Source organism: Lipophrys pholis, assembly GCF_963383615.2.
Source record: "Lipophrys pholis genome assembly, chromosome: 16".
Classification (NCBI taxonomy): domain Eukaryota; kingdom Metazoa; phylum Chordata; class Actinopteri; order Blenniiformes; family Blenniidae; genus Lipophrys; species Lipophrys pholis.
Window position 1 is genome coordinate 17,814,632 of NC_137634.1, and position 62,308 is coordinate 17,876,939.

Genomic DNA, 62,308 nt, shown 5'->3' on the forward strand with positions numbered 1-62,308 from the left:
GTTTAAGATACATTCCCTGTATGTGAACGTTGTGCACAAAACATGTCACAGAATCTCTCTAATGTCATTCAGCAGCTGCAAGTGGGGCAGAAATATATGATGTTATGCTGCTGCCAGTCCCCAAAACAGGAAGCTTTTTGTGCATAGTCTGGACACTTTTCAGTCAAGGTGATTCAGTAAATCAAATGACACAAGGACATCACAATCCTTTATATTTAAATATCAAGAATTTGGAATATGTGAAACATCTCAAAATCATTTTATTTCAGATATACAGGCATCATTGTTGATTTGTACACCCTGATCACTGTATTCTTTGTGTCTGTAGATGTTGGTACGAGTGTTCCTATCCAGACTGTGGTTATCATATCATCCTTCAGTGCTGTCACCGTCGTTCTTCTTGTGACTTTCACGCTTGCAGTTTTAAGGCGTCAAACGAAACCAAGACACCCTACAGCCAACATAAGTAGGTGTAAGCATTCAACCTGTTGCATGAAGTGTTTCAGAAAGCCTCCACTTCCAGAAGCTAAGAGCTGCTTTTGTTTTATTTTCACAGTTCACTCAGAAAATGAAGTCATCTACGCAGACGTGAGACTGATTAACAACACCAGAGGAAACAGGCAGAAGGAACCTTGATTTTAGTTTCCCCTCCTAATTCACCGTTGGTACCTGATAAAAGTACAATGATGTACAATGGGCAATAAGTATGAGGAAATGTAATCTGCATCCAATTACTCATGGGAAAAAACTATGGTCACCACATGCAGAACAGGTTAATTGTGAATGAATTATGAATAATTGTATTTTTTATATATATATATACTTACTAGTAATCCATACAATTTTCTAACCAGAGGTTTACCCTAAATACACACACACACACACACACAGGAAGTACAACAAACGAAATCATACCAAGAAGCAAATAATTTTTTTTCAATGGGAAAATTCCTGACCCATATCTATATTTGTTCTCCGTATCACTTGACTTAATTGACTGTATTATTTGTGTGTAAATACATGAACTATTCAGCCCATTACTGACAGTTAAATTGCATTGTTGTTTTTTTTTACTTTGTCCTCTTGTCAATAAAAAAAGAAACATGGAGTTGTCTGCTCTCATGTATAATAGAAAGTTTTACCGTTCCAATGCAACCTGGAGTATTCTAAATGTTCTTCGACATGCTATTAACCTGGCAAGACAAGATGGACCGACACGTTCATAAAACACTTCTCTTCTGCAAAGAGAGTGATTAAAGTCATGTGTACTCTGAAGTGCTTGTGACTCTATAGTGTAGAGCAATTTAACTAAACAATGAAACTGACTTAATTAATAAAGCCTATTTCTCTTGTTCAGTGTTGTCGTTTATTTTAAACAACGGACTCTTAAAAACCCCGAACAGACTGTAAGTCGTTTGCATATTGATAAAAGTCAACGATCTCTCTCTTCCTGTTGTTTTATGGAATCTGAGTTTTTCTTTTGATTTTTTTTTTTCCCTCCAGTGGTTTAGTGTTAGGGTGAGTCGTCAACAGCTGAAGCACAGACACTGAGGTTGGAAAGAGCTGTGGTTTTAACAGAGCGTACTACACGCACTCTTCGTTCAGCATGTCTCTGCAGATCTTCATGAAAGTATAGGTGTGGTAAAGAAAAAAAAAAAAACATCGGTACCTTGATCACAATATAGTTCAACTCTATGTTTCACAGTACTGACTGAATGTCCATTTCCTTCCATATAAAAAAAATAAAAAATTGTATGTATTCATATTTTGTATAAAATGTGTCTTTAAACTGAGTCATTACATAAGCAGTAAAATCACCTGACGTTTTATGCAGTTTTCTTAAAAAAAAAAAAAGTTTCAACCAAAAAGCTTATCGGATACATGCAAGCTTTAAGAAATAAAGCACAATTTATGACTGATATATCAAGTTGTGTTCGTTTTTTCAGTTACATGTTTTTAGTGTTTTCTCCTTATAATTAATATAACTTTATACAAACAATGATGGCAGGCAGTGGCCTTATTAGCAGCTCAATGAATTGATGTAACAATGCATATGGGCTTGAAAAGTGCAAAAATGAGTATATTGATTTTATTTCGATTAAATCTACAATTTGAGGGTTTTTTAAGCGATTAAGAGCTTGAAAATCTCTAAAGGCATTGACCACTACCGACCACACGGTGGTGCCACAGATTAATAGAAGCAGTGGGTGACGTTTGTAACGTTTAACTCTTTGCAAGACAATCCTTGAAGTGTGGCAATTGTTAGCAACTATTAAGGACCCTTTTTGGAGCATATCATATATTTGTATTATATGAAAATATTGCTTTCAATATGAATTATTATTGGGCCTAAATGCGTATTTAAGATTTTCCATATAGTCAGCTGCATTAGCTTTGTGTGCACAGTTTTCATAATCGTGCCTGCGTGCGTGTGCATGTGTGTGTGCTACAAAAAGAATATAGACATAATGCAATAAAATATATATAGATTACAACAGTACTAACAACACAAACCATGTGTCTCATAACAGCATCTATTTTCTTTTACATCTGTAGACTTATGTTTCTCTGATGCATGCTCTTCCCGGAGAAAGCCGGTCGGGATTCAAGCCCACGTGAGACGCACATTTCTGGTTTTCAATCCACAAACGACGCACGCAGTGACAGAGTGTCTTGCTTCTTTCAATAACACATTGACACAACGATCACATCAATACCACTTCTCTTATTTCTCACTAGAAATGTTTGAACCATCAGGGGTATTTCCAGATGAGTATTCACGACGAACTGTGTCTGTCACTTTCTGGGCCCTGAGACAGACTGAGGAAGATAAAGGAGGAGGGTGAGTGGGAGAGGACAAGGGAGGCTTAAAAGGAGTTTAATGGGTGAGAACAGCTTACCCTGTGCACCATTCCCTGAAACAACCACTCTCTCTCACATCATCAATTACTCCTCACAATACAGTGCCGGCGGACCACAGCTCGAGCTGCAGTCTGATTGAGCTGCTTTTCATTGCTTTCGTTTCACTAATATTTGTCTTCCAAACAAAATCAGATCTGCACAGTTCACATCATCGCTTCACAGATAGTATCTAATTACACATTCAGTCACACCTCCTCTCCTGGGGGAGTTCGTCCTTCTTTCCATGCTGCAACATATTTACCTGCAATCTTTTCAAACGTTCAACGCAAACAGCACTCATAAGCAGTGGCTGGCCCTCCCTGCCACCCTCTCGCTCTGAACCTTCCGTGTTTTTAATGGGGTGACTGCAGGGGAGAAGAGGGAGGGCTTCCCCCGCTGCCCGAGCGCCCCCGCTTTGAAAACATGTGGCCTGGGAATAATTGGGTTACAACTGCAGCAGTCCAATGATTTGGCCTTGATTTTGGAGAATGAGTCCATTTACTTTAGTCTGACTGCCTGCTGCTTCCACAGCTGCAGCTTTTGTTCCAGAGTTTTACTGTACAGGCCTGGCGGGCGGCCAGATGAGGGAGTGGAACACAGGCCGCACGTTACAATGCGAGCCTACGTCCAGTGTGTAAGGTGGCAAAGGACTGTGGAGGTCTTTGGAAAGCACATGGTAGCACAGGGGATCTTGAGGTATGAGTATAGTAGAGTTTTTTTTATTCAGAAACTATAGGAATCTCATTTTTAGCCCTCTACTCTGACAAAAAAAACAGGCCGCGCATCTCCATTCAACGGTCTGAAAATGAGTAAAGTCCCCAGTTTTGGTTGAGTACAATAAGAAAAAAGAATTAAGACACCAACGTGACACGTTTTTCGGTTTATACATGACAAGTTCAGTGCCATATTTTCATATGCAATGGAAATCGTGCTGGAAAAGTGTTTATTGTTTAATAATGCATATTCCTCAAAGCACAGTTGTCCCTGACTCACATAACAGCAAGACAATACAGCAAACTAACGAGCAACAATTTGTACTTGGAATCATGCTGAATTGGCACTATCTGCGGGATTCCCAGCAGAGTTTGGGTTAAATATTCGGAGATCTGATGCATATCGCGTTTGCAGATGCAGATGCAGGGCTTCACTTTAATCCAGCAATAACTTTGTCAGAGGTCAAGCCAAATGGAGCTCATTTAAAAAAAAAAAAAAAGTGCAAAAAGCTGCTGAATGAAGAGCAGGCCCACACGCTGAAGGCTCGCAGGTCATTTCTAACACTCTCTGTCTTGGAAGAAGGTAAACTGAGAAGCGTTCATGACAGACTTCGGACATTAACAACTTTGAGATTGCAGGTTGGGGGAAAATGTCGAGCAATTTCTTTATTTATTGTTTTAATGCGTGAATAGTTGAAGCGACATGTTTGCAAGGCCCTTCAAGCAAACGCTCGCAAATAATGTGAGCAATTTTGGAAAAACTCCTTCGTGTCTGCCCAGTGAGATAAACGCATAAAGCTCAGAGGATTATCTCCGAACAATGTTTACCTCACATCCAGATGTAAACGTTGGTTGGATAATATCCAACTGTAAATAAATGTATTTCCCCTTCTGGCATGAAGTGGTGACTCTGTCTCACCCATGTGAAGATGTCCTGATTGTCTCAGCACACTATCTCGTGAGATCGACTTCAGCCCCTGCAACTTCCTCTAATTAGAAAAGCATCTTTTAGCTCCTTTTGCATTCACAAAACGCTCCAGAGCCAAAGTCAATCATGCACTGGGCACAAACCATTAGGGAGAGAGCGGCCATGTATGGAGCTCACGTTTCATTTGAGAGCAAATTGGGGTTCAGCGTTTGGCCCGGGGGGCACTTTGGCACATGGCCAGGCAGACGTGGGGATCAAACCACCCACACTGGAGGTAAGAGGACCACCGGCTCCAGCGCGTCACTGAAAGAACAAACGATATTAATCACTCGGCTGAAAGCTTTTTTGTTTAAGATGCTTTATATGTCGTGTTCTATGGCAGGACTTCCCGTCTGCTGATCTCACTCGAGAACAACTGAGTGATTATATTAAAGAATAACCGCAGTGTACGGGAAAGTTCTGATATGCTTTATTGATTTATATGGGATAACTGGACAGTATTGCAATAATAACAATAAAAAGTAATATACCAAACCGATTCACAAAGGAATATTTCCCAATCATAATTTAGAAGAAAAAAACCAACAACAACTTGTTAACGTTCTTCTCTGCACTTCAAGGCAGGAAGGTGCTTCTTGTTGTCGGAGCAACTCCTCAACAAACATGGCCTGTTGATTGGTGCTTCCCGTCGTCATGGCGTCAGAGGTCAGAGTGCGGCCACCTCTCATCAGATAGCATCGGATTCCTTCTGTGCCGCTCTTCCAACAATGTGCTCCACGAGCCAAGGTTGTGGCAAAACGTTTCCTCGTGTCATCCGTCTCCCTTATCAGACAGTTTTCCGCCAATCCCAACAGGCCGAACCCTCCTCCTGTTTTGCGCTCGGAACACAGTAGCCGTTCGATTCTTCACAGCTCGAGGGGGTCAAGGCCTGTGAACACTGTTAATAATGTGACCTCGGTTTCGCATTGAGCAGCAGCCAGCGTGATTTCAGAGACATAATCAGGGTCACTTAGACAATGAAGACTCTTATCTGGCAACAAAGGCCCCTTGGTTGGCGAAGGAGGTTAAAAACGACGACACGCCCAGAACTTCAAGAAGGAAACGTCTGTGCTTTAGTCAATAAAATAAATGATAAAATGGCTTTGGAAGTGACCTCGGCGAAACAAAACCACCAGCCCCGAAGCCATGGAGCCCATTACTGCTTTTCACGGTCACCACCCAGACTGAATAGGAAATGAATGCCAGTGTGTGGAACACAATAAATCCAGTGTAATCTCTGTCCAAATAGGAACCACGTTGGTGCACAAGCCAGAACTCGCTGGAAAGTATTGGGTCATTTGCGACTCGGAGCAACGAGCCAGTGAATGAATTCATGTCCGGAAAGGTCTGAATGATGCAGAGCAGTGACATATTATGGACCTCAGCCGGCCACATGGGACGCTCACTTTAAAGCAGGCCCACACAAGCGCCGAAGTACGAGCACACCTGCAAACACAGAGAGGGAATAGAGACGCACATGCACGTGCCTGAATGGGACGCATCTCTGAACTCTTCTTCGCTCGCATGCTGTCGGTGTTTCTCGGCGAGACGCTCGCCACTTTTATAGTCCTGCTCAAGGAAATCATGGAAATGTCGAGCAAACAAGTGCTGTCCTCTGGCAGGCAGCTTGCTGGCCTCTGTCTGTGGGAAATATTGTACCGAGCTGCTGCCGCTGCCGCTGCCGCTGCTGCCGCTGCCGCCGCCGCCGCCGCCGCCGCCGCCGCTGCTGCTGCTGCTGCCGCCGCCGCCAGGTCAGACGTATGATGGGGAAGCAGACAGGCCCGACTCCATCACTGAACCAAAGAAGTTGCGTTAAAGTCTAAATCCTTCCAAAGAATCTCCGCCCACATAGAGCGTCCAGCTGCACAGGAAGAAGGTCCAAACTGCACACAGAGAGGCCTTCAAGCAGGGAGTCCAACAGGGAATATCCAGGGAGTCTTACACTCATCCAATATTGTGTCCTTTAATTAAATTATGTATATTTCATATTGTACTGACTAGGTTTCATTGTGTGTTTGCCACGATATAAAAGTATGTTCCTTATCTCAGTCCATGTGTATTCAGTTTCAGCACAGTTATGCATCACGAGTCTGCTCTCAGTCTGATTATGTTGAATCGTTTAGCACAATATCTCTTTTATGAAATGAAACTCCAACTGCTGAGTTTCCTTCGAGGTATTTGTCTTGGTCAAGTGGGATGGCCGGTGAAATAGCATTTGGATGAGGTAACACTAAACCTCTGCCCTGAAACTAATCAATATTAATGAAATTCCTCCGGCAGCCAGCTTCCTCCGGGCACCAGGTCCACAGTATCATCTCGGTGGTAACACTGCCGCCTCATATCGGCGGGCAATTCATAAATACCTCCTTGTGTTTTGAAATTATAACGTGAAGAGAAAGCCAGTCAAAGTTCATTTTGTTCCACTTGGTCATGTTTGACAACTGTTGTGACACAATCTGGGCCTTCATGCTCCGGTGAGCTTGGGATACCTTCCTATTCCAAGTCGCTTAATGGAATTTCCCTGCAACAGATCTCGGTTTGGTGCGCTGAACTGGGCGAGCAACGCGAAAACCTTCACTCATGAATGCACATGAATCCGATTTTTAGCTTTGAGTCACGCATCCGAATTTGGAGATGAGCGAATGTTTGTGAGTGACATGACGTTCCTCCATCCTTTCCATTTGTAGAAAAACATCTGTGGATGCAACCGCCGGCATCATATGTCATATTAACACTCCAATTACACAATGCCTATCATCGTCAGAGGGACGGACCCCTGCTGTGAATGTAGAGTTCACTTTACACTTTGTAATTTGGCGAAGACAAGTTTGTGTTTTTGTTGTCTTTAATGGAGGTTCCTGCTTCCTGCTTCCTTGTTGGCGAAACTATCATTAGTTCTGCTAAAAATGAACTCTGGCTTCTTTTTTGTTACTTAACTTCAACTTTTCCATCAATGTTTTCCACTCACCATACTGTTTGGGCTCATATTTTGAGCCTGTTTTTTTAAATAATCCGATCATGTAGTTATGCTCTCATGCTTTTTTACCCCCTTTCCTCTCAGTCTCTGTGCACTGTTTTAATTACGTGGTGGCGTTTTTGCATTTTTCACTGTTTTGTCAAAGATTCTGTTTAGCTTCTCTTCTCAAAAAAAAAATTTAAAAATGAAAACACACTGGGTCTGAAGTAATTCAAATTATTCTTTATTGAATTTGCAAGGCGAGTGAAGTTGTCTTGGAGAGAAGGACTGCGAATGGTTCTGCATTAACCTGAAAATATACAAATGTAACTGCATTTGAAGCCTCAAGTCAAACTTTAAAAGCCTGGTCTTTATTTGTGTGGTGAAAGTATTTTTTAACCTCATCTGGGCTCCTGACCGATGGCCTCGGCTGCACTGCTGACCTTCACGCTCGGCTGGATGCACAAGCAAGCAGAGGAGAAGGGCGGGCGGGGGGGGGGGGGGGGGGGGGGGGGGGGGGTAGGACAGATAAAGACCAAAGGACAGTGTGTTGAGTTGCAGTTTTATTTTTGGCGTGGATATTTATGTTTTTAGAAAATGAGCAGAGTGACGGATTTGCTCGAAAATGGCTTTTTTGTTTTGGCGGCCTGTTGCAGGCTGGGGGACCGATCCGTAACCCAAACAGCTTCTGACTGCAGTGAAGTTGTGACCTCTGCGAGCCTTGGAGGGAAAGACGAGACAGAAATGACTCTGCGGGACGGTAATGGAACCAGTCAAAACATTCAAACGGTTTGACAGTGGAACTGGATTGCATTATTTATTCTTGCTTTTAACTAGTGACGGATACCATCCTGGCTGTTAGTGTTTGGGTGATTGATATTGAAAAGCCTCAGAGAGGAGCACAATGAACTCCAGTAAAGAAGCTGGACGCTCCTCTCTGCGTCTGGCCGACAGAGTTATGGCTCTTCTTGCTGAGTACTTGGACCTCGAATATATGTCTCTCCAGTCTAGCTTACTGGAAGAAAAGAACCTTTTTTTTTTCTTTTTCTTTTTTTATAAATAGAGCCGATGCTGTCCGGGAAGGCAAAAGGTCGAAGCGACCATGAGAAAAAAAAAAAAGAAAAAAAAGAGAGAGAGAAAAAGTCACACATGCATCTTTCAGAGTTGGTTCAATGGTGCCAACGGTTGTTGGAACTTTACACACAGTCTCTATGGTATCTGCTGAAACACGCAGCTGCTCCTCTGGGATGAAAAGAGCGTATATAAAGAAAAGTGAGTTGGAATGAATGCCCCCTTAAAAAGACCTAACAGACAGAAAGAAATGGGGGGGGGGGGCGTAGAAAGAAGAATACCTGCTGGGGAGCGTGAGGAGGAAAAACTGGCAATAATACTGAAGCAAAGACTGGATGTTGGACTAGATTGGGTGAGATAGACTTTTCTCAGGTTCTACAAGAGCCCACGAATTTTAGTTTTGATTTTGCAGCCTGTTCACCTCAAAATGATGGTGTAATATTAGGTGTTTTTTTTTTTTTTTTGCTTGATTCATTTCAGTTTTACTTCCATACAATGAACAGTTCATTGGGTTTTGTTTAAATTCGCGCAAGAAAGAAAAAGAAAAATGCTCATGAATTAAGTACGCCCACTTTTCCATAACGGTAAATAAACTAAGAGCCTCTTTTAATGAAAGAGCGCTGACGTTATGTAGCTCTTATGAGAAATTGAGCCCTTGCATCAATCTGTCATCACTCTCTGTTCGCCTTACCTCACACAGGGCCAGGTTGTTACTGAGAGGAGACTAACATATGAGCTGACCGTTTTGGTTTTACATTCGCTTTTATTCAAGCTGACTTGAGAGGGTTGAGATGTGTTGCATATGTCTGAAAAAAAACACCCAACTGATTCTGCAGAAAACTCAACTTGGCAACAACATGGGGGTGGGGCGGGGGGGGGCTCTTATGAGGATTTATATTGTGCACAGTAAACAAAAGACCTCAGAGGATATTACTTCCCAATAACATATCTTTTATACATCTTCAGCATTGCCAGCATGAATAAATAAAAGTTTTCCAAGATTTATCCAACGTGCATCCGACTATGTCATTTTGTTTGTGCGTGCGTGTGGCTTCAGTTACAGTTCGACCACAGTCGTTCAGACATTGAAACAAGCGTCACGTTCAAGTGATTTTCGAGCACGTTATATTTCATCATAATATACAGGAATTCTTCCTGTTCCCATGACAAAATGAGAGTTCGAGAGTTCATTCAAAGCGGTGAAGGATGAGCTCAAGAGCTGCACAGTGGTTCACTCAGCAACAAGATCCCGGTTTGATTCTGGATTTCAGTGCACTTGCTTTGTGGAGTTTGCATGTTCTACCTGAGTGTGCATGGTTCCCTTCTTCAGTCCAGATATGTATATTAATGCAGAGGTGCAGATTTTTTTATTTTTTGCCGGTGGGTTCCCAAACGATATGAAAAGCCGGCCATCATATTAAAATCACACAATTCTGACTATATTGGGTCGCTCACTGCATCTGAACATCTGATTTTACAAACCATATCTTTGTTTTCTAAAAATCCTGTTTATTTAGCCTATATGGTTCAGTGGTAGAATTCTTGCCTGCCTCGCAGGAGGCGCAGGTTCGATTCCCAGCCAACGCAAAGGAACTTTTGAAATTTGTTTAGTCCATTTTAAAGACGCATTTTTGTTTATTCTTATTTTTTGGACCGGGTATCCCCCAATGGGTGCTTTCATTTGAAATCAGACATTAAAATATGAAACACATTAGGCATAACTATTTATGGGAATGTACATTTTCTACCTTTGGAGGATATTCTAATCATAATCTCATTTTAACACTATTAAGATTTACCAGACCTAAATTATAAAAACATTATTAAATAAAAACAAAAACCTGTCTGTTCTCTCTTTCTGATCAGTAAACTTCTATATTACTTTTTTGTTGAAGGGGCTCATCTGTGTGAAAAAGCTTTTTTTCCAATGGCCGATGCATGAAGCCTCTCCTGCGTCATGGCGTTGGAAAAGAACATCTCAGCTTCTGCAGTGGGTCATCTTGTAGGAGAGTAATCGTCTCTAGAAAGACCTTATCCGGACTGTCCTCCATGAACAGACGGAATAAATCCACTGCACCACGACAGGCTTTGAATTCCTCGTTCCCGGGAATGAGTCAACTCTAAACTTTAGAATATTCCTCCTGGAAGTTAATCTAACCATGACTCGAGCAGGCAGCCTCAAAACCGGGTGGACCAGTTTGTTTTTATTACATTTTAAGCATTATCAGGATGGCAATCAAGAAACTCTTTTTTTTTGAGCGTCTGTTAGAGTCTCAGAAGCTAGTGACTGTCTCTTTCTAAATCCTCTTTTAACGAGAGTGAAAGCAAAGTTCAATGCGTCCCTTCGCGGGGCCAACCAAAACACGGAGAGGATCAAGGGTCATCCGGTGATATACACATGCAAACAAACTGAAGGAGCCTCAAACATCATCATTTTGGACTGAATAAACACAAAAACACACACGTGTGCATACATCTATAAGATTTGAAACAGACCGGTACAGACGCTTTGCCATCAAGCTGCACTTGGTGTTTTTCTTTTGTAACACTTCCTTAAGCTTCCCTCCATGAACATAAAAACAGCCACAACAACAGTGTTATAAGGTTACCAGTGACAATAGCACATAAACAGAGTGGAGGAAATTGTTTTTCATTTCGTTTTTGCTTCAAAAAGCTAATCATTAAAAAGAAAAAAAAGAAGAAAAACTATACAGTCATTTATTGGCTTTCGGGAAGAAAACACATGCTGCTATGTGTCGCCTCATCTCTGATTCTTCCCTGAAGACGGTTATTATTGAGGTTTTTAACAGCAGTGTGACAAACAGATCCACATGCACACACTTTCATTCCCTCTCCATTTGCCCCGCATGCTCTGTAATTCTTTGTCATCAAAACAAAACTGTTTATGTTAACTGCTTCACTTACGCCGCAGTCCTTTGATGCACAGCGAAACGTCCCGCGCTGTTTGAAGCGCCACACATAAGATTATCTCCGGACTCTTTCATTATGGAGGAAAACACTCCTCCAAACGGCGTTACAGCCCCGAAGAAACTTCACTGTAATAAATTAGGGTTTTGTGGGTTGCTTATGTGTTTTTTGGGTTTTTTTTTTTAAATTATGGTTCATGTCTTCAATTTATATGAGAGAAGGAATGGTTAGAATGTATATGTGCAGTGTTGTATATGCACGTCCAGTCTGCATATGAGCGCTGCTCCACAAAGACTTTACAAATCATGGCTGTCACAGGGAACAGATTGGTACCGTATGGAGCAACGGATCTGGAATGAATACTTGTGCTCCTTAAAGACGTAACAAGGTCCACATATAGACAGGAGGAAAATAGAGAGATCACTTGATATGAAAGAGGGAAAACGAGAGTGCATTCTTTTTATACAAACTTAAGTATTTTTGCTCCATGTCGGAGATTTGTCTGATCTGATCTTTCTTTACCAGCTTGTCTGTGTAAAACGAACCTGAAGAAGTAAACGACACAGTTAATCTATTCATTTCTCTTCACAGGTCAGTGTGAAATATTTGACCCTGGCTGAAATAAACAGTGTTTTAAAAGTGTGATGGACACGGCACTGCTTCCCGCATACCAACACGGCCTCAAACTAGACATGTTTATTTGAAGTTAAATAAATATTTAGAGGTTGTTTTTTTTTTGCTTCTTCTTTTTCCATGCAGCAGTCATGTTTTCGTGAGTTGTATCTTTTCTTTTTCTTTTTTTTTTTTTTTCCAGTTTTAGGTACACGGTGAGTGCTTGTGTGTAACCTTTTATTCAGGGACGCGTCTCATCCTGGTCACAGTCTGCTTCTGCAGCAGCCTTCAGGTTGCCGTTAGAGGACAAATGAAAGACCAAACAAAAACCATTGAAATTCGGTTTTGATATCGACAAAGAGTAACCTTTTCTGCAACGGAGCCATAACAATAGCACTTTCACCCTTTTACAGGTAATGAGGACTTTATTTTCTTGACAGCATTTCATAACAAAATCTTCGGCTTGTTCATTTCGGGGTAAATTATTTGAGATAACTATTAATACGTGACATTAATCTCATGCCACTGTCTGTTTCTGAAGCCACGCAGAAATCCCAAATCAGTGCTTTTTAAAATAATCTATTACTTTTAAAACTTGTGAATATTTCACTGAGTTAATCAATATGAAGGTTTTTTTTCCACGTTAATATTGAACGTGACTGAGTGTGGTACACGGGGGAGACTGTGAGTAAATGTGAGTAATGCTGATTCTCTAATGACGTAACCATTCGTCCAGACATTATCGCTTTTACTCCCCGACTTGATTCATCGGTCCTGCGTCTCTCATACTGCAGCTCATAGGAATTCTGCTCGTGTTCATAGTAACCTCACCGGCGTCTTGCATTGCAATACAACCAGTGTTCTCATTCCCTGAAAGCGTCACCAGAGAGAACGAGAATAGTTGAGATATCATGGATCATTTTCTAGATATCAGTTCCTATTTAAAAAGACACGACATACACTTTTTTTTCAGGGGTGTTTTGGACTTTTGCTTGATATCAAACGTGAGATGACCAGAAATGGGATCGACCAGAGTTGAGCAGGTAATAAAGATACAAGGAAGCCAAACAGACGATCAAACCGAGACACATTGAAAGGCTTGGGGCCATTGTACACACAGCAGGAGGACAGTTAGCAGTCAGGTGAGACACATGGAGGGCGGAGCCACAAGACACAAGAGGTGAGAGGAGAAACGGCTCACACGGACACAAAACCGAAACATAATGTGAACCACGTCATGAACCAGAGAAACACGAAACACAAAGACTCCAGGAGCGAGTCAGCGAATAAAGCAACCAACTAACCAAAAAAATTCAGATTGAACTATTTTCATTACCTTTGTTGTCTGCAGTTTTTTTTATTTTATTTATTTATTTATTTTTTACAAATGACCAATAATCCTTTCCTGTATGCACATATACTCACAAATATTTTGAATGTAGTTAAATCCATCAAGTTTTAACCATCTAAGACTCCACGGGACAAAAATTACAATCGAAACAATGTTTCAGCAGAACACTTTTAAAAATAAAGAATTTACAATTGGACAAACAAAGCAGAATATTATCGTTCGATTTGAGGCCCTTAGTAAAGTGTGTGTTTGAGGTTTTTGTGCTACAACACCCACGAAGAACCCCGGTGGTCCCACAAATGTGAGGCTGTCATGTCAGGACTAGAGTATAAAAGACAAATTGATTCCGTTGTACTTCTGTAAGTGTTTCTGTGGGAATTCCTTGCAGTTACAATTTGTTGGAAAAAAAAAAAAAAGGTTAACAATCACGTCATGGTTATACACTTGTCATTTTATTTAGAACCTTGGAAAAAAAAGAGCCAATAAGAAGATCCAGAGCAAAAACATGTGTTTGGTAGAACAATAAGTTAAATACAAGACAAAAAGGATTTGTGACAAAAGGATCATTAAAAGACAAAAGGGCAAAGGCACAAGTGACTTGTTATGTTATGATCTAAAGCAATTACACTGGAACAAATATGTACAAAACCAAAGAAACACTGTGGCAGAAATAGAATTTTCACATAATTTACAAGAGGGCTAATATTGGTGGCATATGCCAGCAGCTACACATCAATGTTGATATATTAAAAAAAAAAAAAAAATCGATGGATATCCGGAGTACAAAAGTCATTCTCATGTCAAGGAACAAATCTCAATAACCTTGTTAGTAATATTTCTCAAAAATCGAAAATAATACCACTCTTCTACACTCACCAGTTCACTCCGCTACTCACAATAAGCTAAGACTGATGGCTACATAATTACAATTTTATTTCTTCTCACAGAAATATTTTAAGAGACTCTCAGGGGAAAACTGCACAATATATTTCCTTTTACTGTGACCGTGGGTCTGAATTCACTTTAGGGAGCCAATACAGCTTCCCACACCTACACCGTCTGCCTTTTTTTACTCTCTTCTAGAGAGGTATTGTAATGTCACTGTTTAGCCAATCCCCCCCCCCCCCCCCCCCAAAAAAAAAGAAACAAAGTGAGTATTACTCCCACATGTTTGAATCCGTCAAGTCCCAGTTTACAAGTTGCAAACAATTTTCTCTGGCTGTGTCTCAGACAGCACAGAGATGATTTAAAGGCTGTCCTGAGAGGTGGGGAGCAGTCGGTGAACTTCTTTTTTTTTTTTTTAATCATTCTTTTTTTTTTATGAATGATTCCTCTTTCAGTCAGGTGTGCGAGCCGGAGACGCCAACATCTACGAATCTCCCCCTCAGAATGTCCCCGTTGCATGCATGCACCGAATTAAGCTAAGTGAACGATCATTAAAGTCTCGTTTCTCATTTTGTTGTTTCACAACTGAGGTCGCTGTGTTCACATCTGGGAGAGATTCCTTAAGCCGATTCTCACCAAAGTTTTAGAGCTTCCCACAAAGCTCCGAGGGTATCTCCTGCAGGGATTTGTTTACGTTTTGGAAGGTGGCGCTTGCATAGCTACATACGGAGGCGTTTACCAAAAGGTTAGAGTTCGGTACAGCCGCTCACCAAAGCATACGGACATGAATTCCAGACGCTCACAATTATATACCTGTCAGAGATCTGCTTTATATTGCCTATTGCTTCATAAATTGATAAAAAAAAAAAAAAAGGAGCAGATGATCAAATTCTGGAAAGTAAACTGCATACATGTAAATCAGGAATGCACGTATAATAATGACAATAGCATGAATAAAAAGACGGATTTCAACCCTTAACCACAATGTATCACCGTGCCTAACATGACATTTGCGTTGCAAACTGCTATTATGAATCCAAGAAAAGGTCAGAAAAGATTTACAACAATCTCCGCACAGTCAATCACAGCAAACACACCAATCAGCCTCAACGGTTCGTGTGACGGTACGCAGAACACACACTAGCATCTTGAGGTTATTGCAATGCTCGCGTATAACAATATGTCGGTAATACGTAGGAGTAGTCACAACAAACAGCATTCAGCTTTCTATGCATTGTCTCCATGTTTTGTTTTGAAATGTGGTTTAACATTTGTGGTGTTAATGTACGTACTTTACCATGACTGTATCTAGTTCAGTGTTGTCCACAGAAACAAATATTAATTGCAAGCAAGATGAGATGCGAGATGAGAGCCGGGAAACAGAAACTAATGCCAGCCGTTTTAAATGGTCGAACCAAGACAAAGCCTTATTCTGTCAATGCATTTCAATCTGCTCAACATATATAGCATTGATGGAGTCTGTCACTGGAGAAATGCTGATCTTGGATCAATGAAACATGAACGTCAAAGGCCTCTAAAAAGCAAAACTGAGCCCAGATCAGCACTTCTTCTTGACAGAGCCCGATCTACAATTATGTGAATCCCCAGTTATATCACTGTGTCACCGGCCCCTCCATCTCACACTAACTCCACCTTGGAGTTGGGATACACTGCAACAACATCGTAGCCCTCTGGGGGCTGGACGCGGGCCATGGCGTGAGTCTCACAGTACAAATTGTCCTCGATGAAGAAGTAACCTCTCTGCTTGAGGTTGATCCCACAGTCGTCGCACATGAAGCACTCCGGATGGTAGAGCTTGTCGCGGGCCTTCACGATGGTGCCGCTGGAAGAGGGGATGGAGAGGGAGGGTGAGACTTACGAATGCGTCACATGTCACTGAGCAGAGGGTCAGCCATAGGTAACTGAATCTGGCTGTGAAGAAACTATTGTCAGAAACACGTCAATAACAAAAGATATGCAATAAACTCAATCACCTGAGGCTGTCTTACAAGTTTTAGGATATAGTCCACCTCTTCAACTCTTTATGTACGTCTGGTGTTAAATCAGTCAGTGATGAAAGAAAGGTGAGGGGACATCCGAGGGTTGTGGTATCCAGTTTATTAGAACACAGATGGGCATCGCTTTTAAAGCCTGGGGTCATGCTTCACGTTTAGTTTCTTGAGTTCTTTTCAGATTCTAACTGTGTCTCTCTTTTCAGGCTCCTTGACTTCCCGTCCTCATGTCTGATTGCTGCTCTCTGCCCTGATGTGTTTCACCTGTGCCAGAGTGTGTGATTGCCTTCACCTGGTGGCCGGGGCTTATATTGGAGCTTTTCTTGTGAGTCTTGTTTGCTGGTTCGTCTGTGCTTCATTGTTGGTTGTGTTCCTGTGATTTCTACATTCCCTGATCTTCAGGCTTTTCTCTGTGTTTGGGTTTTTGGGCTTTTTAGATTTTTGTCTCAACAGCACGTTTTTATTTTTTTTTTTGGCTGCCTGCTCCACCTCCCCTGTTCCCCAGCGCTTCTGATGAAGCAAGCCACTTTAACTTAAATGCTGGTATCTAGGCTAATGAGTCCTTCGCCAATCGGTGACCCCTGACAGCTGGATGATTTTGGAAGCAAGTTTTAGGGAGGTGGTGTCACTGGAGAGGACAAATTGTCAGACATCATAACCTCAAAAGGATGCAAACGATGACTCACAGTTGTGCATTGAAATCTCCATTATAACAAATGCAGCCATTTTAAGAGTGACAGTATTTGTGTATATAGTTAGTATTTCTTTTTTTTAACTTTCAAAAGCCTGAACAAGGGCAAGAAGTTTGCATCAGGTGCAAGTGTGCTCTCGAACAGCTACATAATTATTCTGGCAGTGAGCTGCTGCAGCAGCAATAAATCAAGTGGTTCAGTCGCACAGTTGACGGCAGTATTCAAGGGCGTTCACTTTTCTCAATAAGATTTTCCTTTTGTGGACGGGGAACTGGGGCCAGCGACCAGTCAGCTATTAGCCTGCTCCTTTTTTTTTTGTTTTTTTTTTCTTTCCTTTTTTAACTGCTCTCCCAATGTAACCACACGACGCTCTGAGTAAACTCTCGACACAGTGCTCCATACACGTTTCATGAAGCTGTAAAACTCTCCTAGGTCACAGCAGTCTGACTGTACCCGACAAGCCTCCACAGGGTCCGCTTGTTAACAAGTACAGCAAGCTCATGACATCACCGCTTACCTGCAGCTGCTTTTATAGAGCCAGGATTACCGGTGCGTGTGGTTGCTTTGGCAAACGACGAATGGATGTGCTTGCACCTGTGTGTGTATATTGAGACTGTGTATACTGAGCATGGGAAAGGGTGTGGAGGATGGAGTGGTTTAATCATTAAAATGAGTGAGGATAGATTTTTCTGAGGACTTTTGAAAGGCCTGTTGGTTCAAGTCATGGAAGAGTCAGGCAGGACCTTTGATTTACCGCACATGGCTTCATGGCTCATGAAGCAGGAAATCATTTCTAGATGCATTTCAAAGCGTCGAGACAGAAAAACGTCGACATCAATGGGTTTTTAACAGGAGGCCACACGAACCAGGTTATTCCTTCACTTAAACACAAAAACAAAATATGCTCTCATTTTGATGTATTTGGTCGAACAAGTCCTAAATTTTAAACATGTCAGTTACAGACTTGTGTTGTTCACTTGCTAGAGTTTACATAAACACTAAACCGGGGTCTGTTAATACTTACACAATGCCGTTACAGCAACGTGTGCACTGAGGGAGCTTCTGAAGTCCTGTCATGGGGGGCGGGATCGGGCTTCCCAGCTTGGGGATAGGAGACCGGACTGGAGACTTTAAGCTTCTCATCCTCTCTGTTGGTGACATACCTATGATGACAAAAAGAAGAAAATACATTTGAAGCATTTGAATGGACACCATAAACATCCCAGAGACCAGGCAACTCAAAAATGCCTTCTCTGGTGACCACTTTTTATATATATATATATATATATATATATATATATATGTGTGTGTGTGTGTGTGTGTCCTGGGACCAATAAATCTGAGTTAGTGCTGCTCCGGTGATTCGGGGGGAAAAGCCAAAGAAGTTCACATGAGTGTGCATTAGTGTGTTTGCCCTTTGCAGGAAATTCCCTTTCAGTTTCAGGCGGTAAGATTAGGCTGGGAGGTGACTCAAAGATGGATTAAAAGTTCTCACATTCTGCTCAAAAGAGAAAACACGGGCCAGTTTCTGCACCGCACTGAGCTATCTAACCTGCCCTGACCGAACCTGGGAAAAAAAGAAAAGTTAGTCATTTTGTTTCAGAGGTCCTCAAAATACGAACAATGTCCATCTAATATCTCAGAGATTCTCAGAAATGCAATTTTGACCACAATCAAAATTATGTTAACCACTCAGATCACCACAGGAACGGCAATTGTTACAATATTTAATTACCAGAGTGACATCAGTGATCTGTCATATTTGACAAAACTGGCATAAAATCTTAATTTGTCAAGTAAACATTGTTTTTTTTCTGAAAGCAAAGATCACATTTCCAATTGACCCTCTCTCTTGCTTTCACAAACAGGATGTTGCTACTTATTCTTCTCATCTATTAAGTCCATTTAGAAGTCAGATGGTGAAGAAAACTTGCCAATGTGCTTCACAAGTTAAAATCTGCTGCAGGTGAAAAGTAATCCTTCCCCAACATCTTCTTTATTCAACCCATTCATTCTCTCTCTTTCTCTCTCTCTCTCTCTCTCTCTCTCTCTCTCTCTCTCTCTCTCTCTCTCTCTCTCTCTCTCTCTCTCTCTGGTATGCCTTACCCTCTCTATGACTCTTCTGTGCATCTGGCATCTTCCTGTGTGCTCCATTTAAGTGTCACATTCTGCAGTAGCATTTCCAAGTAGGAATTCATCAGTCAAACCGGCCAGACACCAGTTGGCGAAAACATCCAATGCCACACAGACCAGATTCAACCATCACACCGGTCCGCTACAATTACATAATGTGTGTGAACGGCAAAAGCTGGGTTGTGATGACATTTATCTTTCTGGAAAGAACTGCTAGAATTATCTGCAGTACGTTTCGTGAATGTCTGATAAATGTTTTCAGCCTATTTATGTTCTCAAAGTCAGTTTTGTTAAAAGACACATAAATGACAAATTACAGTTTTGGTGGGCATGGCTTACGGGCTTCCCACAGGTGGTGTTTTATTTCATTATTAGAAGTGATCAGATCAGACCAGACCATCAAGCGTTTGGTTATGCCTGACTGGAATGTATGGAAGTACTTTATACTGGATGTCTGGAGCCATTTCAGCAGTTCCACGTGCAGCTGGACATCCATGACCTGCACTGCATGACCTCTCTCTACTGATGATGTGCCAGCAGAGGCCATATAGGCCAAAAAGCCAAGTATCGCTGCCCCTAACCACAGTGGAATGACCTTGCATCTGGCACCTGGCTCAAAGCAGCGTCCTTTTCCCTCGGTAACAATTAGCCGCTGACTGCACCGCGGTGATTCCAGGGGCGCACATTAGCTGGATGTGTTATTTTTGGGGGATTAATGTCTCTATTACCTAATGATCTAATGATGCACGCTAATGGAAAACCTTTTTATGTGCAGCACTCCTGTGACTTTTTGAGCAGAGGGGAAGGTTTGACTAATAAGAGTTTTCAGACCACAGGCCATGATTAAGTGCAGGAAGCAGAATGAACAAGCACACGTTCAGTCTGAGTTCTATTTTACATTTTAAAATTGCCATGTTAGGATTCTTATATTTCACGGCTAAACACAGACAGACGTGATGTAGTTGGTCATTTGAAACGGACCCCACGCCATGTGACATTCATGGCACAATGTGTGTGTTCTATACCGTGACTAACATCAACCAGACGTACTGTAAAACAGACACATGCAGGCTGTTAACCTTCGTCCCGACTCAAACCTGTCTGATCGGGAGTCTGAAGCCTCCAGAGATTTATGGACACAGAGAATCACAATGTCATTCCAGACAGCTAAAGTAGGTTGGTGCTTAGATAACGTCTATGAGATATGTGAGGGGAACAGAAATATGCTTTGATTCAGTTTGTTGCTTTTGATGGTGTGTCTCTCTCTGTTTTCACTGTGATGGCACCAGTACAGAAGATGGCCGGATGGATTGATCAACCAAAATTGTCCAGAAATCAATCAGTTCACCTTTCTGTGCTTTGGCCCTTCCAGGAAAAAAGTCAATGAATTAAATGGAATATGTGACCTGACAAAGGACGGCAGTATTGATCCAGTGTGATTCATATTTCCTGCTTGATGCATGACTTGTTTTAATGGGGTCTTTTTTGGAAAGAATCTGAGTCGGAGGCGACATCTCATTTGTTTACTATCGTTGATGTAACAGTTGGAATTGCAAAGTTGTGCTTTGTTAAAACAAATTGGTATCGTTTTTGATTTTTAAGAAATGAAACCTTTATCGGGTGGTGCTGTCAAATTTAACAACAATAATGACTCTCAGCACAATACAAATCCTTAGTTTGTCACAGGTTTAAGTTTAGATTTGTTTTATCATTGTTTGATTGTTTAATTTGTTGCAAGGAGAGTTTACTTTTCTGACTACAGAGATTTGCAACGTGATAGAATGTCGCCGCCTCAAACCCTCTCACTTAACAACTTTATTTAAACGGTTTCTTCACCCTTCCACATTGTTTTCCGATCGCTGTGGAGCCTGTGGAATTCTGGGTAAACTGACACTCTTGTTTGCTTTAACTTTAAAAGCCCCTGAAAGTCAACATGGCCTCTCCGGGGGCTTTCACCTTCAAAAGAGGACTCACTGTGGTGGTATAAAATCTTGACAGCCCGGCATACATTGGAAAGCAGGATGATTTTCACGTGTGAAACCTGAGAGCGTATCAGTCCATGTATCTTTTGTTTGTTGTTTATGGAGTCCTGTGAAAACAAGGCCCGGCCGAGACGTCTCGGGCAGGATTTCACTCTTAGAGGGATTACGTGATGCTTCGAGACGTCAACGAGGAGGCAGGTAGCTTTTGAGAGGATCCAAATCCAAACAAGAGGTGTCTCCCTGTTTCACTGAGGACTTTGCTTATCAATCAGCCTGCCAGTCTCCAGAGCTGAAAGACAACTGACAGCAGACAGGGCAGGCTCCATTTATTCCCTTGAACCCATCAGCGGTCTTACACCTTTCCTCCGCCATCTGTCATTACCACCTGTCTCTGTCTTTAGCGCGCTCTGTCGGATTGCTTTGAGCATTATAAGAAGTGATAATTAAGGGAAACAGTGTGGCTTGGCGTTCTTCCAGTTTCTCCCTGCGGGAGCAGCTCGCTTCGTTTCTTAGGCTCCGGACTTTCCTTTAAGTTCTCACTTCAAAGCCCAGAGATGTGAAAAGGCATGCAAGGTAATACTGTTTCACATGGAAAGAAAAGGATCATGTTAGATGAGGAATTGAAGCTTTTCCATTTGCCTTCATTATATGTTTTCACAAAGTAAAGATTAAAAAAAAAAAAATGTTAGAATCAATGTGGTGATACATGCTTTTATGGCTCACTTTACCAAATAAAATGAGTGCAATCCAGAGAGTAATCGTGAGGAATAATACTCTAATTTGTATATTCATATGTTAAAATCAGGGGTTATTGAAATCCCTGACAATGTATTTATGCAGTTTACTCATAAAATATCATAGGCGGAGATGATCCACAGTCTAAATGAGCTTAAAGAATATTGACTTTTCTATGAACAAGCAAACCAAAATCAGTAAATATGACACTCCAGATCCTTACATTCATAGCTGGTAACGCTCCAGAAACTAAAACTGATATTGAAAGGATATTCGCTCAGCGTTAGCGGCCAAGGAGGGGAAAAATGAAATCATTGGTGATTTGTGCTCACAGAACATAGGTCCACTTCTTGGCAATTCTTAGAATTTCTTCCCATTTCTTTTTGAACATACCAGCACTTGGCTTAGGATTATTGCTTTCTCCACGTTCGCCCTGCTTTAGTTGGTGAACACGGAGCCTGAAGAGGAGGTTTTAGTTCCAGGGATTAGCTTCCCCTCTGCTGCTGTCAGCGTCACATGACTCTACCTCAGATGCTGGAATGCCAAGCAGTCAGAAGAGAGACAGGAAGACCAAATATTTCACTTTGTTGCCTTTTGTGATGTTGTTTTTGCTGTAAAATGTCCTAACAAAACTTCCCTTTCTGTTCATCTGTGTGTGAGCTATTTAAAGCCCTTCATCTTTCTTTTGCTTTCATTGTCTAAGACTTTGTTTGTTGCTTTCTCTCTCTCTCTCTCTCTCTGTCTCTGTCTCTCTCTCTCTGTCTCTCTCTCTCTCTCTCTCTCTCTCTCTCTCTCTCTCTCTCTCTCTCTCTCTCTCTCTCTCACCCTCTTCCAATCTCTCCTCCAGCCTGGCTGTCTGTGTTTTTCTATAAAAGGAAAGCTATGCCACTTTGACGCAGCTCATAACAGTGCCTGTGCAAGATGTTCTGTATTTAAGGAAATGCTTACTCATGAATTTCCAGGGTTCAGACCTTAAATATACATACGATATTACATAACAATGCATGAGATTACACCGTCAAAACCAGCTGTTTGTGGTATAACCTACCTTTAAATATGACATAAACAGACTATTAGGACGGCTAATATTATATTGTTGCTGAAAATACTCAAATACGCACATTATTTAGACACAAATTGTCTTGCAGTGAAAGCAGACGTCTTTGTTTGTGACTCACTATAGAAGACACACAAGCGCGAATTCTTACCACCATCTTCAGCCTCGAGGATACCCTGAAGGTATTTGAAGGAACCGGACTGTTTGGGTTCTGAGACGGGCTCCTCATGGTCCTGCAGCATCCTGTAGACATCCGACTGCAGGTCGAAACCATTGCGGCTCACAGGGGACTGGACAGGAGGCTCTGGGCTGGGTGATACAAGTGAAGCAAAGCTGATGTAAGCCTGCTGCAATGCAACGTTTCTGGTGTTTACAAAACATGAATTTGTTATAGCATCTATTTGAAACAAAAGCACATTATTACAAAGAGTATAATGGCAATGATGATGGCGGTTGTGTGTGGAGTCAAAATCTACTACTACCACACTTTTTGTTTCTCACTATTTCCATGTACTGAGGCAAATAAGACAGATTCACAGAGGGGAAAACGGAGGCGTGTACTTTCTCAGTCTCGACTTCCAATTCCACAAGCACAACACCTTAATCTCAACAGCTTTGCAATATGTTTTCTTTTTTATTCACGCATCCATCAAATAATTCTGTCACCCAACAGGAAGGAGCTCCTTCTTTGGGTACATTTAAACATCCAAACATCTGGGTGGTGAGTTGTGCTGCTGCCAGATGTGAGCAAATACTGACACACTTAACAGAGCGTTTGTCTCCAGACTCCTCTCCAGGAGAAGTCTGGAGACACTGATATGTGTGTGTGTGTGTAAGTGTGTGTGTGAGAGAGAGAAAACGCCTGCCACAGTGAAGGTGGGACAGAGAGGCTTGGGAGTGACGGCAGGCGATGGACAGTGTTAAAATGGCATTTGTCCATGCGCAGGCCAAGTGAAGATTAACAGTCTTATCCAGCGGAACTCTGAGAGTTTTGGAGAGGATGTTCACTCCGACACAAGACACACACACACACACACACACACACACACACACACACACACACACACACACACACACACACACACACACACACACACACACACACACACACACACACACACACACACACACACACACACACACACACACACACACACACACACACACACACACACATTTATTACACGCTTGAGGGGCTACACAACAACAAATGGCTTTTCCAGCAGTGCAAAATGTCTCTCCTAGCAGGTGTGTCAGGAGACTTCCAATGTGTAACTGCTAAAGTGTTCTCGAAGGAGCCAGCACATGCTTTTACGCATCTGTGTAAGCACTGTAATAAATCGCCGGTCCATTTTCATATAAGGCTCCACCTGGAGATGCTTTAACAACAGATAAGTAGGATTGTAGAGGCAGTCGGTCTCATACCACTTATGGTGTGGAATGAGGCCGGATTGAGGAAACCCCAATAGACAATTTAAGAGTGGATATGCCTCAACGGTTGTGTTAAATCCAGAGCTACTGCACAGATAAGGCAGACTCTTTTTTCTGTTTCAGCAGATAGGACAAAGATATTGACTACAACAACCTATTTATTTTAATTTACAATAAACATAGATCTAATCTGAAACTAAGTGTCATATGATTACCCCACCAAACCTGTAGATATGGATTGTGTGATTCAAGTACAGATTCGAGATGCATTTCTTCATCTATCAAGCTGTTACTGCAGACACTTTGATGGTCTCACCTGTGTGTGGCACTGATGCTGAGGGCTCCCATCTTGCTGGGCAGAGCTCGGTCTCCATTGCTGCCATTGTGAGCATACAGTCCCGCTGGGTTGTTGTACTGAGCTTGCCCAGTGCCGTTTCCGTGTCCGTAGCTGTGGCCGTTGTTGGGTCTGGAGTGTCCATTATTCAGATGAGTGGGCTGCGGGGCCTGGGTGGGCTGTGGAGCCTGAATAGGCTTCAGAGCCTGAGGGGACTGCAGAGCCTGAGGGGACTGCGGTTCGGGGGTGTATGAGGGTTTGCGGCTGTAACCGCCGTATCCGCTGGTGATTGGACGAAAGTTCTAAAACAAAAAAGTAAAAGAAAGAAAGAAGAAGCATGAAAGAGCGGGCAAATCTTAGGACAGCATGGTTGTTTTTTTTTTATAGAAACATAGGTTGGGAACTATGTAGATAATGAGTGACTCGGAGTCAATGGCAAAAAACTGGAGGACATTTAAAAAGTGAATCAGGATCAGAAAACAAGTGCAGTGGTGCCCTGAATGAAATCCACTCTATTTATGTATTTATTTTTCTTTTTTAGAAAGTACTGAGACATTTTAAGACATAGCTTGCATTAGATTTCCTCGAATATTTCTGTCAAAACACAATAACCGTAGCCTTTTCACTTGCTTCTTTAAAGAAATAAAGACTTCAAGGGTGCGGACAGAGCCAAAACAACTACAAAACATTGAATCACTATCATTTGGAATTGTGAGACTCTGGCCACAGAAGTGCCCCGCTGGTGCTGGTTTTGACGTATCTGCTGGACTAACACAGCACAGATGCACAGCCACCTACAATTACACCACCGTACTCTCTGTCAGTGTGTTTATGCTGGGGTCAACGCCCTTTCCAGGGATTTGCACAACCGATGCCTTTACATCATCGAGGATGCCGGTTTTCGCCGCAGCTATCAGCACGGTGCTGTGATAATGCACGTTGCCAGCCCGGGCTCCTCCATCGCAGAGGCCCAACTCTTTATAGATAAAGCTTTATTGCAAAGCTTGCATGATGTCACCACCTCTGATAGTGTTTCAGACATTTCAGTTTTTCGAGATGGCCGGCGCTTTTGAGTGATTAAACATGGCTGCACAAGGTCATAACTCTAGGCTATAAACATTTCAGCACAAATGAAGTGACTTGTTTACAAGTCTAGCAATGTAGGAGGAGGGGAGACAGTCGGACTGCTGTAACTGTGAGCCCCGGCAGTGTCTGTGTGTGTGCATCCATGTGTGAGAGTGTGTGTTTTGGGCTGGTTTGAAGAGCCCCCCCACAGGTGGTGGAGGTTCACCGCCTCTCCAGACAGAACCCCTGTCATTTCAACAGATGAGTCCACAGAACGTCATCCTGTCCTCATGTCCCACATCGACCACACACACACACACACACACACACACACACACACACACACACACACACACACACACACACACACACACACACACACACACACACACACACACACACAAGTCTTCTGGAATCAGCACTTTCCAGCATGCTGGACGTCCTCTCTTTTCCTCCGACAAGCCCACATCTTGAAGTTGGAGAAGCGCTCTGTCATTGCCCTGCCTCCTGCAGTTAAGACAGATGACTTGAAAGAAACTTGAAACCACTTCTTCCCAAAACCGTGGACAATGAAGAAGGATGAAGCCAAATAAATTTCAGGGGGGGGGGGGCAGGCAAAAGGAGTCACAACCGAATGCGATTTCACCTCAAGAGCCAAACCCTGTCCGGGCAGGATGTCAGAAACACCCAGATCTCTGTGGCTCCCTCTCCAAGTAAACCAGACACATTGAAGTCTGACTCCCACCGCAGAGCCAAATGGGCCCGACCAGATTCTACTCGTTATCTTTAGCTTTATTTGCACAGATGGTGCACTTCTCGGCAAGTTTTCTCTAACTTTTGGGAAATCTATGAAGTTTCACATAGGATTGAAATCTCTAAGCGTCATTCGATATTGTTGTGGGAGATGGTCTTAAGAGGTGAGCCGGAGGTGGCAGAAATGAGGAAGTTGAGCTTTTCATTGAGAGTGACCAGGATGAACAGGATGTAGCAAAATATTGCTGTGATCAAGTGGTATCCCTTTAATAATGAGTATGGGAAGCGTGTCGCTGAAAATGTCCATGTGGCGTTGTCTCACAGAGACATCCTCAGTGTGCTCCTATAAACATCTTCACTTCCCATTTTGGAGTTTCGTACATTGTAATTTATTGTGAGATGCTCAGCTGCTTGCTTTCCTCACTCCCCTTTCAGATTATGCCTTGATTTATAGCAGAGTGTTTAATTTCCCATGAAAACACTCTGGAGAGGAGGGGTGAAGCTTGTCAGAACACGCCACAGTGCCTACATGCCTTTTTAGTCTTCATTATTCATTTTTCACTATGAAATGACTGCCGTGTCTGAAGATAATACTCCAAACAATACCTGTATCACTGTCAGACACGCTGATTCATGCCTGTGTTCAGAGGATAAAGGATATAATGCCAGGAAAATCCCTAATAGTGTATTGTGTTACGCACTCCTGCGAAGACATGGTGAGAAGATTTATAAGACTAATTTGTCCAGACATGACATAAAAGAGACACCACTGTACATTACCATCAATTGATGGGTTTCAAAAGAGATAAAAGATGGAAGTAAATTTAATTTTGCTTTGAGGAAAGGTTAACGGGACAAAAGCATATTTACCCAGGCAATCTGAAAGTTTTGCTCCCATAGTCGTCATCCCCATTGTCTGATAGAAGTTAATGTTTATCCATTTTAACACTGTCTGAGACACTGCAGCTCCTGAACTCCTCTCTAAGCCTTCCCTTTGTCTTTTTCCCCTCATAACACTCTTTCCTCCCCTGGCTGCGCACGTCTGTCCCACGGATACTTTCGTTGGGTGGATGGTGAAGTTATAACGCAGCACATCTGGTGCTTCCCTTATAAAAATGCCAGTTTGGTAACATTCAAGACCCATAAGTGCTTCCAAGTTGCTCTCACAGTTTAGCAACTTGGATTCTTTTTTATTACAGAGATCCTGCTGTGATCAACCTGCTTCATTTCAAAGATTTATCCTTCTACTTAAAAACCCAAATGTACATGGGCTTAAAAAGGGATTTGACCCTCAAAGTGGCTGTCATGGTAATCTGGTGAAAACCTTATCGCTGCAATCCTCCTGGTAACCTTATCTCATTTTTTCCAAGAATAGTCAAAACAGTTGAAGATTTGTAGACGGAGTTGCAGTTTATCTCTTACAGAGAAAAGTTTGTTGAAAAACAGAACCTACAAGGTAATCCTTTCTCCAAATTTCACTTTCTTGGGAATGAATTTCCTTTTACTTTCTCCCAAATCTTAATCTGCTCGCTCAGGAAAAAGAAAAACTTGAAAAAAAAAAACATAAACCAACCCTGAAAATGACAGGGAACAATTTATGAGAACCACCACTGTCTCCTGCTGCTCGCTCTTAAATTCAGGCAGCCGTTTGATTTCACTGAACTGTTTTTCAGTGGTAACCAAGCTTGACTAATGTTTCAGGAAGACTGGTCGTCATGAGGGTTATGTACCAAAGAAAGAAAGACATAAGAAAGTTTGCATTTGCGGGTATTTGTGTTTAGGACTACCCTCCCAGCTTCTCAGTCTACCTCAGTCTACAACTGCAGTTTGGTCGGACTGATGAGGAGCCAGGAGGGGGGGAAAGGTGGAGACCTTTAATTGAATTCATATGGGGACCAAGACCTCAGTCGTCTCTCCCAACCGGGCGCACATATACGAAATCATGATAATGCACACACAATGCTCGCCACTTCCTCCACCGCTGCCTCCTGCGTGCTTTAATCCCTTTGGACATTCAAAATTAAGCTTTTCACATGGCGCTCTGCACCACTAACCAAACACAAACCAGCCCATTGTGGCCCCCGGGGCCGGGCCCTGGGTGCCTCGCTGGGAGGAGAGACAGACGGGTATGAAGGGGGGGGGGTTGGCTTTAACAAAGCAAAAGAATGCACCCATCTTTTTTCCATTTGATTGGACTCTTTTGAAAATGCATAACTTCTGAGATTCAAGCTGTCATAACATCATCTGTTAAAGCAATATGATGCAAACTTTGTGTTGTGGAAAAAAACCCCAAAAAAAACAAAGGATTGTACTTTGGTCAATAAGTTTTAGATTTCTTAGCTGTAGCGACTGTAAAATTTACATTTTAATAGAAAACATGAACGAGAGAGAAATGTATGCTTGGCTTTGTTTACATGTGAAATCATTGATTCCTAACAAGCCAACAATTTGAGCATTCCGCGCACAATGAACTTCACTTCAATCTCCCCCCAAAAAAATAATTTTGCTTTGCATATTCAATTGTGTCTCTCCATTTACTGAAGTCGCGATGATATGAGATCTGTCTTCGATGACAATGCACATTTCCTGTGGCAGCTGACATGGATAAAATGTTGCGATATATTAAAATCTAAAGTTTAGCTGATGAATTAAAATGAACAATATAACAAATACTGCGATATCCGACTTAAGAGTTGCAGGAAACTGGAGCCCGAATATGTGATCTTGGAAATAGAAATTCCCCCACGCATAGGGTTGAATATTGATGCTGTGAATGAAGAAAGCCAAAAACTGTGCGTTGTTTTAAGATTGATAGAAAAAAGAAAAAGAGTAAAATAGCTTAAAGCCAATCACTCAAAATCCTTTCAATCTGCTTGCAGAGGTGCAGGAGCCGTATCCTTTCAGCTGTTCTAGTGACTTCATCCACTCCTCATCACGCTGGCAGCCGAGCAGGGCAGGGAAACCCCGCGTACGGATTTGGACATTTCAGGGGATTACTTGCCGATTAGTGAACACAAACAACCAAATAAGTGGGGGTCACATGCTCATGATCTGAAACGAATGCTGTGTGTATAGAGCTGCTAAAACCTTCCCCCCAATGCTTCACTTGTCCACCAATTGGAGATTTCCTAACAGGCGAATTGAATAAGTAGCAGTGGACACAAAATACACGATTTGGTAAACTATGAAACTATCTAATGACCCGATACTGATAAAAGACAGTCACATGCTGTGCCCCCCTAATACAGTGTGTCACAATTTATCTTTTGGACTTGAGTTTCTGTTTTCAAAGGCGAATGGTCGATGAGAAAAGAAACTTCAGGGAGACGGCCTTGTTTGATTCATAGAAGAAATCCCTATCACACACACCCACTCTTTTGTTTTAGGAGTAAAAGTCAAGTCCAAGCAGAAAAGATATAGTGGTCTGCAAGTCATGCAAGGACTTTATCTGTCAGCTCCTATTAATGTTAGCCCGGAGAATTTGGATTTAGCTGCCAGCTCCTGGGTCGAGACTTTAAGCCTCAAGTGACGTTCGATCCAAAACCTTCAGCTTCCGCATTGCGAAGTCTCATTCTTTCCACAGGGCAATAGCTCACAGCCACAACAGCTATTGCTATAATAATAGGCTCGCTGCCATGAATGGCATTTTGATATTGGCTAGTCCCAAAAAAAAAAAAAAAAAAAAGTAGCATTTGACTTTAATGCCGACTGGGCCGTTCCCACCTACTTGAAACTGCCACTATGTAATTTAAGGAAAAGGAATTTGGAAACCTGAAATGTCAGTAACTGATGGTACTGCTTTACTGCTGCATAAAAATATTCCAAAAGTAAAACAGACAACCGAATGCTAAAACACAGATGTAAGATGAGACTGCCATTTACAAGACTGAGAGGCCTCTTTTTTTTGTTTTAAACCTGTCTTTGTCAATAGAAAGAAAAGCAGAGATTTATGATATGTGAGGAAAAGTGGGGCTTTTCTGTTGACCGCTACTTTAAAAGCTGTCATCGAATCCATTTCTGACATTAAGGAAATGCCTTTGAAATCTAAAATTCTAATCTATTACACATAACGTCACATCAAATTGTTGTGTAAAATTGTGATTAAATGTTTTGAAAGGTGGTTTTAAACATGTGGGTTTGAAGGGTTTTTAGTTTTTTTCTTGGACATTGTGGAGCTCCTCGCATAAAATATTACAGTGAAACTAAATACAAAGATGGGCACAACACTCCAAAACATACAAAAGTAAGAGCCTTCAATAGTAAACCAGGACTGCTGTTGACTCTAAAAAGTGTCTGCTGGTTTTAATAGACATTTATAAACATCATGCCATGCCAACAACAGGCAGGCCCTAACCTCCAATGAGGAAAGTAGCAAAAGTTAGGGAAAACAACTTTTTCCTTTGGTACCAAAAATAAAAGTCACTATCATTATTGTGCAAAAGTATGAAAAACACGGCATAAAAAAATGTAAACGCTATAAAACAAAATATCAAAAGACAATATAAATGGGCATCATGTTTGACACTTGTGGTATAGATTCTGGACAGTAACCAATATCAAATACAAACGGAACAAAACAATAGCCCACTAGAAATGTTATTTCAGTGGAGTTGAACTAAAGCTCTATATATATGTATATATGCAGTCAGTCTTTCTAAATGTCTAGTATTTCTTTTTAAACATCCTTAATTTTCTAATGCAACTTAATCGTTGGAGTGAAATTCTGAAGCTGTGTGAGGCATGGGGTCATGGGCTCTATTCCTTGGAAATAATCGGAGTGTCGCACTGATTTCACCAAACTGGTAAAAGGGACAATCCAAAAGTGTCTGGAAAAACAGTTACAACACACATCAGGGTTCACTCATACGTTCGGCGCTTGCAGGGCCAAAAATACAGCGTTCTTTCATCAACTTTTATGTGACTCTCCTGTGTTCCCGATGTGAAAGGAAACACCTCATAGCTTCCATGTGTCACTTCCCGTTCAGTAGCAAATTCCCATAAGTGAGACTGGAATTTCCAATGAGGCCAGTTGGTCATGAATAAAGAAGGGGGGGGGGGGGGGGGGGGGGGGGGGGGCTAAAGGATTCAGAGCTCATTAACGTGCTTCGGTCTGCACGAAAACAGTTAAGACGCTCCTCCACAAGTATTCTTAGTTAATGGTTCAATCTGTGAAAACACCCCTAAAAAATGCATGCGCAAGCTGGGACAGTCTGCGGTTTTTCCTGAAGGTTAGTTTTGTTTACACGTTGTTTTGTGTGTCCTTGTGTGCCCCCGGGGTCTGAGGCGTAATCCTGCTGGTCCAGGCGTACTTCAATCAGTCTGATTAAGGAGGGAACATGGATAATCATTTTGATTGGCACTTTCTTTCAAACATAATTGTGTCTCAGCACACAAAAGATTTATAAACATTTTCTTTTTTGCTGTCATATCCATTCGTGCTCACCCGTTGAGTCACTGTAGTCCAACCATATCACATCGCACAGTTTGGCTGAGCCAGTGTGTGAGCTGATGGAGGATATATTGTTTCCATTGTATCTGGGGAACAATCAGTATTGTCGTGTGTTCGGGCCATATTAAAATACACCAGGAAGCAAAGAAGTAGAGAGCTTTGTTTTTTTTTTTTGTTTTTTTTACGTGAACCCAGGGAGCGGATGTTTCCCCTTCTCATGCTAAGAAGAATCCACCTGAGCGTGACACTGAAGTGGTCTTCGCTTGATACTTTCTAGCCGTCATGGTTAACTTCGTTAAATGAGACGCCGGAGGACTTTTTTTTTTTTAGATCTCAGTGGGGAAGAAAGGAAGGACTGGACAAGCTACAGAGGAAAAAGAGGCTCATTGGGGAAGAGGAGGGCTGCTCTTGTGCTTCCAGCATGTACATCCCTTCTGTGTTATATGCCCTTGTGTTGCTGATGGTGCCTCTCACTCAGGTTTTGTGTTAATCAAAGCAAGATCAGAGCCCGCTGCTGATATTTTAAAATGACGGATGTAACAGTGCTCTGCAAGTTTGCTTGTGTATAAGTTATGTCTGTAATACTTATCCATTCATCTCCTATGTTGTCTAATCCAACAGGATCCTGGGGTGTTTGGAGCTGATCCCAGCTGACTATGTGCGAAAGGCGGATTACACCCGGGATGGTTCGTCAGTCCATCACAGAGCAAACACAGAGAGACAGACAGTCAAACACACTCACGTTTACACCCACAGAACCAACAATTAACCCCCAAAACAGGATTTCAAAAGTTAAGAGAAAACCTGAAGAAATGCTTGAACCCGCAGAACATGCAAAGAAAAGGCCCTCAAGTCATGACTCAAACAGAATCTCTCTCTCTGTGACATGACAGTGTCAGCTTCAAACATGCTCCTCTTGTGGTGTACCTCTCTAGCAGTGTATTGCCTACAGCCTTCACTGAAAGTAGTAAGATATTATAAGTACTGGACGAGATGGGATTTTTTTCATTTTAATGCAGGTTTTACATCTTTAGCGCTTAGAATTTAGTAATGTAATGTATTTAGAGCTCGTCAAACGATGGTTTAGTGTCGTCAGGTGTTATTTTCTGGCATCAGGCATAAAAAATGTACATTTGTCTAAATACAAATCCAAGATACCAAATAATATTGTTATTATTAAAAATTCCCAGAGAGGTTACTGAAGTCCAAGTTCAACCATGAGCCTGATAACCCAGATAAATTATGCAAAAACTCCCTCCATGTTCGTCTGTGCCTCTGAGTGGAGCCAATGGAGTTCACCTCAAATCATTGTGTACCTATTCGATTGATTTAGGCTGAGCTCCACTGTCACCGTGAGGGCTGAGAAGCAAACAGGTCAACCCTGTCTACCATAACACGATACTTGACAAATGGACAAACTCTCACATGTCTGAGGCACAATATGCTCATTGTCTGTCTCTTTCAGTCCCACAATCTCCACACACACACACACACACACACACACACACACACACACACACACACACACACACACACACACACACACACACACACACACACACACACACACACACACACACACACACACACACACACACACACACACACACACACACACACACACCTCCTATTCTCCCCATGCTCAGAGACCTGCTACCCTGCCAGCACTGGAAAGCTCGGAAAAGATCATCTGTGAAAGTTCATCATGCCTCGAATATCCTTTTTGGCAGCTCAGACGTTTGGAGAACAATCAAGATACTATTTCAAAACCATTCCAGTGAACAGTGGGATGCATTCTCTCATTTATAATCTTGAGAACGATAGTGTACATGCAGTTTTCAGATCTAGTGCTGAGCCCGTTACTATGGACTCTGTTTACAATATAAACAGACTGGGAAGACTCCGGTCTCACACCCAGTAAACCGTACTTTAAAGTTATGACCCCAGATGTGACTTAGCCTTTCTTGTGGCTGCTGTGGTTCATTGCTTGAATCCGTCATCCACAGCAGTAGATTTTTAAACACAAAAAAGTTGACCTAAGATCAGACAAGATAAATGTAATGCTCGAATGAAGCCACCGGCCACCTTGTCTTCAAGATGACCAATTGCAGAGTTTAATACTTATTGTTACGCTTGAGATTATATGCATTCTTAGTAAGGAGATAAAAGGCCGTTTGAAATACGTATTATTTGGGTAGAATGTGAAATTGTTAATGAATAGCAGAAAATCGATGTAATAAAAAACTGAGTGAAACTTCCAACATTTTCTGGGTGTGAGTCAACTTGCTTCTGTAATTCATGGGCTCGGACGGTACTCATGTTAGTGGGTACTTATTCAAGTCCTGCCCAATTTTGTGAGCAACTGTCAGTCAGGAATGCATTCTGACAGCATCCCCGTTGACGTGATTTTAAATGTAAAGAAACACCTGTGATTTGTGTTTCGGGAAAACAGCGGTTACCTGTGACTCAGGCTCCGTGTAGGGGCTTGTCTTGCCATCTTCGCTAACTGTTGGCGACCACACTCTGTCTCCTGAACCCGATCTGAAAGACAATATCCATGAGAGAAATAGAAAGTCAGATAAATCATCAGTCATCTAACACTCAAGCGGTGATGCACGCCACCGTTTTTGCTGAGAAACATGGATTTTCTTTTTTTTTTTTTTTTTTTTTGAGCTGACAGGATTTTCCACCAAACGTCTGCTTTACAAAGTATATTTGCTAATTATAGTGTAAATGTCTGAAAAGGAACAAAAAAGTGAAAGTTGACACTGTCTACTTTCGCCCTCCTTAGAAAAACTATTTGCCGGGAAAGATGACAAGTTTTTTCTCACTGTTAAAAACTGAGAGCAGCACAAGTCTCCAATATGGCGAAGCTGCAGGTCGCACACGGAAGGTGCACTGTGGCACCTGGCACAATTTTGGCCGCAGACCTTTTTAAATCCTAGATGTTGCAACGTGGGGCCTCCATTATTACGTCGTCACTTTGCCGCTTTTCTGTTCCTTTGGCCACCCGTGATAGAAATTAACCTGTCCAGACTGGGAACTCCCCACAGAAGCTTGTGAACATACCCGGAACCAGTCATCTCGCCATCGCAATTCAGGCCCGGTCAAATTTACTCAACTGGAACTTTCTCTTGTGTCTAAAAATTCAACTTTCGCCTGTTGCTTTATAGCCAGTATCTCACTCACTAACATCTCTCTGCCATGGCACTTATCAGTGGTCATAATGTTGTGGCTGAGTCATTTTCGATAAGGCCGATAAATAGATGTGGATTTGCTTCGTTTACATTTAGAAGCAGATAAAACTGCCGATGCAAAGATAAAGGCATGATCTGACTAGCGTGGTAATTCCTTCCTGTGGATCCCTCTTCTGATAACTTAGATTTTAAATGTCCTCTGGTATCCAATAAAAAAAATCTCTTTTGATGGGATTTTGGAATGTGTTCTTTGTTGCAAAAGTGAGCCTAACAGTGGTGTAACAGTTAAAATCCTTCCCTCAGAGTGAGAACATTCTCATTTTGCCTCAGTGCGCTTGGAGTTTGCATGTTCTCCCAGTTTGTCAATGTTCTTTTTTTTTCTCCTGTGTACTCCAGAGTCTTCCCACAGCCCAGGCTATTCGGTTACTACACAGTTCCCATACTTGTGCAAGTCAGTGTGTGTGATTGTTTAACCATTATTAGCTGGGATGGGTTCCAGCGCCCCGCGACCCTAAAGTGGATATAGGGGTATAAAAGATGGAGAATGTTGCCATAGCATTGGCTGTTCTACGGGAAAGCATTCCAACTTTCAAAAGGGTAACACAGGGGATATCATGAACAGTAACTAAAGGACTGCATGTGTGGAAGGCAATATTTAGTTTTTTTTTCCTTCACCCTCCTACACTATTCATCTCCACCTCCGCCCAGTGCAACATAAAAAGGAGTGTGTGCACAGGCATTCATTTGTTGACCCCATAGGGGTTGGGAGCTGAGTCTCAAGAGATGAGGTCACTGGCTCGCAGCTGGCACAGCGTTGGCGAGGCTGAGGCAATGCTTCAGATATGAAACACGGAGGTGTTGCTATCAAGGACGCTCTTATGAGACGGGTGTCTGGCAGATGAGCAACAGCTACTGCGTAGGATACCCCCTCCCCCTCCGCCAAACCCCCCGCGATTCAGGGACAGAAAGTCTTCATGCGTCGAGATTGTTTGGTTGTCATGGTTACCACACAAACAGCCTATTGAGAGGGACGAAAGTTCAGTCTGAAGTGGTCTATTTGAAGTGACGTCTTGGAAGGGGAAGACAGAAAGACGGAATTTACCATCCATTTATCCAAATGGACTTCTGAATACAGAAGCATGAGTGGAAACTGTGAGCGCTGTGACCAGTTTAAGATCAACAGCATTACATTATTTTGCTGTAAGACATTTATTGATGGATGCCCTTGTGGATAAAAGACATGTTACATTGGCTCACTGAAAGAGCAGACTGTTTTGGAGAATTTTAAATCAGGCATGACATAAATAGCAACAGCTGACAGGAATAATCTGCAGCGCACAGGTTTGATTAACGACTTCCGATCGCATGGTCATTTTCTTTTTCACTTCCAGTACTGAGTCACTCAGTGATTATCCATGGCTGTCAAAGATCCAACGTCAGGCAAAACAGCTGCTGCACATACAATGACCTGTTGATTGTCGTGCGAACCTCATTTTTCTTTACTCTGCTTTTCCACTCTACTGTACATACCCAATCCAAGAAAGACAGAAGAAAAAACACACAAAAAAAGCTTTTGCCTGAGTAGCAAAACGTGAGTGGAAATACCAGTTCATATCAGATATCTGATGTACTAATGAGATCACCATAATCTGATATTCTTCAGACTGAGTCTCTGAACTTTGTCTCACTTCTACTTTCAATTTGTTTTACATTCTTTGAGCGAGCGTTGTCTTTGAGTTCAAAACCTACCCTCAAATTTATAAACTTGGCAAAAGTAAGTTTATTGAGATTAGAAACTAGTTCTGTGTTCCAACGTACAGATTTACAAATGTGAAATATCTAATGAGTGAAATAAGTCAAAATCCTAATGGACAAAAGTACAAAAAAAAAAGAGGAAATATAGAGAGAGGAAGACAAAAATAGAAAATGAAAGTCACAGGTCATCACAAAGACTTTTCCTATTCTTTCCTTTGGTCACATTTTCCCCAGGCTGACCTCCTGCTGCCAGGTTTAATTTCCTGATTGTGCAGATCTGGGTTCTGGAGCGGGGGATGAGTTTATTTTGGCAGGACAGGATCACCATGTTGGAGGAGGAGCATGGGACAGAAAACATAGTACCCTCAAATTAAGATGCGGCTGATCAGAGTCCATTTCAGGGTTCACTTAAAAGGCTTGCCTCGCTGCAACACCCTGTCAAAGGGAACTTTAAAAAGGCCGTTTTTGGCCTCCTATCATACACCAGAGAGCACAGTGAAGCTGCTCCTACGGAGTTTAAACGTCTGTAGGAGAAAACAATAACCTTTTAAGAGCTGTTGTGAAAGTCTTGCAGGGCAGACCTGAGGGGGAATCACATGAAGGAATTTCCATTGGGGTGATAGGAAGATCATTGTAAGCAGGTGAAAAAAAAAAGAAGAAGGATTAACCCCTCGCCCTCGCTCTGCATCGCAGCCTCCCATGTACCGTTGACCTTGCAGTCATAACCGCAAAAAAAAGAACCTTTAGGGGGAGCATGAGGGAGTGATGAAACGAAGGGATCAGAAGGCCTCAGAGCCGGTGGAGGGTGGAGGGGCGCGCCTAAGACGCTTCGTTTTTTGTTTGTGTCCCATCTGGACTCCTGTGCTCTTATGGGAACCCATGCGGCCTCACACATGATTCCTCAGCAGTGAGTCACAGGTCGTGGAGTCAAAGTGAGTCAAACGGGGGCAAATTCAACACGAAGAGGATCAAACTCCGTGTCTTCTCACTGTCAGATTTTTCTCTCATTCTTTCCAAAGCCGCTCCGCTCACATGTGCGCTCAGACGTTACATTAAACATCACTCGGACTAAATCTTGGCCCTTATTGCTTGCTAGTGCATGGCTAACATTACCTGTCAGTGAACCTTTGGATCGATTTGTTATGTCAATCTGTTGTTACATCTACTTTTATGATAAGCATATGTATCGAAATACAAGGGGGAAAAAAAAGACTTTGCTTTGATATTCGTCCACTTGAAAATGTCTACTGCCAACCCAGTAAAATGGATTTGAAATGCATCTGTGAAGTTCCAATGAAAACTTAATTGTGAGGCCAGTGGACTATGTTCGAAAAATCACAGTACTGTTTCTGCAAACTGCTGTATTCCAAACTTCATTCACCCCAAAAGTACTGAAAGAGAAGCCAAACAAATACCAGCAAGAGGACGGAAACAAAACTATATGCATGCGAGGAACTTTTGGGGAACTTTGATCAATCTTTGAAGCTCTGGGCCAAATCCTTGACTTAATCCAACTTTATCTATTCTACAACAAATAGGATTGACATGATGACAACAGCAAGTATATATTTCACTTTTTTTTTTTTTTTCATTGGAGAACAAGCTGCAGCCTGAGTAAAACACAGCGAAAGCAATATGACTCATTTTTCAGCACATTTAACTTGCCACCCCAAAGCGACTGTTTCCAAAGAGCCTGACCGGTGGTGGAATAACATCCAAACCGCCACCATGTGTCTCCAGGCCAGTGAAGCCACATGGAAATCCAGAGAGAGGAAGTCACCATGGATGGAAGTGCATGAATGGTGATAACAAAGAGGCTGAAGAGAAGCGCAAGAAGGACCGACAGATGGAAGGAGTGAGGAGATAGTTCCACAGCTGCTGAAAGTATTCAGAGACTTTGTTTAGGTCTCAGGATATACAGACCAATCAAAGCAGACATGACACACTACAATATGGGCCCAGTATGTCCGTCCAGATCTTGACATTACAGTGAACCTGGACATTTTTCAGACATTTTTTCCTTCCCGGTGTGACGACATAGCTCCATTTGAAGACCGACGCCAGGAACAGAAAGGTTTGAAAGGCCTGCATCAGTGGGAAAGCCTGATGGAAAATGGAAATAAGTGTTGACCTCAAAGTATGTTTTTTGTTTCCATGTCCATATCTTAGCATCTTTCTCTATTCGTTTTTCCACCGCTCTTTCTCTTTCAGCACAGGACCATGGCGTGAGATATGATATATGATACAGAGCACCATGCAGCTGGGAATGAACTTCAACTGGTCAGGTTTACTGTCAGACATGGTCACTGCATGGAGCTGCTGAACTGTACAGGCAGTGACAACTTACTTTCCAGGGTATACCCTGCTTTTGCCCATAGCCTCAGTCAGCTGAGATCAGCTCCAGCCCCACGAAGCTTAGGTTAAATGGATGGATGTTATCTCAAAACAATTTTTTTGTCAAACCAGATTTTCTAAAATGAAAGAAAAACGTAATCTGTAGGTCAACTGGGCAAAAAGAAGTGGTTATTCAGGTTGCAATAAATGCTTTATTGTCGATATTTTAATGTGGATTTCTTCTTGAAGGTCTTCTCTTTATTCATCTTTCATGAGAACGAAGCCAGAATCCCCCTGATGCCGCTAACACCATTTTCTGAATTATATGTGGTTTATGAAAGTTAAAAATGTGGACCCATTACAAAGAAACATTCTTGTGTTACACAAGACGTCAAACTCGGTGTACTGTAATTTTGGTTCACAGCAGACGTGTAGACTCATATATTTGTCCGTCGGCAGCAGCACAAAATTACAGGTCTCCCATTTCTTGTGACTGTTTGGTGTATTTTATGGCAACGTGCTTTTAATGAGGGCAGAGAACTGCTGCACTCTAAAATATTATATTTTAGTGAGTCAGCATGGGTTCTCCATGTTCTGCCCCAAGTAGCTTGACTCCAAAATCAATGGTTGCAGTTGAATAATCATCAATTATTTCTTAAGCCCGTGAAGTGAAGAGGGTTCTGAATGAACTGCAAAGCCCACATTTTACATCTCCTTTAATCGATAGCACACAGACTTAATCAAAGCATTTGAACATGTCCACGTCACTGTCCTTATAAATAATAAGTTAGGGCTTGAAAGTTATTTGCCATCCACAGAACGTCTCATCATGTGCCTGCTTGTTCACAGCAAACAATCTCTGGTTGAGTGTTGAAACGTTTGAAAAGAATTGAGCCTTTAGTTTCTGTGGGATTTGTTACAAATAGTGTGAGGTTCTTTTCCTGTTGATGACTTTGAGAGCTTGACTCTTATTTGTTTGCGTGATCACTCATAGTGACCGTTGCTGTGTATTAAGACACGACTTCCTGTTCAGCATATTCTCTGGGAATAAGTTACAGAGCACTCAATGTTTAGGAAAATGGGTGAAATATTTTTACTGACTGGCTACTGGCCGACAACTGCCATGTGTTAATTTGATACCCCACCCCCGAAGAATGAAAAGAAAAGAGGTCTTGTAATTTCAGCTCGTTTTTTTGTGTCATTCAGCAAGGACGTTCAGTTATTTCAAAACTTGATCTGAAGAAGGAAAAGGAAAATGAGCTTAACTGCATTTACTATTTAATTGAATTTCCAGCAACGCACAAGTCAGAAAAGATTGGCTGCAAAACTGCATTTTAGGCAAAGGAAAGCCCATGTGGATTTTTCACTTGGTCTATCTGATTCACTGCTCCTCTACTTGGCTCTAACTTCCTTTATTTTTCAATCTCTCACTCTTGCTTTCGCTCCATCATTGTTCTCCTTCCCTCCTCTTTCTAATAATCCCAACCACTTTAGACCAACTCTGGTCCACTCTCAAAACTCTCTCTTGTCTTCTCATCTTGTCTCGATCCCCAAAATGCCCCCTAACTTTAAAATCCATCTTTGTTTTATTTGTACCACTTTGACTCTACCTCTCCTCCTCTTCACCAGCAGTTCACTTCAGCTCTGTAGCCAGAGGTGCATACCTCTCTCCCAGATATGCCTTATATTCCTCCTGCCAAGCAGCGGGGCAGCCTGCACTCTCATTATTCAACCAATACACTGCAGAAAGGTCACATTCCTGCAACTAATTTTGCCCAGCCTCTTGTTATGCTGCCATGCTTTAACTGTTTTATCAGTTCAAAAGGGAAACGAGAGCCGTGGTAAACAACAAGGATATATCTGATCCTTTTAACATCAATCAGGAGAGTGCTGAATAGCAACGTTGGCGCTGTATAAAAGTCAATAAAATTTTATTCTCAATGACGAAAAAATGTTGTGTACACACTGACTAACACTAAACCACTCACCAAAACAGTTTCACCCTCACCCATTACACAGCCTCGCTGACTAGCATTGCTCATAACCACATTGCATCGAGTGAAATTACTGTCGGAGTCACAGGGTTTCCAAACACCGAACACGCTCTCTTAAAACTACATGGGAAATGTGTGAGAAATTATGCACAAGAAGGCTTTCATCTCACCAGCAAGGCATCGGAGCCAATATAAGTGTAATCGCTCTCTAACAATGTGGTGAAGAAAAAGCAGCGAAAGAATGAAAGTGCAGCAAGAGATCAGCTAATGCTTGCTAACGGGTTTCATGCTATAAGCATCACTTGCTTCTGCTTTTCATCACGCGAAATGAGGTGTTGGCATTTCACTTTAAGCTGGTTCGACCACTTCAGGGGGGGAAATTCAAGCTGAGTTTGGGAACATTAAGATGCGAGAAGTGGAGTGTGGGACGGCTCTTATTTGTGCTCCTTCAGTTATAGAGGAGCTCCTCCAGTCTTTGCAATGAATACTACTTTATGTATACTTAAAGAAATTTATAATCCTCAAGTGGACAAATAGCTGCTGAGCCACTTGTCTTGATATATGAGTGAATGGTTCCTACTGCAAAGAGGAGGTGGAGGGGGCTCTTGCATGCAAGAGTGCACATGATAAAATATTAATACAACACAGAGGCAGAAAAGCCTTTTGGGGTTCTGGCATGTGAATGCTTTCCTGCTCCGATGGATCTGATCGTCCTCCTGGAGGGATCCTCGTTCGCGATGTGTTTTCAGGTCAACCTTTTGCTCCAAAGCCATTATGGGAGAGATACAGAAAGATCGAGGGAGAAGATCTTGAGCATGCTGCCGTATAAGGAGCGAGCTGAAAGCAGTTGGCAGCTGTCACTTGTAACTGAGGCTAAAACCACACAGTGTTCTTCTTCGAAGCGGACAGGATTCAGAGGCCGCCAGATTCGCTCTACACTTTCCAATATTCTGGAAACCCAAAGCAACCATCTAATAGAGATGTGGGAAGGGAACGGCATTTCAGTTTTTCCCTTGGTCACAACCCATTAACCAGCCGTGACCCTTTTCCTTTCACACCCCCTTGTCATTAAATGTTTGGATGGATGGTTTCCATTCTGCTACGCAGACAGAAACATGCTCCCCTGTCCTCTGTTTAAGGTCAGCCAATAGTAGAAATGAAACAATGCCGCAATCTGATGCGCAGAATACAATTTCCCATCTAATGAACTAGTAAAACCTTCAATATTGACCAGGGGAGTCCATTTAGAAAAGGTCACTGTCTGACTCACTGTACGTGCAAGCCTCATTAATTTTGACGGCGCTCCACGGGAGCTGCGAGAGGATCATTTAAACCGTTGTAAACCTGTCATTTGTCACTATGACTCAACCGTGCCAGGCTAAACAGAAATAGAAACAATGTGTTTTCATGGACAAGAGGCTGCAAATGTCCTGAGTCATGTAGGATTTGTCAAAATTTTTCAACTCATTTCACTTAATGAGGCTGACACTTAAAAAAAAAAAAAGGCAGCTTCTGCTGAGGGTCACAGCAGTGACTGATTAATAAATCACAATACTATTGCGTAATATCAGTTATTCTGAATGTGTGTTTGAAACTCTTCATAACTAACATTGGTCTTGCACAATGCGTGATACCATACATCGCCATATCATTGGCACGCAAGATGAAAACTGGCATTACTTGGGTGTGGTCCGATTCAAGTTACAGTACCTGCAGATGCTGAGTGTGAGCTGCTGAGTGCAGGTTTTGATCCGGTTCTGAGCCTCCATGTGTGTCATGACTTCTGTTCTGTCGCCGTTGATAGCCAGGATGGTGTCGCCCGGGCACAGGTCACCTTGGGCCGCCTTGCTGCCAGGCGTTACCTAAAGGCAACACAAGCAATAATCAGAGCTTGCCCCCAAAAAAAGAAATAGAGAGATTGGTGTCAAACTATCAGCAGGGAAAAAAGGCGAAAAGAATGACAGGAAAAAAAGAAAGAAAGCTTTGGCGTGGGAGTGTCAATATAGAAGCCAAATTCAACAAAGGAACCTCCTTTTGATTTATGTAATATTGCCTTAGGCAGCACTCTGGGTTCGCTAAACTCAGCAACAATGACACTTGGAAGTGAGAGGCCACTCGGAGATTGGAGGTGCTGAAATATCAGGAGAAAATAGAAATGTTTCTTTTCTATCGCTGGCCTTTTGAAATTGAGTACAATCCAACCGTATGCAATTTTATGATCATCTAAAAACTATATTGGAGTAAATCCATTGTCACTGGTTTAAGAGTTCAGGGATCGGCTACTTTAAGCCTTGAACCTCAACAACTCTTGCGAGCAGCAACTTTGCTAGTATTTGCTCAATATGCTCTTTTCCTCTTGAGGATATTTGTCACCTTTTGTTTTTCGGGATGTCATGAAACGGATGTCCACATTGCTTTAATCGAGAGGATTAACTCAGCGGTCAAACAGAGGTGGTCGGTCTTTTCCATGATCTTTCATTCCTGAAACATGCTGATCTGTGGACATTTGAGCCCCATGGAGAGACGTAGGAGTGAGGTGGAAAGGATGAGGGGGGGGAAGACTTATGCCCCAGTGGGTCGGTTTCACCTTCACAGACATACCAAGTAACATATGATATCAATTTTCCATTATTACACACACACATACATACATCAATGTCCCAGCTATTTCCACGCCTGCCTCTGACTGATCTTACACACTTGGTGGACATAAATTGAAAGAAAGCGCCAATTATTTCTGTAAAAGGAAATATCCAACAGCAATGAAACACAAACCAAATGAAAACTGAGCAATTGTCACTGAACTCCATGAGCTGTCCAGCAATGATATAAATGACTACTTGTTTGTATTTTTCCATTCATTAAAATGTGAAGAGATCATCGACAGCTGGATGCAATTTCTGCAGTCACAGTGGTTTTGGAGGGAATATTGAGGAATAATCTGTGACATTTTTATATCACCTAGAGAGCTACAGTTTCTTTTTTTTTTTCTTTTTTTGCCATTTGTGATTAATAGCCATCGTATGGTCTTAAACTTTTTAAGAGTAGATACAGAGGTACAAGCACTGACAGTAAATCAGTGATGGCTGCACATACAACAGAAACCAGCACTTTAGTTTCTCTGGCAGAACTTTCTCCATTAACTAAAAATATAAGGTCAAAATTCCAAATCTTGAATTTTCAGTCCAGTTAAGAGGTGATATTTAGTCCAATCATTAAAAAAAATTGGGGAAAACGGTCTAATTTGCATCTTTTTTTAACAACTATTCATAAACTCATGTTCACAGAGCGAAAAGCCAGAAATGACTACCTGCATGCATGCATTTTCTCATTAATGAACTGCTCGTATGTCAAGTTTTGGTGATTCATCTTTGTCTTTTTCAGATGTGGCACTTTTCAAACTCATCCATCTTCATAGCAGAACACTCACAGCCAGATCCCCCACTGTCTTTTGAAAGCCTTACCACCTTAAGAAATGCACTTATGGATGCCCCGTGCCCGGAAGATTAAAAAAAACGTCTGTTGAAATAGCACTGACTTCACAAACAGATATTAGCAATCCTATCCAACATAAATGAAGTTAACGTGTTGAAAAAATAAACAAAAGCCCAGAGATGAGACACAGGGTCTGTTTGTGCAAGAATTGCTAAGTGGGAAGAGCCTCTTAAGAGCAAAGGCACACAAGTTCACGGTCCATGAAGCACTAATAGCTGAGTCGTGTGGTTCAGATGTGGAATTCCTAATTTACAGCCTTTGACCGCCCAAACGTCCCTGACTCAGTTCCGGTAAACTGAGGTCCCTCTGTGTGAGTGTGTGTGTGTGTGTGTGTGTGTGTGTGTGTGTGTGTGTGTGTGTGTGTGTGTGTGTGTGTGTGTGTGTGTGTGGGTCTCTGGAAAACAACAAATCCACCTAAACTCAGTTTAAAACCTTGGATAAACAACCAAACAAGTATAAACTGAACCAGGTAAATGAAAGACTGAGTCTTCTAATGGGGGGGAAAAGAGCATGAATCAAGACGATCTGGGGGTGGGAAATGTAACAGATTCATGTTTGTCCAAGCCGGTGTTGACAGACACTGAGTGCAGGTTATAGTTTGACCTCGTCATTTAGCACGACCTCCCCGGTGTGAAGGCATGTCAGATGTTTGTTTGTCTCTTGGGTCTGTGCCTGGGTTGTGTCACGGTGGAAGAAAATCCCCCCCCCCCCCCCCCCCCCACACACACACACACAGTGACTAACATCACCTAAGGGTCAGACCATAAAGATTAGTGCATGATTCACACACACACGCACACACGGCGGTATGCCATGCACCACATCGGCATGCCTGAGGTCGTCTCTATAGGACACTTCAAAACATCTGCAGGGAAATGTAAAGCAAATGTAGAGTTATGCATCAAGACATAATCATAATCTGCCGTATTTACACTGAGCACCTTAAGGAGGATTAAGATGTTTTTGCTTTTGTTTTTTAAATTAGGGCTTTGCTCTAAGACATGGACAAACAGCTTGTTTATCCCAGATTTTTTTTAAAGTCTTGTGCATACTGAACCCTTGTGGTAACAAAAGCTTTGGAAAGTGGCAGTCTTCTGACATCTTTTGAAAACAAACCCAGTGTGTGACTGCTGCTAATGAAGAGCTGAAATGGAAAAAAAAGCTGTTGTGAGCGACGAAAAGTGGTTTTTAAACCACTGTGGGCAGAAATAAAAGGCAGAAATTCAACAAAAGGATTCAACCTTAGCAACGTAGCCCCATATGGTATGAATTCAAAAAACATCCTCAACAAGTAAACTTACTTTCAATTACAAAACAAAGAAAAGCTTTTTTTTAATATATATTTACCAGGATCCTGTTTCTAGGAAATACAGTCAGATGAGTACATTGACTTTTGAGCAGCACTCATGTGGCAGTGATAACTGGTGATGAGTTGAGTTCATTAAGTCCATACAAAGTGATCATTGTGCTAACAGAAGCAGGAAATATTTGTTTCCTTCTCTACAACTGCATGATAACTGGTTCATGCAAATACTACAACTGATGCTATGAGATGTTACACGTTTTACAATGGGATAAGATCATATAAGGTGTATAAGGTATTAAGAGTGACAACCGTGATTGAGCATGAAAAATAAACTTCAGCAACCAGCTATTAGGAAATCTGAGCAGCCCACTTCCATGTGGCTCTAACTCAACAAATAGTGACACTGTTAAATGCGAACAGATAGAGCGGTTAGCCAATGACACAGCCTCACGTCTCGCAGCGACACGGCGGGGCACACTGAGGCTCAGTGTGGTTTCACTCACGACGTGCATATGTGCGGGCGACCGGCGAAGGAGATATCATCTTGTGGACACATGCACAACGCACAGTAGGAGATATAAAACAGCTTGAACACTTTCGCTGCGCTGTGACGCCCGCATTCACACAAGGCATCACAGCTATCTCACTGTTCTTTTCTTTTCTCTAAATCAAGATGGAAACGATTAAATGTGCTCATTCCTGAAAAGTTGAACTATGAGGGATAATTGTGTTGCAGTTATATGACATACTGTATCTAGTCTCGTCTCTATTAGTACTCAAATCTGCATGCACACTGAAGAGGAGAAAAGTGGCTTTATTGTCTCCTCAAAGAAATGTGTTTGAAACCTTTGAAGATGCATTGTCATCCAGATCATGAACTAAACACACAGACATATACGGCAGAACCTTCCAGAACTATTCCAGCATCATGATCTGCTGTAACAGTTGGAACAAAAGAGATCCTGTAATAGAGACTTGGTGGAGTCCAGATCAGATTCACAGTAATAGAGCCACTTAAATGGTCCTGTCAAAACAGTTGTGTTTAATTCATTCATTTATTTAAAAGAAAACTAACATTCAAACTAGGATTGTTATCTAAATCTCTTGTGACCTACAAATCAACACGACGCGGCCAATTCCTTGTGAGTTTCTTGCTTCACGTCCCTCTCAAAGTATGTTTTCATGTAATCCAGAAAGACACATTCTGCTGGGTGGGAGTGTCGAGTCTCTCATCTCAGCAACACGGGGAGTAGTTCCTGGCAGCGCGTCAGTCGGCTTTGTTTACTTGTTGGACCTGAGATAGCAACCATGTTTATGACCTTGGTGGTGTTTTGGAAAGCCAAACCATGGCCTGGGGTGCGAGGATGTGACTGATGTGAGCTACTCACAGCCAAGATGACCAAGACTGCTGATTATGATCTAACTGGGGTCAGACTTAAGTGTTTGTAATGCATTCATGTACAGCTGAATAGATCATTATATCGTTACACACCAGTATTAGTCATGTGCGAGTGTGTCGCAATCCTTGTAAATCTGATTTGTAATAAGACAGTCAAGCAATTGGTCATGTGTATCACAATATGCATAAAAGTTGCTCAAAACCTTGGAAATGCAATGACAGTTATAGGACCATTAGAGGAATTGTGTTTAATAATGGAACATGTTTGATGTTGATACTATTCCTCTGTGTATCAGCCCTGTATGACGTGGGAATCTTCTTTTGCTGGTACTCTGGCTTTAGCCCAGTGTGTCACCTTGCAGCCTTTCCGAACTTGTTTACACAACAACGCTTCAAGTGATAGCGCATTGTTTTCACTGTTTTGTTCCAGAAAAGCTTTGCCTGAAAATGGTCGTTAAACAATGTCCGTTTACACGGAAACGGGACAAACAATATAGTTTTCATGTAAAGCTTCCATTTGGCACTGTTATTTGTTTTCACAATGAAACCACACACCCATGCGTGTAACTATAAACGTTAACAATGGCGAGGACACGGACACTCGTATGGACAGACGACGAAGTGGGATTGCTATTACGGGTCACTCTCAATGATAAAACAACCAAGTGAAGTACAATGCGGACTGGGAGCAATGACACTCTGGAGGCTGCCATTGTTTGTTATTGTCCATCTACTCACCCATGTGCAGAAGAACTATTTCTATTTTTATTGGCCCTGAGCACCGTTGTCATTTAAACGGACCCCCAAATGTTTTTTCTTCTCCACTTGAAGACAATGTTGTGTAAACAGGGCTTGGATAGGTGGACAGACAGGGGACACATAGTGAATTTCACCGGCATTTAAGCCAATTTCTTAAAGTTACATGTGTTCAGAACCAGAAGATCAGATCTGGCTAAGACCCCAGTGATGCTCCAAGAGTTCATAAATACGTCAATCACTGGCTGTATCACCAGCCTCACACATCAGATAACCAGATGAGCAGGAAATGCTCAGCAGCAACCCAAGGACTCGCATTGTTCCCTCTTGCCTGGCTGCTTCAAGATCTAACCATCTTCACTGACAACAGGAAATTCTTTTAGAGTGCCAGCTGTTATCTTGCGCTCAGTTTGTTGTGGAGATGCGGCATACTGTATGTAATTCCAGGCTGGAGTTCGAAAGCAGAACAGAGAGCAGCGTAAAAAGCAGACTATTATAACCAGCAGCGTCCGAGAAACAAGCCATGTGGCTTTAGGTCACATGTCCTGTCTCTGGTATGTGGTAAAGACAGACAGACCTACACTGAGAGATTAAAGGGTACCAAGGACATTGAGTTCATTGGACGTAAAACTGCAAAAGCACTCGAACGTATATGTTCCTAATTTATGTTCTGTCATTCAGCTACGCTTTTTAAACGAGCATAGAAAATCGTGAAACTGTAAGTCTCGTGGTTATATTTATCAAATTCCTGAAATAGCGGTGGAAAATGTTGATTTGTGGCAACAGTATAGCACATGAGAGACGAGGAAAGAAAATGCACACATGAAGCCCGCGAGTGATTTCCACTCTCTCTCTTTCTCAGTCACTTCATTTAAACTCACAAACATCAACCAGCAAGAGAGAAAATGAGCAGCTCTCTGGTAACACATTAGTCTGCATGCCTGACGGTGGACCTTGAGCCCTCTGAAAGGCCATAAGAAACAAAACCATGAAGACGAATGTAAGTTGATTCTCTGCTGCGTCCAATGATCTACAGATGCTCTGGAAAGAACTGTTAAAATAAAGATCTTTGACATAACAAGATCCAGCTTTCGGTCCTATAGTGTTGATCCTGTTTTAGTGGAATTGCATTTTCTATTCAGGTTTGTCTTTCATGATTGTAAACTACCATTTTCAAAATAAAATATTCTATGTATGGCTATAACGTTTGGGGTATTATGAATCTCTTTTTGAACGGCTTCATCTTCGAAAACTTTCTCTGCACTTTCTTTTCCAAATGATCCGTGCAAAGACCAAATTGGAATTCTGATTTGTGCGAAAGCAAGAGAATTGTGCACAGAAAGGTGTCGGAGGAGCCGTTGCACATTGATTTAGCTCAGCTCCGCTGATGATTATTTACACAGTCCACAGTTGTAAATTCTTGTCCACAGGGCGACTGTTTGCCAGTTGGCAGGTCTGACAAGTGTCCTGCGTCACCTTGTGCCTGGAAGTCACTTTGACACCGAATTACAAAAAGGCTTATGATACCGCTGTCATATTCAGCACCTCTACTCTAAATGCTTCAGCGGTTATGTCAGTGACTTTATAGGTTTCTGTTTCCCTGCGACTCAAGCTCTCTCATTCACGGGGGCATTTAACAAGCAAACCCACCATGCTCACGCAGGGAATGTGTTTCCAGAGTCAGAGAGACACGCCACTAACTGGCTTAAGGCCTAATGGGCTGGCAGAGAACTAATGGGCTTATCCTGGAACATTATCACCTTAAGCAAACAACCAGCTGCTGCCATCGGAACTTGTTTTCTGGTATTTACAACTTTCGCTGTCCTGAAGTGCAGGTGTTTCATGGCATGCACCATGCAGAAAAAACGTGGATGACCTTGGGGTGGTGATCGTTCAGCAACGCATGCAAAACATTATGCAAAAGATTGCAAAACTAAAGCAGTATTTGATGATATCAGCTTTTCAAAGCCAGCAAACACAGCAGCTTGCATTGGCTTGTGTTAACCTGACATGGTGCTAAAATGCCACCAAACGTAGCGTTTCGGATCATTTTGGAAGACGCGCTTCCTCTCCAAGTACATTCCGACTATTCGGAATCTCTTATCGTCGTTTTGGGCCAGCACTGTGCTGGAAGAATGTACCATACGCATAGTGAATTGCCATTTTAGGAGATACTCCAATATATCAGCAGCAATGAATCACATAATACTTGTCAACAGTCCCCAGGTGGTGAGGATAGAGGATGTCTTTTCCACATTACTATGTCTTACTCACTTCTTCTCAAATTTGATTCCTTCACTCACATAAATCAGAATGTCTAACATAAGGATTAAGCAATTATCCAAATCAGCCAGTAATACACATTTTGGACTGTCTGCTTATGTTTCCTAACAACATGAGTCAAGCTGGACATGGAGTCTGCTCTGTGATGGCTGGTAGAAAGCTAGAAAAAAAAAAAAGTCTTTAAAAGGCAGTGTAGTACGGGGTCTTACTGCCAAAACACTGTGTGTTTATGAAGCTGACATGACATATTTTACTAAATATGCTTGCATCTCAACAGCTGCTTCCTTGTCTAATTTACAAGCCAAGATTTTTATGTTCGCCAGAAAAAAATCCCTGTTTACTTCTACAAGCAGCTCTTCCGAATGTAAGTGCAAGCTATTATTTTACTTTTTTTTTTATTACCCCTGTTGCTATATAATTGTCAGCTAAGTGTAACCTCTGCTTCATTTCATTGATGCCGTCATCACTATGCAACGTTCACAATATGAAACACTTCCCCTTTGCATTGCTATGGCGTTCACATTGGCAGCTATGCACGTAGACACAGGTTGAGTTGGTGACAAACTGTGATCAGTTGTACACAAAATGTTTGGTCATCTTAAAGTCGGCATTAAAAGCAAGAGGGATTCTATGGGCTGCTCACTGTGCATCAGCTGGAAACTCAGCACCCATGCTAAGGGAGAGAAGAAACTTTAATATGAAGATGAAACCCAAACATATATATACAGTATATTGTTTTGTGCCATAAAAAGTTGGTTTTATGTTGTTCCAAAGTGATGGAGTGTTAGGTTTGCTCGTATCACGGTTTTATAGCCACACTTCAGTGTGATATGGCGAGTCCAAGGTGCCAAGTTAACAACTGAGTCCTGCTAATGTGAGGGTGAAACCATAAACTGGCAGATGTAAGTCTGTCGAGACTTTTGACTCTTGCACTAACTCTGAATCACAGTATGCCTCAACATTGCATCACAACTTTTTCATTGGTAGGTGTAAAAAAAAAAAAACAGGCAGTCTTTTGGGTGACCTGCACCGGTTTGTTGTCGTCTATCAAAGTCATTAAAAGCCTGCTGTAAATGTAGAAACTACACCTCGGGTTTGAAGGGCCTGTATTTAAAGGGTCGGCTTGGGACTGGTGATACAGCTGAGCGCAACACCTGGAATCCCTCAGCAGCACCAAGGAGCTCTGATGAAAAACAAATGTCAGCGCCTCCCCCTCTGTCCCCTCCGCAAGCCCTGCAGAAAGACCAGGCTGTGTTTACCCTGGCTAGGATGAACTATTGGCTACTGCCAGATCCACTGCCAGCGCACTGACTCTTGACCCATATTCAGAGGGTAAGGAAAGTTCAGAAAGATTTGTGAACACCACCTCCACTATTTTTTTGCTACTATTCCTATTAACGATTTATCACAGTCTGGTTACAGTAACCATATCCCTTGATGTCATTGTCAGATGTGGCATGTGTTTTAAAGATATGAGGTCAAGTTCAGTCCATCAATACTGATAGAAACTATATAGAATAGAAAAGAATTGATAAAGTTGATTTCGGACATGTGGGAACAAATTAAATTAATCAAAACAACAAAACAAACTAAAAACACAAAAAAACAAGAGGGCAAAGTAAAGCTAAAAATAAATAAGTAAATAAATAAATAAATAAATAATGACCCAACATAACTTAAAAGGAGTCGGAAGAAGCTTAAGCGTATTTGCCCCTCCCCCTTCTCCTTCTTAGCCATCAGTCACTCAACATCCTTGTGGTTAGTTATGTATTTATTTACAAACAAATATAGATCTCCAAATTAACAACGAAAATATTAAATATAGTATATAAATAAATAATCAAATAATAAATCATTTTTGACACTATAGAATAAAAATCTATTGTGATTTTGACTAGTTTAAGAAAGTCATTTAATCAAATCTATGAAGCACTTCTTGGATACGGTTAAGATGATTTGGGGGCTTTGGTGCTGTGTGCCACACATCCCTGGCTGTCAAACTGAGGTGTTTTTCATCTCTTCTAGTTGTAAATGGTGTCCTAAAATCACACAGTTTATCGCAAATCTACAAGGCAACGTTCATACAAGTAATTCTACTTCGATAGAAGTCGGCTGGGAATCGAACCGGCAACCTCACGATCGAAGGGTAACACCTCTACCAACTGAGTCAAAGCAAACGCTACATGATAAGGTGCAGTTCCTACCCTGGAGACGGTTAACGGCGTGCTGAAATCTCGTCCTCCCACCAGGCGAAACCCCCACGGAGAGGGTCCCTTCAGCGTCACGGTGCGGGGAAAGTTCGCCATATGAGCTGCGATGGGGGGGGGGCCTGGGGGGACGGGGGTGGGGGACCGGCAGATGACAGGCAGGATGAGTCGGGGGGTGGGGATGGGGTGGGGGAATAAAGTCCGCAGCTCCTCGGTTTAATAGAAAATTGCAGAGTGAACTCGGATTAAACACACACACTCCCTCTGCGCAGCTGCTAGGCAACGCTGTCCCGGCTCTGAAAACTTTTCTCCTCTCGCTCCGAATCAAGTTTAAATAACCAAGCCGCCCCTGACGTGTGAGAGGACGGGCCGCCCAGCCCGCCTCCCTCCAGCCGGCCCGGAGGGAGGGAGGGAAGGAAGGGAGGGAGGGGATGAGGCTGCTCCGACTCTAAAAAAAAATCCCTTCTTTGGGACAATCTGCAGGTGTAAATATGAGAGAGAGCACACACGTGATCAAACTACTGATTTCCTCTCAGGATTCATTCACCTTTTTTTTTTTTTTTTTTTTTAAAAGCTCCTTCAATGAACAAAAGTTAGGATTGTTTTGTTGAGATCACTGTATGCAATCTGAATTACAAAGTTACTTTTCTTGATTTGCTCTCACTTGATCACGCTTCAAAGTGTAATTACACCAAACCAGGTGTGTCAAACATAAGGCACGTGTGCCAAAACTGGCCAGCCGGAGGCTGCAATCCGGCCAACTGCCACCCGCCAATAAAAAATGTAAAATATTCCAAAGAAAGCATTGAATTTTAGCGGATTTAACGCAACACTGAGACCCAAGCTGAGATATCGATGACGCTCCCAATTATTGGCTTTATTACATCTAAAATGGTCACATTTTCCACGTCATTGTCGTTATTACATCGTTGGCGGCGTTTAGCATCGTGTACCACCTCGCAAAATTGAACAAAACACTTATGTCTCGGACCTCAATACCATAGTGGTAATTTTTCATGTGGCCCTTTGAGAAAATGAGTTGCCCACTGCTGCTCAAAGCCATGCTGTAAAGGTGGGTTTGTAAAAACATCTATGCAAAAGGCTGCGAAATTTAACAGTTATAGATGGTTTTTTTCAAACTTCTCAATGTATTTTGCATCATTAAAATATACTTTACGTGGAGACTGCAGTAAGTTCTGGTCCTAATAGTTCAGGTTTGGAACAAAATACACACTTTTTTTTTAAACATACAGTCTGTGCCATGCCAAAGAAAAACTTTCAAGGTTGTTATGACAATATTTTCCTTGTACGGCACACTCAAGATGAAATTGAACTAACTGTGGCCGCTGAATTAAAATGAATGACGGCCCTGCCTTAAAAGTTAGTCTCAACCGCAACTTTATTTGTTGTACACTTATTGTTTGGTTTAGCTTGTGTATCAAAGAGCTCACATTTCAAACTTGCCTCTGCGCTGCTGACTTTGACATTGAATAGAGCATCGACTGAAAAATGATAATTCAAGTTGCCACTGTTTTTTTTGCATTTATACATTTCTTGGAAGTGTGTGTGTGTGTGTATTTTTGGGGCACAGAAAGAACATGCAAACCTCACAAAGAAATGCCCTGTTGGTAACCACTGTGCCAACATGCTGCCCTCAAGTATTCAACAGGCAAGCCTTTCCATTTGTTGACCTTTGCTGCTCGCGTGACTGAAAACAATCAAGACTATGGGTAGAAGGATTACCAAGATATCTTTTCCTTTCAGTTCTCAAGGAACAATCTCACCATGTACTTACAACTAAGGCCAGGTAATCACTCCCTGGTCGGTGTCTTGAGCAAAAAGCTGTAAGGTTCTAAGTATCATGAAACAACAATGAAGACGTTGGAGAGGGAGCCCTCACAGACAGAAAAGACCTCTCCCATTTGTCAGTGGATATCCCAGAATCCTCTCTGCCCCACTTTTTGATTTTTCATTTCCCCAGCCAATTATAGAATGAGTCACTGAGCTACAGTACGATTTCTCTGCCTCTGAGTGGAATGATCTCATAGACATTCCTGGGAATGTGTCTGTTAGACGACTGCAGACGTGTGTAGCTCCGTCTGAAAATCTGAGTCACTTTGAATCAGACACTTACGCTTACTGTGTAAGAGAGTGGCACCGGTGTCAATCAACATCAGGTACACAGTCACTGCGTGAGTGGCACCGTTTTCAGACTTTGCTAAATCAGCTGTTGTGACACAATCGATTGAGAAAGTAAGAATGACTGTATTGCGGTGTTGCGTAATCAAAAAAAAACTAATAGTCGGGAAAAAGATGAGTCAGGTGAATAAGTGAAGTCAGGTCAGTCTAAGCCAGGGGAGTCGAACACATTTTAGTTCAGGGGCCACAAGCAGCCCGACTTCATGTTGAGTGGGCCGGGCTGGTGAAACTGTCATAATAACCTTTCAATTTAAACTTTGTGGACCTTATGTTTGACACCCCGGATCTAAAAAAAAATCTCAAACAAACAGATACATAACTGAATGTGCGCTAGGATTCCTTGTGTTTTTAAGAAACAGGAGGTCTTAGATTTAGTTTAGATTGCACCTAAAAGTCCAAACATTTATCTTATTTGGACTTTGTGTAGTAATTGAGCAGAATCTTGTCAATTCATCTCAGTCGCAGCATGTTTCATATCTCTAATCAAAACATATTACAAGAAAAGTCACTAAAAACAGACAAATAAAAAAAGAAAAGATGCGACCAGACAATAACTTCCATGAACATACAGGCAAAGCCAGTAATCATGTTTACAATGGCGTCAGCCGACAGTATCCACAGATAGCTCTTTTACTTGAAACTCAGTCGACTTCAAAGGATGACTAACCAAAGAGTAAGAAAGGTTGAAAGGCCTGTAGTCTGCATCGAAGATTTATTGGGCAGATCAACAGAATGACATCTTCTTCAAAGCCTCTCCGCAATAAATCTCAGTCAAACTACAGAGAGCCCCCGTCTCTGTGTTCTTTGTCCCCGGACGGCCATCAGTCGACATACCCCAGGCCGAGTCTGAGAAGTCCTTTCAAATGACTGAAAATCAATTTACTCCCTGTTGTTGTGTGACGTAGTGGAGAAGAACCTGAGGGGAAACAGGTAGGACAAGCGGTCTTGTAATTATGATCCGTCTGCCTCTGTCTGGTTGTCTCTCTGCCGTCTGAGAGAATTATGTCATCTGTTTTCATCCCTTTTCAACCCCTTCAGTAGACATAAACATTCTAATAATCACTGTACAGTAATTGGTATGACCGAGGAAAAAGATTTATGACAAATATGTAAGACTTTTATCAATCAAAATTGACAAAGTACATAATGGACCGATTGCTGGTCCATCAAAGGACAAGTACACGTACATTCATACCCATGGGCAAGTTCATGAATCAACCTCAACATGGAGGAAATAGGAGTACCCCACACAAAAAGGGCAATAATATGCAAACTCCACACAGAAATGTCCCCATGCGGACTCAAACTGGAGATATTCTCCCTGTGAGGCACAAGAGCGAACCACTAGACCATCATGTGGCCTTTATAACAGCAGGAGGTTGTTAAAACATCAGAAACCAAGATTAAAGAAAGAGCAGTAATACTACATCCGTTTAATGTATGTCCATGTTGTCATGATCAGAGATATGATTAGTTTTATCACAAACAGAGTATTGCTGCATACTGCCAAGTACCCTTCACAATCGGTGGAACTTTTTAGCATTTTTTTTTTTCTTTCTTTGTTCAGCTATTCTTTTTTGGCTCAGTCTCACAGTTTCCAGCAGCCGGTCGCAGCTGTTTTCAGCATAAAATAGGCTTTAAAAACAAAAGAAATCCACTGTAGTAGGTGGAGCTGGTGGAGACAAAACAGATCAGGTGAAACCAAGTGCTTGACTTTGTCAGGTAATTGGAAAAGTTCAACTAAACAAATGTGTACATCTAACAATTATGTTGGACTCTCGAATGCTATACCACAGTTTTTCTTGGGCTACAGAAATGGGCAAGGATTGCAGATCGATTTTGGTAACAGCTTTGCTGCATTAAAACAAATATCTTCATTTTTTCTTCTCCAGATCGCACAACATTTGGGAGCTTTATATCCCCTGCATTGGAAATAATTGTCGTAATGACACAGGCACAGAAACAATGGTGCCACTTAGAGCGCTCAGTGCCTGCAGCGCCCCATGGGGAAGCAAATAGTTGTAGGGCAATCATGAAGCTTAATTGACGTGGTTACGATATTGCCGAGTCAGAAATGAAAAACAGACGATTGCGTAACATTAGGACCACCGCAACCCCTGAGCTATCACACAATAAATTCCTCGAATTTACACACTCAAACATCGGCAAGTTGAAGTGATTATGAGTAATTGACAAAAGGAATACTCGAGACCAGATCAGATGTTTACTGTTTTCTTTGTATCATGCGTATTCTTTCAGATGCACTCCCTATATCGGAATGATAATCCATCACCAAACATTTGACACGAATTACGAGCAGGTTTTTATTCGAAATGCTGTGTTTGCGTGAACAAGTGTGGCCTAAAATGTTTATCTTTGCTCACTGAATGTCAAAATAGTCGGAACATTAAACTCAAACATATTTATGTCTGATATCACTCATTTTCAGACCGGAGTAATTACTCTTCCATTGCGGAAGGTTTACTCTTCCGAGCTGGTGAGACAATTGTTGAAAACCTTCTTTACATAGTTATCCATCATCATCATCATCATCATCATAATCACGGCAGTGTCTCTTGGCCACACACGTGGACATTTGACCAGATGCACGCAGTGGATATTTAATGTGGTGCTGCAGCGTTACTGTTTTTGCAATAACAAACAGATGTGAGCGGATCCTCAGCCTTTTTCTATGGAATAAAGTGAAGCACGGATGATGAATCCACTGTTTCATTCGATGCTTCGGCTGTGCGGCTGAATGAAAGCAGAACGTGCTGAGTTAGAGAAACTACGCTGTGCCTGACACAAAGTGTTTTGCTGCTCACTTTTCTGTTGCGGGGATCACCGCAGCAAACCATTGCAACTTGCCTTGGCTTGGTTTTACGCCCATCGTGCTTCTATAGGATCTGGAATCCAAAGTCCCTCAAACTCAAGGTCAAGATTGAACCCGGTGCACCACCAACAGTGACCTGCAATTACTGACGAATGGATGGTGCGGAAGCATGTGGAGACACGGTTACATTAACGCCAATGGGCAATTTTATAGTGAGCTGCTCATCTCAGACACATGTTTCTTGGAAATATGTTTTGCAGTGAAGCAAGAGTGTCAACCACTAAGCCACCATTTTCTTTCTGCTCTGTTATTTATTTTTTCTTTATATATCAAACAGCGAACAATGAAATAAAAAATATGTGGATGATTGCATTATGTTACATCAACATGGCACTTACCAGGGTCTTTGGACACGGCTGGTAGTCACAATAAGGTTGCACTTTAACTCTAAAACAACTCAAGTCATATGGAACCTGATCTGCTCATTACATCCGGATAATAGGCTTTGTAAAACTAATAACATTTTCCAGGCACAAACTTGTCATGAAAGGACAAGGAGCGTGAGTATAGACAGCAGGCGGTGTGCAGACATGTGTTCCTGCAGGGTTTGCATGCATAAGAAACAATGCTCGGCTCTTGTCTTTGTCATTCGGCATATCTAATCAGGGACACTGCATGACTGCTTGGAGATACGATCAACCTGTTTACATTATGTAGATACTTAACATGGAGCTCATGTAACTGACACACTCCAGTGAGTCACAAAAAAATAAAAGATATGTTGGATTATAGGCCATGAGCTACAAGATGAGGCTGGGACTCTGAGGGGAACTGTTATGATTACTGATCATTGCTGTGGTGAAAGACATCGTCCAGCAATAACTTCACTATGTGCACTTTGGATAAATACATCTGCTATATGTAAATGTTGTTTGTGATTACAACTCCATCTTTCGTTGTTTCGTTGTTTAAAAGGTATATTTTGAAAGCATTAATGACAATTACATTTTCTGTTCATTTACAGCAAAGAGGAAAGTGATCCAACTAAAAATGACTGGCTGTTGTGTGTTTGTCCCAGAGTCTTAGCAAATTGCTGACTTTATTTCACATTCTGAAATTAAAAAAGGTTGGAAAAAAGACTTTGTCCTGATTTGGCACCTTCAAAGAGATTACCCTTGGTAGCTTGATAATTTTCTTTGTTTCACATGAGTGCTAATGATTAACAAATGAGTGTGTTCAGATGTGACTGGTTCAGGAAAACACATGAGTCAATTCAATCAATACCAGGAACAGAACCTGCCCTGGTGAAGATAAAGTGAATTCAGTTGGATAGAAAATTTCCTTCAGGCCTCATTTTTTTGGGGCTTTGAAATGATCTGATCTTGATCAATCTGAATCACTACCAAATGGAATCGCACACGATATTGAACCAGATCAACATGATAACAATGCCTTCTTTTGTACTGTGCTGGATGTTTCTGACCTGGGAAAGACAAACAAATAGTTCCCACGTGTGCACATGCCATGCCAGTCGCCGACAACTGAGTTCAGCACATTCATTGTTTTGTTTGTGTTTACACGGGTACATTACTGCCGAGTGAGCTGAGGGCCACCACTATTGATGCCAGGTGACAAATCCACTATTGTTACCGCCAGTGTGTCTATATCCATATTTACTTTACCTCTTGGTGTTGTTGCAAGCTCATCGAATCATAATATAACACACATACGACACATATTTTTTCTAAATAACTTATGCTCTGATTGTAATTTTAACAAAGATCCAGCTGTGCCGTCACGTCACAATGTTTTGTCTACTAGAAAGTATGTATTTCAACATGACTGTACTGGCAATGACTGTTTAGCTTAAAACAACAATGTGTTTGTTGCAGTTAAGGGACAAAAATATCTATTGCAAAAAAAAAAAAAAAAAGTATTTGAATTTATTTGGAGACAATCAAACTGTCCACTTGCCCTTCTATGGATTCGAATCCCAGAGGGCTTTTGGATAAAGAAGCACTGGAGATTTGCTGTTGGCACGGGGTATTCAAAGGGTGCTGCTTTGTCTTTACAAATTGTTTATACCCAACACAACAACCTCAAACACCCTGCCTACTTTCCGCACCATGCAGCCATGCTAAGATGACGCCACAAGCTGAAAATTAGTGAAAATCAGACTACAGAGTCATGTGGGATTTTTCTCCTACACTTTCATAGTGTACAAATGTCATTACATGAGGTATGTAACAGTGGCTGTGTTTTCCTTCTGTCACTGGTAGTAAATGGGTCTCAGGGGGTTTTATTAGTTTGCTGTTGTGTGATCCTTCTTTCTGCAAATTGTGGTTAGTAATTGGAAACTTCTTTACTGGTTATGGGCATGCAATAAAGTCTTCATCTTAGTGGTGTGTACTGTATATTGCAGAATACCATTTGCTTGTAAAACTGGTCATTTGTAACAAAGGCAATTAATTCAAAATAATGTCAACATACTGGGGCGATTTTCACTTTTTTTAAAAGAAACTATGAAATCTTGTTCCAGACTTAATTTTTGCTTTGCGTTCCTGAATAGATGAATACAAAGAAAAACCAAACCTGAGCATTTCTGACCTCAAAATCTCACAGGTGCAACAGGTGTTGTGAAGCAAAGATGGATGAGCTTATCAGAACAGAATGTATGCACTGCTATCACCTGCATTCTGTCCAAATAAAGACTTGACTTTATACAGTTCACTCGTCAAGGATCTTGACTTTTTTTTGGGGGGGGGGACCTGCTCTCTGTGCTTCTATGTATTTGGAGCAAACATGGAAACTGGTATGTCTGTCAACCCGACATGACGTGAGGGCATTAGTGGATATCAGAAATTATCCCTCCTTTTTTTAATGAGCAAACAATCCCCTGCTCTTCAAATAGACACACGATGTGAAAATAAAACAAATCTGTCAAATGTTTGGTAGGAAATGCCTGGTCTTATGAACTTAATAAATATAAGCACTCACTTACGAATACAAAATACATTGATAATAAAATGTATGTGATGTGAAATTAGGATGCCTACGGACTGTAAAAGATGACTTCATTTGTTAAAAAGGCACAGTTGCCGTGTTTGTGTCAGCATAGTTTGAAAGTGAAGTAATTCACACCTTTTCAATAACGTTTACTACCAAATTCTGCCAGAACGGCCAAAGGCTCAAATGAAATGGCTTGTTTTTGTCGGTGATGGTGTTTATATGTGTCTATCTTTGTGTGTTATATATCTGTAACTGAACTCTCACTTGACCTTTTTTGGTCATGTAGTGGTAACTGGGCTGGAGTCGAAGTATTTCCCATAAGGCTCCTAAATAACTCAGGTTTTAACATGTGTATAATCAACATTTTAGCAGTGGCAATATTCAAGTCAGGCGATCATGCTGTTGCTATCTGGGGAGCGCTGTAATGTGGTATGAATTACAGCTACTGGTCAGAAGCTGCTTTTAAAGAACCCACCTCCGCCACATGCACAAAACCCTGCAACAAAGAGACAATGCACCCGGCAAGCAGACCGATTAAAATCACAGGGGGTGTTCTTGTTTAGATAAGAAGCTTTTGGCTTTTCATTAAAAGCATTGCAGAATAAAAAAAAAAAACCACACACACACTAAAGGACAAAAAGACTAACAAGATTTGTATAAATGTGAACGTATAAACATTTCTATCTTCAATTCTTCCCGCCTGTAACCGAGCCTCAACCCCCAGCCCTGTTTGTCTTTTTATCTTTGTTAAATATGTCAGTCTTTCCCTGTGCAGGAATGTCTAACGGTGATTGTGGGAAAGGAACATGAAAGGGAGTAACAAACAGAACACACATAAACCCTCACCTACCCACACAAATAACCCCCCCCCCCCCCCCCCCCCCCCCACACACACACACACACACACACACACAAGTGTGCACACTCAGGAAATTACCCTGTGTCTGGCTTTTGTTTCACTCTATTTCTTGAAAGCATGTTTACCTTTTTTCCATCTGTTTGCACCCAGAACATTAGCTGTGAACTAAACCAGGCAGCGCAGTGCACCGCTAACTCTTCCAATGTTGTTACTTTTGGGGGTTTTCATTTTTTGGAGTGATTGTGATAGATGTCAAACTTGCGTTGTACGTCGCTTTGTACGTATTGTTTGGCTGTTTGGAGCGGAACCTTTCTGAGACATCCCTGAAGAATGCTCTGAGAGCCTATTTACAGCTTTCTGGGGGCTTGAGGGACTTCAGTGGCTTTAGGCAGACTAAAAAGAGGGAGTTTTAACCTCCTGTTTGCATAATGACTTCCAGACTATTGCGTGTTGCTTCCCTTTTATGCTGCATAACCCTGTCAGGGTCCATCATTGACTTTATCCCTCTGTGAGACAAACTTTTTATGGCACGTATTTGGGGCTTGACTGATTTATATCTGAGGTAAAACTGCTTGGCTCGTAAGAAAACGAGGCCGTATGGGGCCATACAGAGACATTCGCGCAACTTTTATAGGTGATATGTTCATGAAGGATC

General features: G+C 41.9%; 1 protein-coding gene across 1 annotated transcript; it reads right to left on the reverse strand.

Annotated features, from left to right (window-relative positions):
• Window positions 1-14,764: 14,764 nt before the first annotated feature.
• Window positions 14,765-53,079, reverse strand: pdlim4 (PDZ and LIM domain 4). Its single transcript, XM_080483951.1, has 7 exons — window positions 52,751-53,079; window positions 43,018-43,169; window positions 34,487-34,568; window positions 24,743-25,062; window positions 23,147-23,304; window positions 18,113-18,251; window positions 14,765-16,227 (listed from the first exon to the last, which is right to left on the reverse strand). The coding sequence occupies exons 1-7, from the start codon at window positions 52,850-52,852 to the stop codon at window positions 16,023-16,025; spliced, it is 1,158 nt and encodes a 385-aa protein (XP_080340077.1). The 5' UTR covers window positions 52,853-53,079; the 3' UTR covers window positions 14,765-16,022.
• Between the last annotated feature and the right edge of the window lie 9,229 nt (window positions 53,080-62,308).

Bases quoted from the DNA above. Each gene is read 5' to 3' on its own strand.
- pdlim4 (XM_080483951.1), bottom strand. From the start codon at position 52,852: ATGGCGAACTTTCCCCGCACCGTGACGCTGAAGGGACCCTCTCCGTGG. The intron at 43,170-52,750 runs GTAGGAACTGCA...TGTTGCCTTTAG, and splicing joins CGCCGTTAACCGTCTCCAGG to GTAACGCCTGGCAGCAAGGC. The intron at 16,228-18,112 runs GTAAGTATTAAC...CCCCTCTTCCAG, and splicing joins CGTTGCTGTAACGGCATTGT to CGGCACCATCGTGAAGGCCC.